Genomic DNA, 72,089 nt, shown 5'->3' on the forward strand with positions numbered 1-72,089 from the left:
CTGAAGCCCGTAAGCCCTTAGTACAAGGCCTTATTATAAACAGACTTGACTATGGCAATTCACTGTTACTTGCCACAAATGAATGTCACATCAGGAAGTTGCAGGTCCTGCAGAACACAGCAGGACGCCTTGTCCTGGACCTGCCTCGTAGATCCCCCTCTGTGCCGTGCCTAAAAACCTTACACTGGCTTCCTGTGAAAAAACGGATCACGTTTAAAACATTATGTATGGTACATCAACATATGTATGGAAGGGGCCCAAAATATTGGACCATGAAACTCACATGGTAGATGCCAAGGAGGCAGCTGAGATCAAGCACTGAATCATTACTCACCCCTTTGAGAATCCAAACGGCCAGAAATGGAGGTCGCGCTTTCTCCTATATGGTTCCATCTCTCTGGAACAAAATGCATCTTAGCCTTCGCACAATTTCTGATCACACTAGCTTCCGAAAAAAGCTTAAGACCTGGCTTTTCTGCTAATCTTGCTACCTACCCTTTTGGTCAGAATCGTCTGCATGCGCCATGAGACTCCTTTGAACGTGATATGTGAGCAATAGAAATATCCTGACTTGACTTGACTTGACTTCAAAGGGCTTGCGTCAGTCTTACGCCTGCTGTGAGGCAGGCGCAAGATTTTGACGCAACAGCGTCCTAAAAGTGACGCAGTGAAATCTCATAGATTTCACTGCGTCACTATTACGAGGCTTTTTGCGGGGGAACGCCCCCTCTGCATACATTATACCTGACGCAGGTATAATGTGGCGCAGGGTTTTAAAAAGTGACGCATCTACCTAGATGCGTCACTTTTTAAATATGGCGCAACAAGGCGCATGTTTTACGCCACCGATGCGTCACAAAAAGTGACGCATCAGCAGCGCAAAACTGACGCAAGGCCTCATAAATGAGGCCCCAAGTATTTTTCAGCAGTAAAATTAAAAGAAATTTACCATTGAAATTGAAAGTCTACTAATAATACTCAGATTTGTATAGCGCGGCTAATTGCCCGCTAGGCGCTGTTCCTACGCACCAGGAGATCAAGTAATTTGCCCAGAATCACAGGAAGTTGAGCAGACGCCAAGACAAGCACAAATATAATTGTAGTACATTTCTTTGTTTCCAAGCAGCCCCTGAAAAGCAAATATTTAGTGGTTATTTATTAATTACATTTGGCTTAACATATAAAACAGAAACCCTAGAAATATCTGTCCAGCAAAGTTAAATGGTGTCTGTTTCTGGCGAAAATCTCCAGTTTCTTATTTAAAGCTGTGGAGAAAGTCACCTGTAAGTACAGTGTTGGAGTCTTGGCGTCTCATGCTGTCCTCATGGGAGTGCCCTGTAAGGCCAATTTGAAGTGTTATACCTCAAGATACGTTCTGTGTTTCTTTTGCAATTGTATCTGCAAGCCCCGTCCACAATGTACTCACAAGTGTGGTTGTACCTGCATCATGGCATATGTATTTTATACAATAAGAGTTTATCTGCCCTTCTTTCAGAGCTTTACAAATACCACTGCAACAATTGCCTTTGCACCGATCCTACAGGAAGGTAAGGAGCAGGATATCGTAGGAAACCAGGCATTTCTTTGAGGCCCTGGGGTACTTGGTTGACAATTAATGGTACACAGGGGGAACAGCAGATACTCTTTCTGAGAAAGTGGATTATTATTTGCGTAGCTGGTAGTCCATAACAAGTAATACTATTACTATTCATGTTAGATGCATTAAAGGTTATAGTATATTAAATCTGAGCTCTATACTTGAAGACAGGTTTAACTTAAGAAGAAATGTAAAGTTCTTAGAAGTACCAAAACAGTAAAAAAAAGTTGAAAAACACAATGCAATAAAATTCCACTTTCATTTATAAAAATAAAGAATACTTTAATAAACAAAATGACACTAAAATTACAAAAATTAAACAATGGGAATCAGAGAATTAATTATTCGATTTCAAATCGATATAGTGCAAAAAAAGCATTAAGTGCCAATCACGGTCCTTTGGTTGCACTTGACTGGGACCTAGCATGATTTAGGGGCAATCATGAAGGAGTGCGGGTCAGCAACAGAAACTAACTTTCACCTGGTCAGACATTTTACCTTCTGACTTAGTCAAACATTCTCATTGGACAAGGCAGCAGGCTCTGGCCAAGAAGGGTTGAAGGGTTCCACAAGGCAACATTGCCATGGAACGAGGTCCTGGTGAAGCTGTTGACTTTTGGTAGGAACACTCAGAGAGGGAATTCTTGCTGGACCGACCCTTTTAGCACTTTCCTTTTAGCCGGTTAAGATTTCAACAATCCAACGTAGTCACTTTTTTGGAACTCAGATTCTCCCAGTGAGGCAAGGCTGCATGCTGTAGTTGAGCAGGGCTACAAAAGGCTGGATACTGTCTGTGCAACATCTCGCAGAAATGGATTTGTCTTTTGCCTAGTAGCAACGTCCCTTAATCGAACTAACTTAGTAAGTTTGTCTGGTTCCTCCAGAGGCGTTTGGAGCGAAACGTTTCTTAACTCCAGGTTTTTCATGATGTTAGGAGGAATACACATTGACACAGTCAAGGGTCGCAGGACCTCATGAACAGCATTTGGAGGTTTTGAGTCACTGCAGCAGAAGCCACCTTCACGGTCAAGGAAAGGTCCAGTTTGCACTGGTTACTGGGGTCTTCAGAAAAATGGTCTTCTTGCAGCTTTTTTCTACACTATAGCGTTGCAGGAGGTCAGTCAACTGATGCTTGGAGTCCACTTCTTTATACTGGGTACAAGTGGGAGAAGGTCAAGCCCTTCAGGTCGCCTAACAGGTCTCAACATCAGGTGTAGCCCTTCTGTATTCCACAGGTTCAGTAGTGTTCTGCAGGTGTACAGTTAGAGCACATGTAACTGGGCCTCCAGAGACCTTAAGCAGGGAAAAGGTAACATTTTAAAAGTATCAGCTTCTTAATAGTTATCCCATATTCAATTTTACCATTAAATTGGTTTAAAATAATTATTAAAAATATTAATCGAATTACATTTCTAGCTGTTTCCTAGCCGATTTTTGAATTATTAAAAGTAATATTGTAATCTACTGCTTCCCTTTGATACAGCCAGCCTTGTTGAAGTGAAAATAGGTTTTGAGACTGTTTCACTGTAAGGATATGGGTAACATTGATTTTCCTACTTTTAAATACCATGCACCTGCATTAGAGCTTATAAGGCCTATATATGGGTGACCTATTAATTGTTATGTGGAAGGTTTTGACCTGTCAAAAGAATTTGTTTTGATACAATGTATTGCAGTTTTGAAATTGCCCCACTACAGTGGTAGGCCTGGAGCCATGTTTGACATTGTCACTATGTTGGTGGCACAGTGAATCCTACAGCCTACCTTACAGGTACTGGGTATACTTTTTCACATATACCAGGACAGGGACTCATACCTTTTCTGTAAAAAGAGCTACTTATGTTCAATGAAAATCATCCCAAGCTACTAATGTTATTTAAGACCCCCCAGGATATAGCGGGTTGGATTAGCAAATTTGGCTGCACAAATATAGAAATTTAGCGGCACAAATATGGAAATTTAGTGGCATTTATGCGGCACTTTATTTTACTCCTAGTCATTCATTTTCAGCATTAAAACAATGGAAACTGTTTTAGCAGAGTATTCCACTTTGAAATAGGCCCTAATGTAAAGTAATTTCCTTTGATGTCCCTTCTACTACCCCAAGCATTTTAGTGAATTGACGCCCATGCTCTAGTTGGCCATGTTACCCCCTCACCTACCATGTCCAATGTGCCTGTATTTAAAATATATCTTAATGCATTGAGACAACCCATACTTTCATATATTAAAGCAACTTCTGAATTAGAAAGGTTTATTCTGTCCTACATGGAGAGACGGGCAGCTAAGCGAGAGCCCTGTGGCAACAGATATCAATATATTTTGAACCTTAACTTCTCCAAAACGGTTGATGGGACTTACACCAAGTCTCCCAGAGCCCTACCCTCTTCTACGTCTACATGGCCCTACTCGCAGCCATTGTCAGGAAACACTGACTCAACATCGTCTCCTACGCAACAACACCCAGCTGATCCTCTCCCTCACCAATGAGCCTACAATCTCCAGAAACAACTTCCACGACAGGAGGAAGACCGCAACCACCTGGATGAGAGACAGCCGCCTCAAACTCAATTCGGACAAGACCGAAGTCCACATCCTGGGGCCCAACACCTGTGCTTGGGAAGACTCCTGCTGGCCCAGCGTGCTAGGAACGTCCCACACCCACAGACCACACACGAAACCTCAGCATCATACTGAACTCCTCGCTCTCTCTGAACCGCCAGATCAACGCTGTCTCCTCATTATGCTTCCACAATCTTCAACTTCTTCGAAAGACCTTCAGATGGATTCCCCACTGAGGCCAGAAAGACGGTGACCCATGCATTCATCAACATCAGACTTGACTACGGCAACATACTCTACGCATGCTTCACCCAGAAACTCTTCAGAAAACTAGAGAACGTTCAAAACACCACAGCCTGACTGGTCCTCAACATCCCCTGACACAGCCACATCTCTGAACACCTGCGAGAACTCCATTGGCTCCCAGTCAACAATAAAGTCACCTTCAAGCTCCCCACACAAGCCTACAAAACCCTCAAATACTCCGGACCTGCATACCTGAACCACCGCCTCACATTCCACGTACCCATCAGACACCTCTGATCCGCCCAATTGGCGCTTGCCACGTCCCTCTGATCTGCAAGACCAGGACCGGAGGAAGATCCTTTTCCTAACTCGCCGCCAAAACCCGGAACACACTGACTCTCCACGTCAGGTATCCTAGTCACTGACCCACTTTAGGAAGACTGAACCTCAGCGGCCAATCAGAACTGCCTCCCCCTAGCACCTTGAGGCCTTCACCGGTGAGTAGTCGCACTTAACAAATACTGATTGATTGACAAACAGCACGTTTGGGGAGTAAAGATCGATTTTTCTGCCAAATTTGATGTCATTTTATTCATCCCTTTTTTCTGTTTCATTGTTGTAATGACCAGATTTTTCGCTTAGATGGAATCCGCCCCTAGGGGCCCCTCCAACCCAGTCAGAACGTAACCACCTCTCTCCTTAGAACGTATTTACAATGAATATAGATACATATATGTACATCTCACACCTAAGGATAGGGGAATAGCAATAAACATGCATGGGTTTTCTATCATATCTTATACATATCAGCTAGTCTCGCGGCCACTCCGACCCAGACTAATCTACCCTAGGGCAGATATGACACACAATCTGGCGTGTCTACACATGGGCCTGCAGTCCCAATGCTCTCACTTACACTCGGTTCACAATCCGGCGAACCTCCACGTTGGTCTCCCCCCCAACGCTCTCACTTACACTCGGTTCACAGTCCCGCGAACCTCCACGTTGGTCTCCCCCCCAACGCTCTCATTAACGCCGCATATCAACGACGACCACTTTCCTATGAACACCTATGGGAGAAACTTCTCATTTATCTACTTGGGATAAAACTAGAACAATGTGAATTTAGTATGTTTCTTCTAATTGGAATATGTACCCTCTGTTCCCGACATCAGAGGTCCCCTCACTTCCTATTGGCTTGATCACTCCTTACCTGATCGGGATTTCACATCCGTTCATGCAAACAATGCCAGACAACAAAGATCAGTTACCGCGATTGAACAGGAACACCAGGCACACGTTGGTTCACAATAAACCAGGATATTTATTGACAATAATTACAAACACAATACTATGCAATATATATATTCTGCAAAGGAAAGGTAAAGGTTAGAATGAATTACAGAAAGGGCGGAGATCACCTGGTTAATATGAAGTCGGGGCTCGGCAGTCATCTAGGTTCCCTTCTCGTCTCTGTGTCTTGGCTCGTCTCAGAGTCACACCCCAGCCGTCACAAGTACACGTCTGCACCGCTAGGCTCAAACTCGTCTGCTTCCCTCCAAGTCACTGGAACCTTGCTGGTTATTGGCTACCGTGTCTCTCTCTCTCTCTCTGTTTCTATGCGCTCCGCGCTATTTCTCCTTCAAACTTTCTCAGAGAGTCTCGGTGGTAAATCTTTCTCGGACTTCAAAGATGGCGACTGTCCGCCGAAGAAAATAATTAATGGCAGAGATGCTAACGGCTAGCTGCCGCCTATGAACTAACTAACTCTCTCTCTAACACCTTCGCTAATATCAAAGCCTGTTCCTTCATGGAAAGTTACGGCCAGTAACCTGCCGCCCACCAAATTCTTGTACCTCCCCGTACCAAGGACACGTTCCCAGCCGGCCGGCCTGAAGTTGTGTCTTCGGAGTGGAGAAAAATACATTCCTTCGATAAGGGCCAGCCTGAGCCGGTTCTCTCCAAGCGAACAACACCTTGAAACTAAAATATTACACTTGACCTAGAAAGCCTCTCAAGCTACCAGGCAGAGAGCAAGATGGAGTCTGTCCCGTTTAAGGCCTGCAGGGCCCAGAATACGTATAACTCCATGGAAAATATCCTAACACACTGGAAAAAGGGTGGATCATGACTAATACTTATATATCTACTCCCTAGCTTAAATTCGTAAGCCCTACTCTAAGAAAAGGGGTACGAATATACCCTACCATGTCTCCCAGAGAGGTCCTACTTATAGTCCTAACCCCTACACTATAAGCCTGATAGACTGGAGTCATTCTCCATCATTCTCCCTCCAAAAAGGGCCGGAAAAAGTCCGTCATTACATTACACCCCTTGACTCCAGTCTTTTAGCTATATTTTATAAAGAGCTAACATCAGTGGAGGAATAATAAGAAACAAAACTAACAGATTTATATCTCTTGCCAATTCTACAAAATTGTAGTAGGGAAGGAATACACTGAATAAAGCAGCAAATAGCTATTAAAATACAAATGGAAACAATAATCCCCCCTAAAATCTGTCGTAAAGAATGCAAGTCAGGTAACCAATTAAAGAGCCAGTCGAACCAGCCCTGATCAATATGCTGTCTAATTTCTGCAGTCAAGTCGTGGAGTCTGTCAATATGGGCTTGGATTGATTTAGAATGGTCAGACAAATTAAAACAGCAGAGGCCTTCAAAGTCAGAACAATCATGTCCATGTTTCAGCAACAAATAGTCAATCGCAGCGCGATTCTGTAAAATGGCTCGTCTTTCACCCTGGGCATCTAATAATAAATCAGTTAATACAGTCGAGGTGTGGTTAATTGATTTAACCATCCAGCAAGCCATCTTACCAATGGTTTTAGCATTGTAAACAGCCAACGCCGGGACACCAATAATAGAGAATGCTAAACTAAGATACTCCGACTTAGAGTAAAGATGAACGGAGGAATCACAGTCTTCTTGCAATATCATAGAGTCTCGTACCATACGGGAATGGGAACCAGGGTGTGAGGAAAACATTAATAAGCTCAGTCTAGTGATAGCACACGGACCTCCTGTAACATTAGCAGGAATATAGGGCCAAGAAGTATTGCCACAAGAAAACAACCAGCCATTAGGCAACAACATAGGACGAAAATAGCTAGGAACAACTAATAAACGTTTACATGTCATATTATTTTTAACAGAAATACATGAACTCGGAAGTCTTCGTAAACAAAGCAATCGTTGATGAGCAGAAAAAGTCGTGGCAGCCTGTAATTTTAAACGTAGGCATTACGAAATCGCTTTAGGATCACAAGTAAAAATAAAACACAAGTCGCCCTGTGTAATATTATAGGTGGTAATTCGGGAAGGAATCGGAAGGGCAGAATCAGAAAGGGTAGAACATAGAGGACAAAATTCATGGGCGGGAAAATCGCCCAAAATAACATTAGGACGGGCACTTGACATATTGAAAATATGCTGTAGAGTCTCAGTGGAAGCAGGGACAGCAACCAGGCAGGTCGCTAAAATATCAGTCACAGATCTCATAGGGGTAAGACAGAAATGTGGAGAGTTCGTAACCCTTTTTGCAAGGGTGATCCAGAAATTCGCGGAGGCATCCCACGCAGCGAAGGAACGCGGGACTCGGGTTCTCTAATCAACCGAAGTCGGTGGGTCCTCTCCTCTCCCGGCGTAGCAGACCAAAAGGAGTCCAACGCCGGCACATCCTGCAGCAGCAGTCCAGAGAATGATCTGAAAAAATACAAACACAGGCCTTAATCATTCTCGTAAGTAACATTTGCCAGCTGGGACAGCTTCCCAGCTATCTTTCCCTGGCTTCATTACCAAAATGGTGTTGTCATGACCGGTCGCAATAACTTCAGCCTGCTCAGGGGGATGTTTCGGCGATTGCACCCATATCTTAGCTCCGGGGTTATCAGAGGAGCCGAAGCCCTTTTGGCCACGTGTCGTTAGCAATGTTGGGGCAGTGCCTTTCTTAATCTCACCACTGAAGACAGGCATAATCAACAATTGAGCAACGCGGTCAGACTTTTTGAATGATAAATCAACCTCACTGCTATTAAGCAGAAGGACCTTAATCTCTCCCTGATAATCGCTGTCAATCACTCCTCCAAGAACTTGGACACCTTTTAGGGCAAGGCCCGATCTAGGGGCAATCAATCCAAAACTACCGGCAGGTATACAAATACCAACGCCAGTCTCAACAATGACTCGGTCTCTGCCTTTTAGGACAAAGTCATCCATAGCATGCAGGTCCAAACCTGCAGAACCTGGGGTCGCTCTGCATGGAGCCAAAGCTCCGGGGGTAATTTCCCAATACATCACGGATTGAACAAGAGTATTCGGTTTTGCATCAACAGCTGGAGGAAACAAACGCATTAAAGGAGATTCAGCATGCAACAAAGGACGATTGTTTAGAATCAACAATGCCTGCATTAAAATATCCCTCCATTGTTTGTAATGTTCGTCTGTTAACTTTCGCAACTGATCTTTTAACAAACCATTCATTCTCTCAATCAATCCCGCAGCCTGTGGATAATATGGAATATGAAATACCCATTCAATGTTATTTTCCACACAGAATTCCTGCACCAATCTTCCACGAAAGTGGGATGCATTATCAGATTGAATTTGGAATGGGACACCATAGTACAAAATGAGTAGTTCCAATGTTTTGATAGTATTAATTTGGGTAGCATGTTTACACGGGAAAGCGACCAAAAGGCCACTATAGGTATCAACAGCGGTACAAATGTATTGACAATTCCTGCTCATAGGGAGCGAGCCAATATAATCAATTTGCCAAATTTGAGCGGGCAACTTTCCTCGATGTAAATGGCCCTGAACAATGTGAGGCACTTCTTTCTTTCTAGAATGCTGGCAAGTGGGACAATGCAGAATGACATCCTTGATCAAATGTAAAGGAATATGAATTCCTCGGTCAATAGCCCACCTGCTAGTGGCTCTCTCTCCAAAATGTCCCGCTTTCTGGTGGGCCCATTTCGCCAATCCCGCCAAATCAGAATCTTGCATCTCCACCACTGCCTCAGAAATTTTAGACTCTTCATCTGCAATATTATGAAAAAATTTGTCAAGGGAGTCTATCGGGGTATGAGCATCTACGTGAAAGATTGTCACAGTACTCTGTGGGAGCAAATCCCAAATTTCTTGCCATAATTCTTTTCCCCACAGCTCCTTTGAATGCAATTCCCAATTATGAGAATGCCAAGTTGGTAACCATACCGCCAGTCCATTAGCAGTGGACCAGGAATCAGTGAAAATATGACATGTGCCGGGTAATTCCTGTTTTAAAACTTGGTAAACTGCATACAATTCAGCATATTGGCTACTCTTTCCATCACCAGTGGTACTCAATAATTTCTTAGTAACCGGATTATACGACACTGCTTTCCAATGTCGTTTCTCACCAATGAACCTCGCTGAACCATCCGTAAACCACACATGTCTTCTATCCTCCATGGACAGATCATCAAATGATTTACCCCACTTGACAGGAGATTCCTGCACTACAGGTACAGAACAATCACTTTCAGTCTCGTTCGATGGCGCCTGCGCCACTCGCTTATGCAACACTGCCACGCCTTTCGGACCCACACGTGCTCTGTCCTGAATGTACCATTTCCATTTAATCACACTCGCCTCTTGAGCATATCCAATCCGATGGGATTTTGGCGAACTCAAAACCCACTGCATTATAGGAATTTCAGGTCTCAAAATCACAGCATAACCTAAAGTCAATTGCTCGGTATCCACCAGAGCCCAGTAACATGCAAGCAACTGTTTTTCAAAGGGTGTATAACGCTCACCAGCTTCAGGTAACTTTTTGGTCCAAAAACCTAATGGTACTTTTTGTCTGCCCTGCTTTTGCCATAAGCTCCAATTGGCATATGGACCTTCCACGGACACATTCAAATCAACATCACCGTCGCTCACCGGCCACAGATCCAAGGCGTACTGAATCGCTTCTTTCGCCAAATTAAATGCACTCTGTTGTGGTTCTCCCCATTCAAATGCATTCTTTTTCCGAGTGACTCGATATAATGGAGCCAAAATCTGACCTAAATGAGGAATATGTTGACGCCAAAAGCCAAACAAGCCAATGAAACTCTGAGCCTCTTTTCTATTCCTTGGAACTGCAAAATCTAAAATCTTTCGCTTCACTTGTGGAATCACTTCTCTGTGACCTTCATGCCAATTAATACCTAAAAATTTTACATTTTGGGATGGACCTTGTAATTTATCAGGATTGATTTCCCAACCTTTTGTTCGTAAACAATCAAGGATCTGGTCTAAATGAGACTGTACCTGATCTTGCGTCTCACCTTGAATCAAAATGTCATCTATATAATGGCACACCTGTATTTGTGGATTCGCGGGCACCTCAGACAAATGCTCGGCCACCAGCCGGTGACAAATCGTGGGGCTATGTACATAACCTTGAGGAAGACTCCGGAACGTCATTTGACGTCCATTCCAGGTAAAACTGAATTGTTCCTGACACTCAGGGGCAATGGGAATTGAAAAGAAAGCATTAGCAATATCAATGGACGCATACCATGTACCTGGATGCTTCTGAATTCTCTGGATCAAAGTGACAATGTCTGGTACCGCCACAGCTAAACGAGGTGTATGTTTATTCAACTCTCGATAATCAACAGTCATGCGCCAAGAATTATCACTCTTGCGCACGGGCCAAACGGGATTATTCCAAGCAGAAGTAACCGGAGTATAACTCCTGCATCAACCAAATCCTGAATTGTGGCACTGATCTCTTCATGACCACCTGGGATACGATATTGTTTCTGAGAAACCACTTTTGTAGCTTGGGGAATTTTAATGGGAGGCATCCGTAAACGACCAACCCGTACGGGTCTGGACGAAATGTAATGCTTAGTTCCAAATTGGTAACAGCCATCATCTAAATGCAAAGTCATTCCTTTCAAAATGTCAATTCCAATTATATACTCCAAAAGTGGTACAACTAACACAGAATATTCTCTACGGGGAATCCTACCGATTTTCATCTCAAGTGTAGTCTGCACTGCGGGGGTCTCTTTCCCACCTAAACCAGTAATTGTGAAAAATTGTCCTTTGAATTTCCTTGCTTTACCATGAATTAAAGTGGCCTCCGCTCCTGTATCTACCAATGCTCGGGCCCTTTGGATATTACGATGTTTCCAAAAAATCTCAATATCTACATAGGGTCTGTTGTCTCTGTGAGCCCACCTACGTACTGGAGCTTGACCTACTTCCTAGTTATTTTGACTGCGTTCCGCTAGCCAGGACAAATCAGGATAAATGCTCTCATGTTTCTTGGGTATCAGAATTTCCTGTTCATATCCATCTCCATTACGAAATGGATTTTTGTCATTCACATCGTACTGTGAATTACGATCAGCAAGCCTGTGACGATCCTCCCTTCTCCTCAGCTCAGGGGAATAATCTCTCTCCTCTCTATATCGGGTGGAAACACGATCATCTCTCCCCCTTTCTTTTTCCCCCTCTCTCTCTCTCCCTCTCTCACGATGAGGGGACACATCACGATCAAGACGCCGGTCACCACGGCGATCAGAATCCACACGACGCCTCTCATCACCACTATCATCAGAACCACGACCACAATCATTCTTTCGAACACGACGGGCACCCTCCTTCCGATCCAAACCACGCTTACGGAAAATATCCCACAAGCGATTATTAGGCTCCCCATCGATATCTTCCCTCTTCACACCATCAGCCAAAAGAGCCAGAAACATATCACATCTAGAGAACTTATAATCTCCAGCAGTACGACCTTCAGGACGAGATGGTCTCTCAGGTTGAAACCATTCACCCAACTCACCAAGCTGACGAACCGATTCAAGCACCGCAGACAAAGGATTGCCAGTCTGATTAACCCCATGGCTGCTAGGCGTTTTCCCGTCCTGCGCTGGGTTTTATTGTTTTATATTGTTTTATGACGAGCTGGCCTTGTCATCCGCGCACGGCAGGTAAGCGCCATGACGAGCCCAGCTCGTCATTAGCCTCGAAGGGGTTAATCAACAAAGTCATCATAACCTGCTTGTAAGCAACAGGGGACGAACGGATAATGCGATTGCGCACAGATGATGTCAAAAGACCGTCCAACAGTCTGTCAGAAGTACTGAGAAAAATAGCAGTTTTCATCACCTCCTCCTTCAAGCGTTGCGACGCATCACGCAAAGTGTACCACGGCTTGTCATTGACAGGCCAATCAGATTCAGTAGGATATTTATGGTTACAGCCATCAGACGCAAGCTGGAGCAAAGTAATCTGACCAGCACCATTATAGTTCCGAAAATGATCTTGAATGGTAGAGTCGGAACTCAAAGAGCAAAACCATAAACAATCAACAGCATCGAGCATAATACCGGCAGCGCCCAGTTCATAAAGGCGCACCATCCAGGTAAGCAAGGCCTCACCAGGCCGTTGACGAAATCGTTGTAAAATGTCACTCACCTCCTGTTGGGTAAAGTCTTCAATACTATCCTGGGCAACACCACCCGGATTACCAGGAGCTTGTTGTAGTTTGCGACGAAACACAGGATGAGCAGAAACCTCCGGCAGAGCTCCCGAAGAAGCCCCGTCCTTAGATTTAGAAGGACAATCAGGGTAAGACATGTCATCGGAACGGGAAGAACGACCACGGTCGCTAGACTTGACATCTTTGTCACAAGAAGCAGATTTACAGTCACGTCCGGAGCGAGAAGACTCGCGCGTGTCAATCTCCTCAGCCGAGGAGTCAGAAGCATTAGAATCCCAGATATTACCATCCCACTCATCAGGGTTCCAATCAAGTCCGGCTTTCGCCACGACCATGCGCACCTTCCGTGTAGACACCCGACCACGACGATGTTTGTATTTATACCGCGCAATGCGAACTGCAGCCCGTTCGGCTATAGTTTGATAAGTTTCAAGTTTGTCGGCAAGCAACTTATTTTGACACCGCAATAAGGTATGTGCATTCTGCAACTCAACAACCTGTCCTTCCATATCCTTACATTGCTTTCGCAACTGAACAAACCTCTCATGAAGGATCCGATACGCATGGAGTACAATCCAGCCTCTGCGTCCCAAAATAGGAAGCTCATCACCCTTCACTACTGGAGCTTTCTGCAAACAAGAAACCACATCAGCAGGCTCCGCCTGCTCCAAACAAGAAATCCAATTCTCACTCAAACCAGTAGAATCGGCCCATTCGCGGGCCAAAGCCTCGTAAGGCGTAGACTCCCAGCCGGGAATCTGAATAGGCAGTTTGAAAACAGAGCCTGACTTTTTCGAAAACATATCGATATACAAAAAGAAAAATATATACACAATATAAACAAAAAGAGATACGTACGAGCCGAGCGCAAACCAACAAGAATAAAACAATACAGCGCACACAGGCTTCGTAAACAGTTCGTGACGCCAGATGTAATGACCGGATTTTTCGCTTAGATGGAATCCGCCCCTAGGGGCCCCTCCAACCCAGTCAGAACGTAATCACCTCTCTCCTTAGAACGTATTTACAATGAATATAGATACATATATGTACATCTCACACCTAAGGATAGGGGAATAGCAATAAACATGCATGGGTTTTCTATCATATCTTATACATATCAGCTAGTCTCGCGGCCACTCCGACCCAGACTAATCTACCCTAGGGCAGATATGACACACAATCTGGCGTGTCTACACATGGGCCTGCAGTCCCAATGCTCTCACTTACACTCGGTTCACAATCCGGCGAACCTCCACGTTGGTCTCCCCCCCAACGCTCTCACTTACACTCGGTTCACAGTCCCGCGAACCTCCACGTTGGTCTCCCCCCCAACGCTCTCATTAACGCCGCATATCAACGACGACCACTTTCCTATGAACACCTATGGGAGAAACTTCTCATTTATCTACTTGGGATAAAACTAGAACAATGTGAATTTAGTATGTTTCTTCTAATTGGAATATGTACCCTCTGTTCCCGACATCAGAGGTCCCCTCACTTCCTATTGGCTTGATCACTCCTTACCTGATCGGGATTTCACATCCGTTCATGCAAACAATGCCAGACAACAAAGATCAGTTACCGCGATTGAACAGGAACACCAGGCACACGTTGGTTCACAATAAACCAGGATATTTATTGACAATAATTACAAACACAATACTATGCAATATATATATTCTGCAAAGGAAAGGTAAAGGTTAGAATGAATTACAGAAAGGGCGGAGATCACCTGGTTAATATGAAGTCGGGGCTCGGCAGTCATCTAGGTTCCCTTCTCGTCTCTGTGTCTTGGCTCGTCTCAGAGTCACACCCCAGCCGTCACAAGTACACGTCTGCACCGCTAGGCTCAAACTCGTCTGCTTCCCTCCAAGTCACTGGAACCTTGCTGGTTATTGGCTACCGTGTCTCTCTCTCTCTCTCTGTTTCTATGCGCTCCGCGCTATTTCTCCTTCAAACTTTCTCAGAGAGTCTCTGTGGTAAATCTTTCTCGGACTTCAAAGATGGCGACTGTCCGCCGAAGAAAATAATTAATGGCAGAGATGCTAACGGCTAGCTGCCGCCTATGAACTAACTAACTCTCTCTCTAACACCTTCGCTAATATCAAAGCCTGTTCCTTCATGGAAAGTTACGGCCAGTAACCTGCCGCCCACCAAATTCTTGTACCTCCCCGTACCAAGGACACGTTCCCAGCCGGCCGGCCTGAAGTTGTGTCTTCGGAGTGGAGAAAAATACATTCCTTCGATAAGGGCCAGCCTGAGCCGGTTCTCTCCAAGCGAACAACACCTTGAAACTAAAATATTACACTTGACCTAGAAAGCCTCTCAAGCTACCAGGCAGAGAGCAAGATGGAGTCTGTCCCGTTTAAGGCCTGCAGGGCCCAGAATACGTATAACTCCATGGAAAATATCCTAACACACTGGAAAAAGGGTGGATCATGACTAATACTTATATATCTACTCCCTAGCTTAAATTCGTAAGCCCTACTCTAAGAAAAGGGGTACGAATATACCCTACCATGTCTCCCAGAGAGGTCCTACTTATAGTCCTAACCCCTACACTATAAGCCTGATAGACTGGAGTCATTCTCCATCATTCTCCCTCCAAAAAGGGCCTGAAAAAGTCCGTCATTACAATTGTCTAATATTCCATTAAGAAATTACATGGGAAAAAGCGTATTGAGACCCCCCCACCACCACCTCTTTTTCTCGCCCCCCCCCCCCCCACTTGATGGATCACCACAAAACTAGTAGCTCAAGTGGATGAACTTTTTGGGGAAATGTGTAAAGATTCAGTAAACAGCACCAAAATTATTAGCAAAACAAAACCTTATTTCACTATGCAAAGCCTGGCCCCACTAGAGCTACACAGTGGCTACCACCACTGTGTAATAGATACATGTGTGGCATGGCAGTGAATATAAATGTAGTAGAATAATTCATGCTATTAGACATTTATCAGTGCAGGGCACAGATAAAATTCCAGATTACTACATTAACATGAAATGATTGCTTAATGTCTCAGATTGCAAGTTACAATTAATTTATATCTAGAAAACAAATCTTCTCATAGAGACTAGGCTTCTTCTATGTGATTTTATCTGACCGCACAAAGTTAACACTTTGCATCCTGATTTTAAGTAAAAATAAGTTTAAAAGAAGAAAAATACACAAATACAGGCGTTTGCCAGCTGTTTTTCTTTGAAGGTACTCTAGTCACAAGAAGTGGTGTGACTCCTCCTCTCAGAGTACATTCCTCAAGAGCACCAACTCAATGTTTAGTTGTTTTCCACACAGTAGGCGAGAGGCTGTGTATGTTGTGTGAAAGAAAAATCTGGTTCATTAGCACAATATGTAATATGAGGAGGAAGGGGCATGAGAATTTACAGCACTATACGCTCCAAACATTTGCCTACAAGGTAGGAGCATTTTCTGTTCGTGGCACATGGCTGTAGATAGACATGCTTAGCACAGACTGTATAGCAGTCCCCTTAAAGCCATGGTGGCTAGGGCATTTATGATCCAGGTGTATGGAACAATATCCTTAACAGAACTTGGCCAAATAAATCTCGCTGAAGGGCCAAGAAACCCACACAATAATGCTTAGTAAAAGTGTGTGGAGTTTTCCAGGTGGCTGATTTCCAAATATCTGCTTTGGGAATGTGAACCTTACGGGGGTAGTGGAGGAATCTCTTTGCCATGAGGTAGCAAATGTGAAAACATCTGACAACACACCTGGCTAAACCCGCTTTGGAGATAGGCTGCCCCAAGTGAGGTTTAGTAATGAACACAAACAACAATAAATAATGACAAGCCATAATCTGCAAATGAGGCCACTTCATTTTCGCGGGCACTTATGTAAAAATCACGGCTTTTTTACATAAGTGCCGATTTTGTGGGCACTTTTATGTAAATCGGGGAAATTTTACAAAAGTGCCGATTTTGCGGCAAACCCCGAAATCCTAGAGAGTCTTATTTGTGCTGCAATAGTGCACAATATTTAATTAGTGGCCACCATATGCAAGTGAACTAGCAGTGATCATCTCAGTACATCAGGCAGGATTGCCAGCTGTAAAGTAAAAAAGTTGCTAACAATTTTCAGTTCCTCAACATGGGTAGTACATAACAGCAATATTTACAGTGTCCCTGGCGCCAAACACACGACATTAGCAGTAAGTCTGCCCAATGTCACATGGCTTATTGAACAAGTTGATCATACCAAATTCAATAATAAATTAATGTGTGAAGTCAGATGAGGTGCCAACAAAGATGCTTAAAATCACTTAGGAGGTTATGATTCGGAAGATATTTTATTTATTTTGAGTGTATTTGATTAACCAGGGCTGCAGAAAAAGCCTCTAATGTTGTTTGTGGTAATGTAATCTGCCAGAGATAGTTTGATCTTAGAAAAAGTTTTGGAGAAAAATTTGAAACCTTCGAGGGTGATAACTAATACATCTCTGTCTGATTAGATTTTTAAAGTTTCTAATAGATGCTATATGTTTCAGTACGGCCTTAATAGAGTAGGTTTTTCTCCAAGTCTGTTCCACTTTTTTACATTATTTCTAAATTGCAGATGGTTGTGAAGTATACCAATGTTTATCTGGCATTGATTTGTGCGAGTGTAACGGCTATATCAGGATATCTGTATGCAAGGCTGAAGTAATCCACCTATCAACTGAAAGCAAATGCTGTTCACTCTGAACATAGACATACCCAGAAACTAACCTTCTACTGTCTGAATATGCTTAGATATTAACTTGAACCACGGTATGAGCAGTGTCTTGGTTTACGAGTTGGTGGGTCTGCAACACATGGCACCAACCGTAGAACTCTTTCTGTACCTGCAGAAGATCAGAAGAGGTCTGGCCCTGCTGTCTGTGAATTGAGAGGAGCCCTGAAGGACTGGACTTGCTCCCTCTTGTATCTAGGATGTAGAAGTGGACTCCAAGGTTCAGATGGATGACCACCTGTGTGGCTACAGAGACAAACAAGCTACAAGAGGCCTTTTCCCTGAAATGCCCAATTGACCAACTGAAGTTTGCTGTTGGCCTCTGCAAGACACCCTGAAAGTCCCTTCCCCTGAAGTCCTTCGGTCCTTAAAAGTGTGCACTTGTTGATTTTTACGCATCAACAAGAGAGTCTTGAAACATTTGGAAACTGCAGAGCTTCAGTGGAATCCACTGAAAACCACCAGACCAACAGTTCCAGATCATCAAATTGGATTTCTGTTACATCCTGCTCAAAGATCCCTGGATCTCCAAAACAATTACTACGTCCCGTTCTGCATTTGGACTAAAATAATTTTCAGCACAAAGCGGCATATGTGCAAGCCCCTATTGCCACAGGAACATCACTTTTTCCGATGTTCATGTGGCAATAGGTCCTCGCCTTATTTACAAGGCAGCGTTAAGCCACTTAACATGGCTTACAGCTGCCTTGTAAATAAGGCCCTTTCATGCTATGCTTAGCATAAAAGGGGTGGGCAATGGGTTTGTGGTGGCAGTTCCACCACAACAACCACTGATTTTGACGCTCCCCCTATTTGGGGAAATAGGAGGCAGTGCCAAAATTAAGACCAGGGAAAATCTGGTCTTAAGTTGGCGAAACCAGGAGAAATGCTTTATTTCTCATCATTTTTGCTTTTTCCATGTGTCCTGCCTTGTTCAGCACACATGGAAAGGGCAAAACGTCTTGGATTGTTTATGTTCAGGAAGGTGGCCCTTCCTGCAAATAAACAATTTCTAAAAAAAAAAGATATTTTGTCACTTCCATGGGTGCTGCATTATTCAGCACACATAGAAGTGACAAAACAGCATTTAAAAGCAGTTTATGTGCAGGAAGGGACACCTTCCTGAACACAAACAATCTTCCCCTGCGTTGGCGCTAGGCTGCTAAGCTTAGTGCCAGATCACAGGGGAAATGTAAGGCTGCACCATATTCTTGTAAATATGGTGCAGTCTTGCGTTTCTGAAGTGGTGGAGTGAGGCGTTAAGCCATTACGACTGATGCCTCACTCCACCACTTCTTTGTGCATATGCCCCAAAATCTCCATTATCTCCAGAGCTCCACCAAGACCCACCTGCTTGAGGTATCTGGCCTTCGGTTCCATGGCGGCAGCTACAATTTCAGCAGCAGCCCACACGGGGAAGATTTTTCTTCAAAACGGTGGCAAGGAGCCTTTACAAACTTTTTGAGTTCCAGACTTTTCAAGGGACCAATTCACTTGGTGTTTCTGACCAGGATGCCATTGTGGTTCACCCTGAGTGGCTCGTAGGTCTTTATGTAGACTATCCTTGGCGCTTAGTGTTTTTTGGCACTAATTTGACTTTAAAATGTATATCTCTGGTTCTCTCCAGAGCAGTTTTTGTTATTTCAGTGTAATTTTTCTTATGAAATGTTTCTTTATTTTTATACATTGCAGTGGGATTATTAGTGTGTTGTGTCTCTGACTTTTTAACTGTTTTAGCACTTTTACTTGTATATGCTTTACACATTTTTTTTAAGTTAAGCCTTTCTGCTCTGTGCCACAATGCTAGACCTGTCAGCCTTAAGGTGATTTTTTAACAAACCTTTTGCCTTACTTCTCCTCTTTTTGCCGAATTCGTTTTTGTTGTGTTAAGGACTCTGCACACTTTACTACTGCTGCTCAGTGCTAAAATGCTTGCATTGTCTCCTTTAAACATGCTGAAATTGGCTTACACCCAATTGCCACATTTAATTTATTTGTAAATCCCCAGTAAAATGGTACTACATGTACCCAGGACCCAAGTCACAATTTTTTTAATGTCACTTTTGAAAAACTGGCATTTTCTTGTCCCCACCATTTGGTGCCTGCACCCTGTATACTGGGAAGTTGGTCTTTGTCATCATCATCATCAAAGCTTTATTTTGATATACATATATCTTAAAAGCATTTTACAGATTATATAAAAAAGCACCATTTATAATAATTGCACTAAGAAATCGGATTAAAAATCTTAAAATACATCTCTCAAAGGATGTAAATTACTTTACAGAACAGTGGAATACCTATTCTAAGTTTAGCACAATTCGTAAGTTACATTCCTAAGAAATTCATTTGACATAAACATTCCATCAATAAATAACAGCTCAAAAGGATAAAAACCCACATGGGAAGTTAAAAGTGAATTAAAGTATCTCAGCTTTGATGGAACTTAAAAACAAATTTAATAAGAATCTTCAGCCTGGTCATAGCGCTTTTAATCTTATCACCCAGGCCCAGCTAAGGAATTTGGCCACACCGCAAGCAAACGTTGTATTGGTTTCTGCTTGCAAAATTGTAAGTGCTTCGTGGTGGTTACTGGTTACTAATTGCCAACAAATGGGTTTTAACCATCTAGTTCTTGGTTTATAATAAGCTGGGCATGCAAACAAGAAATGTGGGACGCTTTCAACTACTCATTCACAGTGCGGACAAATTGGGACTGTTTGATGGGGTTGGTCTTTGTGTATTCCTCCTAGACAGCCACACACAATAGGGAGCTTAGGTGTGCATAGATGGGTCATCACAGATAGCGAGACAAGGGGGGAAAAGGTGTTGGGAGGATGAGCCATTGCTGACTTGATGGGGGGGCAACGCTTTTATCTACCACATTTGCACATCACAAAGATTCTGCCTCAGCACACTCACAAAGGGTTTCACACTGTTCTTTCGTGCCCTCAGACAAGCTGGGGCCAGGGCAGCAAGGCAGGAAATTTCCTACACCACTGAGGGTGGAACCCTCTAAAACATCACTTACTTCAAAGCTGCCACTAAGTATAAATATCGAACCCTCAGACCCAACTCTTCTGTATACCTCTGGGACTGTGGAGCTCAGAAGGACTGTTGTCCAGCTCTGCTGTAAGAAGCAATGCTACTCTGCTTCCCTGCTACACTGCTGCCTTGCTGCCCTGCTGCCTGAGTGAGAAGGACTGTCCCTACATCAGAGGACCACCTGAGTGACGTGACGGGCTAGTTGGCTGGCCGCCTGATTGAAGCCCTAGGGACAGAAAAGGCTCCAACCACCTTGAACCCAGCACCTGGACTATGACTGCTGTGAGTCTTGCCTCCCAAGTGGTGCCAACCAGTCCTGGACCCTTAGAAGTAGGTCTGAAGGTGTTTTGCCAGCCCAGCTATGCTCCAAGTAGAATCGACGCATCGCCTCGCATTGGAACCGCCACTGCACAATGCATCTCTGATGCAGGACCTCACAGCTCATAGAAGCCGCAGCTCATAACGCATCCTCGACACAGGACCTCCCATTGCAGCCCTGCAGCTCCTTGGTACCTCTGCTGTGCAACGCATCCTCGATGCAAGACCCCACAATGCAGTTCCGCCGTTCATCCAAATCACCGCAGAACAACACATCCAAGATGGACCACGCAACGCTCCACAACCTGAATTTCAGGTACCCACTTATCCACCCATGGATTTTGGAGCATTCCCAGATTTACTATTATTGCAGGATCTGGGAATGAGTCAAAATGCTACGCCTCTCCAGGTGAGGAGTAACAAGGAAGAAATATCTTTATTTCTACTCCTTACTTCCTCTTTCTGCCTCTGAGGATTGTTTTTGTGCAGGAAGGTGTCCCTTCCTGTACAAAAACAATCCTGCTTACAAGGCAGGCACCGTTGCAGTAGGGTGCGAGGAAGCCTGCATTGCAGCTAGGCAGCCAAGAGTGCGCCAACAGATGAAGAAGACAGCAATGCACAATATAATGTTAGATACAGCGTATTCCTGCTCTTTCCCTATCACAGCGCAGCAAGATGACTTGCTGTGCTGTGCGATTTTTCAATAAATAACCATCTCACTTGCCTACACCAAAAAAAGAATATACATCTAAAACCCTCTGAAAAAGATGGCTATAGCTAGCTTGCACTGTTGTTAAAGAGAACGGTTTCATGCATGCAAATTTAAAATGTATATTCAAGCACACTTTATATTCACACAAGTACCTAGAGGAATTTGAGTCATGGGCTGGTAGAATACCAACTGAGTCTATACTCTGCTGTAAATCAAACCAAGACAGATTATCAGCACATAATGAGATCACTAATAAATTCTCCAGAGAAAGCAGTAGAAAACGTGAAACAAAGAATAAGCAGATCAGCCTAAAAAGTAGACCAGCGTGAAAGTGATATGGTGTTGAAAATGTTTAAAACTGACTGAATTCACAACTTAAGCACACACTATTTTGTACCTGCTCTCACTGTGTCTTTGCTTAAATATCAGTCAGTGGAAAATTAAATAACCTCCCTGAAGCATCGTAACAAAAAAAGGCAGAAGCTGAAGCCAAAACATTTTTTATGAGCGCACCCTTTGATTCTCATATTCACTAGTAATGTTCACAACTAAGGGGCCAATTCCGATCTCGGTCAGAAGGGCTTCAAATCGGGTTCGGGATTAGCTGGTTGGATTCGTAGGCTGAATTTCCGTCCGGTTCGCACACGGGTCCGGACGACGAAGTACGATGCGAACAAGCGCGAAATCTCCGGCCGAATCGGTTCCAGATCCGAACCGCTATGTACGTCTCGGCCGTAAGCTAACCGTGGTGCGCAATGGAGGCGAATTCTGACCGAGCCAGGACGATGCGCGATTCGGACAGCCGGATCGAGTCGGAGCTTCCGGCTCACAATAGCTCCTGGAGCTGGAATTGGGGGTTCGCATCGGACCCCCTGTTACCCGCAGCCTTACGGCTCGGACACATGGGGAGACCCATGGGTCTCCCCAACACAGGCATGTACAGTGCGAATGGCACAGACGCGTACACACTGTAGGGGGCGCACTTGTCCGGAACATACCCATTCAGTCAATGGGAGCCTATGTACGCGTGGTACGACCGGCTCCCATTGACTTCAATGGGAGTCTGACCGAAACGAGTCCAGCGGCATACGGCCGCATCATATTCCCTCGGTTGGACTGCAGGAGTCCTGATCGGTCGGAAAACTCCCCGGATCCGGCTCGGTCGGAGTGATTTCCGACCCAGATTGGAATCGGCCCCTTAATACACAAAATTGCTATTTACTGCACTTTCAGGAAAAAGCTAGGCATTTTATCATTTTCAGTCTTATACCCTATTGAGCTGGTGGATTGCAAGAACAGGAGCAAAGAGTACAGTTCACAAAACAACTTTAAATGTCATCAGTTCTGTCAGATATAATAAACACTTTTCTGGCTTGTCCACTTCTGTCTCTTCGATGGCTCTGATACACTTCATAAAATTGTGCCATTGCAGGTATGTCCATTATAACTGCTCAGCTGCACTGCTTCAATTTTGTTATTTGATTAATGGAACATTCGTCCTCGTCCAGATCTCTGCAATACTCCTGACTGAACCGAACTCGTTCAAACCTAATCAACCTAAATTTCAGTGTGATTCAATGTTTACCAGGGGCGGCTCCTCCATTACGTAGGAGGAGCGCCACCCCACTGCTTTCTTGCAGTGAGAAAAGCAAAAACATGAAATGGTATTTTAAATACCATTTTATGTTTCTGATTCTCGCGCTACGAGAAAGCAGAAGGCAGGGTATGTGTAAGTTGGGGCGGATGGGAGGGTATACCTGGGTGAAGTTGGGTAGGTGGGCGTGTCCGGGAGGAGTGGCTTGCCCACTGTTGTGTGCCCTGACTGCGCCCCTCTGGGGTGGACAAAACCAGTCATGCCCACTCTAAATTTTTTCCATGTAGGTGCATGCAGCCTAGATAGAGAAAATGGCCTCCCAACAGGCGCTCGGCCGGGCGCTGTCCGCACCAATCACAACTCTGCCATTTCAGCATTGTGATTGGCTTAGGGGAGGGAGGATGCATGCTTCCTGTTCCAGGAAACCGTGGATGTGGGACCTGGCCAGGAACGGAGGTGGCGTGGGACCCGGTAAGGTACGTTTTTAATATATTTTTTAACCTCCCATTGCGAACCCCGTGCAAAACACTTCCCCTGCCCCCCCACCCGCGACTTACGCGAGCCGCAACTGATGTTTACCGAACTGAAATTACTTGACGTTCTTGGTCGGGAACAAACAAGTGTGATGGGGTTTTAACCATGTGTGAAGGGGATTTTCTCTGGAACGTTCTGATTTTCTGAAATACAAAAACTTTTTAAATATTCTGGGCCTTATTTATGAGAAATGTTGCATACCTGTGACAAAGCAGTAATGCAACACTTCTCAGTGCATCCACCTTGCAACACTATTGAGGCATCATTTTTACTGTATGATGCACCATGCCGCAAGGAATGACAGAAACATCAGTATTACTGACGTATCTGTTGGCGCAAAACTAACGCATTGCTGGAGTTGTGTCGGAAGCGGGGCGCATCTCCAGCAATGTTCCTTTCACATGGGGCGAGCTCCTAGAAGTGGTGCACTGAAATCTTAAAGATTTCAATGCGCCACTTCTACGAGGCTTTGATGTGGGGGAACGGCCACCCTGCATACATTATACCTGCCTCAGGTATAAGGTAGCGCAAGGTTTTACAAAGTGACGCATCTGCCTAGATGTGTCAGTTTGTAAATAGGGGCAATGTGACACATTTTTTACACCACCAGTGCACCACAAAAAGTGACACACAGCGGCAGCGCAAAAGTGTCACAAGCGCTCATAAATAGGCCCCTCTATCCCTTGGAGATGTCCAAAACACAAACAGAGTCACACTACGTTGAATAAAGATGAGTTAAATTGTTAGGAAAAGCATTCTCTCCCAAGATAATATGTTGTGAGAAAATACTCTCACTAAAATGTTCTGGGTGAATTCTGTCAATTTCCTCCAGCTTTAATGAACTTTAAAACGTAGCCCATGTCAATGCATGATCATGTTCCATTGCCTGAAGGGCTGGGCCTTGCTCTCTTTGCTCAACAACAGAAAGTTTTCCTAGTTAAACCATATGGCCAGTGAGTGCAACATTCTAACTGTATGAAATTGGGTTACTAGTTGAGGGGGGTGAAACCCTTCTCAAGCTGCAACCACTATTCTTCTGAAGCCACAAGTAATCCCTAAATTAACTTGTGCTCAACCTTAGGGTAGCTTGGCACAGTCAGGCTTAACTCAGAGGTAATGTCTAAAGTATTTGTGTAACACTTCAAACAGTAGAACAGAGAAAATACATCACAAAAGGAACCTACAGCAGGGTTAGAAAAAATAGAGTTATTTTTATTAAATAAAACAACACTCAAGTGACAAATATCCAATCAGTAGAACCAGAGGTATTCAGTTTTAAAGATTTTAGTAAAGTTAGAGCCAAAAAGCATCAAGCGCCAACTGTAGCTATCTGGTCGCATCGGAATGGAACAAAGTCACATGTTCATGCCGAGGACGATGAAGCATGGACTTACTACAGGGACCTAGTTAGGCCTGCTGAACAGAGTACCTTAAATCCTGGCTTGCAGAGTGTTACCAATATCTACGACAAAGTTTTGTTGCCCTGCTAAAGCAATGCGTCAGTTCCGAGATGCGGTGAAGATGCTGTGCATGGTCCTGCTGCGTCGCCGGTGAAGATACGATTGATGAGGACTTATGTTGCAAAGTCTGGAGCCGAGCATGCATTGTGCAGTCAGGACAATGCATCGGTTCAGAGGAGCTGCAAGGTTGTGATGCGGAGTCCGTTGCCAAGGAGAGATGCAAGGTCTTGCACCATGGATGCGTCACGCCACAGCGGTTCCAATGTTGCAATGCAATGCAGGTCTTTGCTGTGGTTCCGATCTCTGCTGCAGCAGCGATGCATCGGTTCTTCTCGGGATTGTGCTGCACAGCAGAGGAGATGCATCAGTTCTGCTGGATCTACAGAGACTTAGGCCCACTTGCAAGGGTCCAGGACTGAACTGGCACTACTTGACATGGTAGATTCACAGAAGGCAGAGTCCTACTGCAGAAGCAAAGTTGTTGGAGCCTTCTGACCACGAGGCTCATGTCAGGATGGCAGCCAACTAGCTTTTGGAGTCACTCCGGGGATCTGGTTTAAAAAATGCAGGTCCAGTCCATCTCACCCAGCCAGTAGGGCAGCAGGTCAACACAGCAAGGCAGCAGCACAGCAAGGCAGTAGCCCATCAGGGCAGCAGTCTGGCAGAGTGGCAGTCCTTTGGTAGCTCAGCAGTGCTTCTTCCTGGTAGAGTATCCACAGGTCCAGTAGTGTACTGAAGTGGTGGTGTCTAAGGTCCAGTATTTAGACCCATTTGCGCATTTGAATTGTGGGAAAATATTCTAGAGCCTTCCCTTTGACCTCTGACAGGCATTCTGCCTCCTTGTCCTGGCTCCAGACCAACTAAAGGGGGTATGCAGCACTTCGTGTAAAGGCAGGACACAGCCTATTAAAGTATAAGTTGGTACAAATGTAATAACCGGTCCGAAGTGAGTGCAGGATACATCTTCTGCAACAGTACCTGACAATTCTGGCAGCCGATTGCTTGGATCTCCAGCTATTAAATGTGTACCGGTCCGCAATTGAATTGCTTTTAGTCTCCCACCACATAGTTGGGTGGTACCTTGATTTATTCTTGTTGTGTTGCCCCTTCATGGGTCCTTCTGAATCATATTGAAAGTCTCGACTGACTTCTGACTTCGAGAGAAAATTTTCTACTGGACACTCTGAACTTCATCTTGTCTGTCCTGATGATAACCATACTAGTTGTTTTGGTTGAAACGCTGTTGACGCTCATCTTTGGCATACATTGAAGAGGAAGCATCTATTGCCATTTTTGCTTTTGCGATTGTTCACTTCAGTTTTCTTTATCTATTTTGCCTCTGCCATTGTTTTATTGTTTACACTGTCAATTGTCCTTTTGTATTGTTGGTTGTGTAACTGTATGAGCACCTGTTAGTTTGTTGTCCTATTGCTTTATTGTTACTTTGTTCGACTGCTTTAGTAAATACGTTTTTTTGCAATATTAAGGGGCCCATTAGAATGTCAGGCGGATCGCCACTGCCCGCATGGCGGTGGCGATCCCCCGACATTCTCTCCCGCCCGCATGCCATTTCCCCCCACCATATTACTATGGCGTGGGAGACCCCGGCGGACAGAAAGACCGTCTGCCGGTTTTCCGCCCGGTCGATGAGTTTTTAATATGGTGGCGGTGTCTGTTAGACACCACCATCCATATCAGGATGCAAGTGGGGATTTGCCTTTGCCCCCATGGAAAGGCATGCGGTCTTTTACATTGGGGGCCCATAGGGGGCTCCCAGGGAATCTGGGGGGTGGGGGTTGGGTGCACATGGGGTTACATATGGTACTCCCTGCATTGTCATGGATATGGTGGCAGGCACCTTGCACTGCCTGTCACCTTATGCATGAGAATGCACGCAGTGCATTCCCAGCATTGTGGCTGGTGGTGCTGTGAGCACCGTCTGCCACAATGCTGGGATTGGAGGATGCCACCGCCACGGTGGCGGTGGCATTCTAATCGCCGGTGCAGGACCGCTGCACCACTGGCAGCCGATCCCAGCACTGCTAGGGTGGCGGGTGGACAGAAGTCCGCCTGCCATCCTAATGGCCCCCTAAGTGTTTGCTGGTTCATGGGAATCATTTTCATGTATTTGGTTTTTACTGAAATGTTTTCTTGTGTAATATTTTGCTTGAACCATTGTTATTAATATAAACTTTCTAACAGTGGCATTTTCAAAATTGTAACTTAAATCCGACTTCACTATAAATTAGGATTTTTCACTACAATTCCAAAGACACCAAACATGAATTGGGTACATGCTCTCATTTGGAAATGACAGCTTATTAAATTATCCAATATTAGTCTATGGGAGAGATAGGTCTTGCAGTAGTGAAAAACAAACTTAAGGGGATTTCACTGCAAGGAAATATAAAACACAAAAGTATTTGTCCTACTTTTTAAATACTCTGTACCCTGCCCTCTGGGCTGTTAAAGGCCTACCTTATGGATGACTTATATGTATTAAAAAGGGAAGTTAGGGCCTGGCAAAGGTTTATTTGCTTATAAATACGGGGCAACCCAGTAACCCAGGGACATGGGTAGGACAAGCAATAAAGACGCAGGTGGTCCCTATGGGGGACGTGTAACCCTTGACTTTCACGACAAATGTTACACAAAACTTCCTCTAGAAAAGGTTTATGCTGCAATTAACAACTGTATTTAATAATTCACTATAGAAAAGTCTTATGACTAAACAAGAACTCAATTTCTTGATTTTCGAGAAACAATCTGCTTCTATTATTGGAGTGGCACAGTGCAAGTGACAAAGAGACTAAATATTGCACAGGTACTGGAAAAAAATATGCAAATATATACATGTCACAGATAAGGATGTTAAACCAACACTCAAATTGGGAGCATTAAAATCCTAGATGAATGTAAAACAGCGCACAATAATAGTTGTTGACATTTTGACCGGAATACAAAGGGGGTCATTAGGATGGTGGAAGGACCGCCACTGCTGGCGTCGGCAGTCCTTCCGCCATCACTCAGCATATTACCCTCGCCCAATTAGGATGGCGGTGGGTACCGCAGCAGATGCAAAGTCCGTCCGCCGCTTCACCACCAAAGTCAATCGTACCGATTGCCTGGTGGATGGTGCAGGGCTCCAAAAATGGTGGCGGTGCCTAACAGGCACCTTCCACCAAACTAGGATGTGGGTAGAAAAAGGCTGGTGGGGATTGCTTTTGGGGGCCTGTTGTGGGTCCCCCTTGTTTTGGGAGGTGTTGCTGCACTGGGGGGTTACCCATGGTACTCCCCTGCATTTCCTTGCACTGCGTGGCAGGTACTTTGTGGTGCATGCCCCACAGTGCAGGGAAATGCAGTGCATGCCAATTTGACATTGCGAACAGTGCTGCATCAAGCAACACCGTCCACAATGTTAAGGGCCCGGGATGCACCCACCAGTATGGCTGGTGCATCCTAATATGTGTGGTGGGACCAAAACATGTCTGGCCGGTGGTCCCAGTAACGCAACGCATCGTAAGGAGCCCCATCATTGTAAAGAGAAGGGTCATCATCAGGACAGAAAACATACAGAGGAGACACCAGTAGACTGTGGCATAAAATCCCACACTCATAGACATAAGTAGCAGTCTTTTAAAGAAACATCGCATGTGATTTGGAAAGCAGTTAGGGTAAGGACCAAACAATATCAGAAGACCCGTGAGTTTGTACTAGGTTTTTTAAATGGTGATCAGACGTAGTGTCACAGGGATGCCATGCGTGTCAGGAAGCACGCAAATCTGAATTTCAAAGTGAATCATGAAGCATTCTGGAATCTGCCCTGTGTGGACTGAAAAAATCAGTTATCCTTTGGAAACCTCGAGTTGGTTCACATCATAAATTGTGGCAAAGAGAAAAAAATGCATCAATCATCCGCACACAGGCCTCTGGCAGCCAATCAGTGCACAGAAGAATGCTTCAAGTGCCTCATGTCCTCAAGTATTCAAGAGAGTGTTCAATGGCATCAAAGGACTAAGAGCAACTGAATTGTTATCACTAGTAACATATATATATTGCTTGGGACCCTCTTCCTACCTGGACATAAAAAGCATTCACCCAACTCAAATTCCAGATGATTATCACTCCGATCGGAACACGTCAATTGGGTGTTTTGTAACGGATCACTGACAGAATATAGACAACAACAATATCGACCTAGAGAAATATCCAGACATAAATATCATTGTCAAAAATATCGACATCCAATCTTCATAATAGTAAGTACAGAAATATCTGAAAAAATATATTGTTTTAAAAATATTGATGTATAAAATGTCATTTTCTTTATATGTATAAAAAATATTGTAAAACAAATTAAATAATAAATGTAACTTTGAAAAATTATTTAGATTTATTTGTGAATGTTAACAATTATAAGTAATACATCTACTGTAAAAAAATTAAACATACATATATAAAATGTAATATATATATTTACTTAAAAACCAATATTAAACAATATATATGTAATTAATTTTAAAATGTTATTAATATATTGAAAAATATAAATAAATATATAAACATACACCACTAATAAAAAAAATAAAAAACATATATATTATAAATTAAAAAATTAAAATATTTAATATTTTTTAAACATACATTTTGCGCTACATTGAGAGCAAGAGTAGAAAAAGTGTTGGATAGCGGAGGTGTAAGAATTACTATTCCCACTCCAGCAAGTGCAACATTAGGGAAATTGTTGGATAGCGTGAAGTAAAAATTATTATTTCCACACCAGCGAATGCAACAGCAGGGAAAGTATTCGATACAGGCCAGGTAAAAAATACTATTCCCACTCTTCCGAATGCAGCACTCGGGAAAGTGTTGGATAGCAAAGGATTAACATTTACTATTCCCACTCCTGCAAATGCAGCAGTAGGGAAAGTATTATATAGCAGAGAGGTAAAAATTATTATTCCCACTGAAGAAAATTCAAATAAAAAATATATATATATATCAATTACAATACAAAACATAATAAAAAGGTAAAAAACAAAACATATATGAAATATAAAAAAATACAAAACATACAAACATCTTATACTGATAAAAACATCAAAAAATTACATCCAAAGTTTCAAAATGTACAAACATTTAAATATGTTGTCATAAAACTGATTCATAATCAAAAACATTAACTATTACATAAATATAATATTTTTGTACCTACCCTATAACACAGCACAATTTAAAACACAAATCTATTTTTTTTAACCTCCACAATAACACAAATAATTATCAATTAAACAAATATTATTAATTGAAAAACACATTCAAACAGAGAAAAATGTATGAACTAACCAAATGCTACCCCTATAGAACTAAAATCCACAAACAAAATAAAAATAAACAATTACCAAAAATATTTATCAAGTAATAAATTAATCTAAATGAGTTTCCACCCTCTACCGCAATAAACACCACAACACACACCTAGGAATAATTACACAATTTCCATAACTAATTTTACATTAATAAATTAATATAAATTAACCATAAATCATTAATTAATTAAAATAAATTACTTCCCACCATTTACCACTATAAACTCCTCAACGCACACATCAAATTATTACACAATTGCCATATTTAAAATATAATTAATTACTTAGCATTATTTAACAAATAATTAATTATTTATAAATAAATTACCTCCTACCCTATTCCACTATAAACCCCACCACCCATTTCTAAAAACATGACACAATTAACATAATTAACTATTAATTAATTAACAAAAATTAACAACCAAATTATAAATAATTAATAATAAATTAATCGTCACATGTAACACTATAAAATTAAATAAAATAAATATTATATAAAATATACTAATAAATATATTAAAATGTAATTACTTCCCACCCTACTCCCTTAAACCCACAACCCATTCCTAAAACATTACACAATGAACATAATTACCAATTACATACAACCAATTAATAAAAAAGTAATAATGAATTAATTCCCACAATTAACAGTATAAAATATTCATATTCAATAAATAAATATTAATTAATTAAAAAAAGAATTTAAATATAATTAAATTACTTCCCACCCTATTTGACTATAAACCCACAACCCGCTACAGAACTAAAACGCAAAATTTAATTAAAACAACGTTAATAACTACAAAAAAATTAACACATATGTTAAAAAACAAAAGCAATACTTAGACAAAAAAACAGAGCACATACATTGAAAATACATACTAAAACACATAACACTAAGTAAAAAAATTATATTTTTAACGATGATTTTTATGCAAACGATATTAATAACTTCGATATTTTGAAAAAAAAATATTTCTTACCTTAAACTCGATATTCTGGACCACAATATTCTTGCTGTCGATATTTCAAAGTCGTTATTAGTGCAAGTCGACATTTCCAACTCAATATTCTAACTCTAAACTGTTTGTAGCAGATGGGATTTGCGGTCAGTCGATCTCTGTCAAACCGTTCTCCTGGGGAAGGGCAGAGTTGGCACCATCCTTCTGTCCAGTTTCACTCTTATTTCTGATGTAATTACCACACCCATCCTTGGACTCAACCAGGACCGTATCCAAAGTCCTCAGTTTAAAATGAATTTCAGATCCATTAACGAGGGCGGGGGGAGTTTATAGATCTAATGAGATTAAACCTTCAGCCAGTTCAGAAGTGACTAACTTCAATTCAATTGAGCCCCAAAGTTCAACAAGTCCTATAAGGCATTTTACAAACATTGGGGCCTATTAGGAGCCGCCACCCTAGCGGTGCTGGAATTGGCAACCAATGGTGAGGCGGTCGCGTATCAGTGATTAGGATACCACCGCCACCGTGGCGGTGGCATCCTCCATTCCCAGCATTGTGGTGGGCAGTGCTCACAGCACCATCCGCCACAATGCTGGGAATGCACTGTGTGCATTGTCATGCACAAGGTGACAGGCACTGCGTGGTGCCTGCCACCATGTCCATGATAATGCAGGGGGGTACCATAGGTACCCCCCATTCCACCAATACCCTGGGGGCCCGCAATGGGCCCCCGAAAGCAAAATCTGCATGCCTTTTCATGGCAGCAACGCCCCCACAGAAAGGCTGCTTTCCGCTCCCTTGCTTATATATATAGCCCCTTTTCTGCCTGGTCACCTGGTCGACCGGCAGAACACTGATGGATGGTCTTTCCATCCGCCGGGGTCCCCCCACCATACTAATATGGCTGGGGAAATGGGTAGCGGGCGTGGTAGGATGAAGGGTGGATCGCCGATCCACCTTACATCCTAATAGACCCCATAAAGTCTGAGTGGATGATTGAATAGCAATGCCTACCTTCGGGACTTTTACCAAAAAATACCTGTACTAGCTTCTCTGCGTTCTCCTAGCAGAGGCTGTTCAAAAGGGGGGTGGGGGGCACATGATCATAATTACAATTACAATAGGTTACAACACTTGACCTTAAAGAAATATGATGGATAGACAGTGCTGGGACATTTACCACCATACAAGGGGTAGATTTAGACTAAGAAAAAGATGAAAATGGACCAACTCTAATATCAGCGCACCGGCAAGCACTACCAACATGATTGCTATGTGCACTTGAAGGTTCTACATGATGAAAGTGTGAAAGTTCTTTGGAGACGGTTGGTATTCTCTTTATATCTCTTAATACATGTAGAGTGGAAGAACTCTGTTCTCTGTGAGGTAGCCGCAACAAACAATTTGAAGACCATGACAATGTGTTAAGAGTGTTCTCCACATCCGGTAATATTTGCTTCAAATTGCTACTTTGTCACTCATAGCGGAAATGAAACCAATTGTTTCATCGAGGTTAGAACGGTCCCAGGGAGGAGGAATAGAATGGGGGGTATTGAGACATTCTGTAATGTAATGTAATGGTACTTGTATAGCGCACGAATCACCATGAGGCATCTCGGCGCTTGTAGGAATACCGCTGAGGAACCCTTCCTAGCCTTTCCCTGTGAAGTGCCCACTCCTAGGGAACCCCAAGGTGAAGCCAGGCATCCTAGCGTTGTTGGGGCCGTTGTGGAGATTAAGCAAGCCATTGCCCAGAGTTGCAGAGTGGGACCCATGATTAGAATAGGCACCGAGGAGAGAATTATCAGGTCCGGGGAAATTGAGCCCAAGAGCCCCCGAGGCGGGAATTGAACCCTGGTCCCGGGCCAGACCTCTGCATCAGGGTCTGCCGCTCTAACCATTGAGCCACACTTCTCCACTAGTGAGTAAAACATGGAAGATCCTCCTTCAGGGGATCATATCTATTTGAGCATTCAATATTAATATGAACGTGATTTTTCCCCTTGGGATCAGAGGTGGAGGTAGCATTTTTTGTGGATCCAGTATGGGAGGTTGCCCCTTGCTGTGAAGGGAGTCAGTTTTAATTAAGCTTTTAGAGACCCTAGACTTAATCTTGATTAAATCATGAGCCTTCCCCCACTTTAAAGGCTATCTCACCCTTCATGGGTCTGGTTTTTAAGATGTCATCACCTCTTCAATTAAGGTGTCAATCTCGATTTCCATGTAGTTCGCTGTTACCCATTTTTAAGTGTTTGATGGCTACTTTGTGCCTTCCGTTTCCCTATTCCCATGACATAGCAAGAATAACACACATTTGCAATGCAATAGGTCTCTCATTTAAGCTCTTGCATTGAAAACGAAAATGCCTTTTATTTATCTGTTTTCAAAACTAACTCATAAATAAACTAGATTAAACTCTCGCAAATGCGAGACCTATTGCCTTGCAAATGATTTTTATATAAATGCCTGTACATTGTGTATTTGAGTGAAGGACACTGTTATCACACAATTTAGTATGGTTTTACTACCAAACATCCTTCTTTTATGTGGGTCCCACATATAAGATAATCACACCTTCTGCTGTCTCTCATATTGTTCGTCCTATACTGCACCTTTACAGGAAACACCATAGACTAGGAAAGCTGTCACAGTTCTATAGGCATATGACACTTTCCAAAAGCTGTTGTCAGACTTGGTTTGTACTCTACTATGCCGTCTATATATATAGTCTATATATGGTACCCAGTTCCCCCTCCCATCTCTACCAATGAAGTACTTAACTAGCGTTTCTCCCAAATCATGTTCTCTTAAGTATAGAGCCCTTCATCTCAGTTATGGTAATGAAGGTTGGGAAAAGCACCTGATGGCGTGAATATCTTCACAAACCTCAAGTCAACAAGATATCTGAATGACACATTTATTAGAGGGACTGCAGTTTCCCCCTTCAAAGGGTTGCATTTGCAGTTATTCCGCACTTCATACCCCTGAGGAGTGCCAACCTGCTGTAACGGGCAAGGAACACAGTCCTCCGTCAGTGTGTGGAAGACCGTGTGTATATTGTGGCCTGCATGGGAAGTGTTTCGATGTCCTGCATGATGATCAGAGTTTTTCACATAATAAGTTTAGTTGCTGCACCCGTGTGTGACTTGAATCAGAAATAGGAAGAACAGACAATTAAGCTTTAAAGGAAGTGAATGTAGAGGTGGATATAAAGCATGTGAGTGCAGTGTGACCTATGAGGGAAGCATGTTTGCATAGTTTATGTTTTCAAGAGACTCATTCAATCCCGTTGCTGCAAGTGTGTAGTTGCACATACACATGAGTGTAGGAGAAAGAGGTGAGATGCACGGTTAGGCATCTACATGCCCACTCCAGTGTGAGTAAGCTATAATCTCTAATTCTGTTAATCTAAGTGTTCCTAGTATGGTGCCATCCAGCATACCTCTCACAGATGTCTCCTAGCACACCTCTCACAACTAAGGGACCTACTCCGCCATCCTCGCGGTGCTGGGACCGGCTGCCAGATATGGGCGGTCCAGCACAACTGATTAGGATGCGACCGCCACCCTGGCGGTCGCATTCCACATATTTGACATTACGGTGGGTGCTGCTTACAGTAGCACCCACTGCAATGCCAATTCAAAATGTTTTTTTGGGATATTTGGAGGGGTATTTATAGAGCGCAGCGTTCGCTTCAGAAGGAGCATCATGGCGCTGAAAATCCTTGAAGCCAGGTCACAGAGAGAAAAGGGGGAAGACTAGATAGATGCTTTGGTCCAGTCGTCGGAGAGATTAAAAACCCAGGTTTTGAGAAGTTTCCTAAAGGGTTTCTCAAGTGTCTGAAGTCTGAGGTGTCTCGGCATACTGTTCCAGGCTCTAATAGCCAGGGTGCTAAGGGTTTTTCCGCCTTTAGACTTTAGGTTGAACTTGGTGGAGATCATGAAGTTTCATGAGAAGATCGGAGGGAACGACTCGGATTGTAATGAGGGAAGCGCTTGGTAAGGTAAGAGGGACCTGTTTTGTTAAAGGCTCGGAAGGCAACGGTGAGAATCTTAAAGAGTATTCTCTTGTGCAAGGGGAGCCAATGTAAGGTCTTCAGGGCTGAGGAGATTGAGGATTTGCGTGGGAGTTTTAGAACGAGGCGGGCGGCAGTGTGTAGAACACTTTGAAGTTTAGAGCGAGTGGACTTCTTGGTCCCTGCCAGAAGGCTGTTGCAGTAGTCTACACGTGAGAGTATGAGGGCTACTGTTACTGCCTTTCTTGAGTCGAGGGGGAGAAAATCAAAGAACTTTCTCAAGGATTTAATTATGCCGAAGCATTTTCCTGCTACGGACGTGACATGGTGTTCAAAAGAAAGGTCAGAGTCAAAAAGGACTGCGAGGTTCCGGGCAGAGGTGACGGTCTGGGGGGGAGCAACAGAGTTGTCAGGCCACCACAGGGCAGGGCAGAAAGAGGCATTCTTTCCAATGGGGAGGATCTCGGTTTTGTTTGAGTTACAACGGAGGTGGTTAGTGTCCATCCATTGGAATATTGCACTTAGGCAGTGTTTCAGATTGAGCTCTGCCTTGTTGGAATTGTCGTCAAGGGGGATGATCAACTGAGTATCATCGGCATATGAAGTGACAGTTATGCCGAATGATTCAATCAGTGTGAGAAGAGGGATAAGATAAATGTTAAAAAGGAGGGGGCTTAAGATGGAGCCTTGGGGGACTCCGGAGGACACCTTTTTCTCATTGGATTGAAAGGAACCCAAGGTGACAGTTTGGGACCTATCGCTAAGAAAAGATCTAATACATGATAGGGCTGAGTTGGTGATGCCGATGTCCATAAGTCTATTGATCAAGATGGAGTGGGATATGGTATCGAATGCTGCCGTAAGGTCAAGAAGGATCAGAATGGCCTTCTTCCTTTGATCTTGCAGAGTTTTAATGGTGTCGGTCAGTTCGATTAGGGCAGTTTCGGTGGAATGTTTAGACCGGAACCCGGATTGCTGGGGGTGGAGTATGTTGTGGGATTCCAGAAAGGTTTTAAGTTCTTTGTGGACTAGCTGTTCTGTTATTTTGCCCAGGGCGGGGAGGAGGGTGATAGGGCGGAGGTTGGTCAAGTCCGTTGGGGATTTGTTGGCTTTTTTCATCAGTGGCTTGACCACGCCTTTTTTCCATGAGAGGGGAACAGAACCAGAGCTCAGAGACAGGTTGATGATGTCATTGACGATAGGGTTGATCTCATCGATGATGAGATGAAGAATCTTAGGGGGGCAGGGGTCAGAGGGGGATCCAGATTTGCAGGAAAGGATCGCTTCTCTGGACTGGGCCAGAGTCACCGGAGTGAAGTTCTTGAGACGTTTAACAGTCAGACAAGGTTGGTCGGGGTCAAGGATTTTGTGAGTTGAAGGGGGAGGGGGGAAGTTTTTTTGAATGGAGGTAATTTTATCGTCAAAGTAGTCAGAAATTTTGTCACATAGCTCTTGGGATGGGGGGATTTCGGGTTGAAGAGCTTTAGGGTGGGTGAAAGTCTTCACAATTGTTGTGCATTCCATTGCACAACGTGGCAGGCACCACGTGGTGCCTGCCACCTTGTACATGGAACTGCATGGGGGTACCATGGGTACCCCCCAAGTGCACCCCCCACCCTCTGGGGGCCCGCAACAGGCCCCCAAAGCACATCCCCACCATCCTCGATGCCGCCATGGAAAGGCCTTTGAAACCATGCATCCTAATATGGATGGCGGTGCCTGCTAGGTACCGCCACCATTTTGAGGGCCAGTTCCGCCCGGCGGCGGAAAAGCAGCAGACGTACTTTGCGTCCATCGAGTTCCCCCTCCCCCCCACATCATAATATGGTGGGGGTAAATCAGGTTTGGATTGCGGGTGGATCGCCACCGAATCCGCCTGCAATCCTAATGAACCTCAAAGTCTCAAATTCCCAAAGGAAACGAAATATCAGACTCCCGTAATGACTCATCAGCTTTTTGACACATGTTTAGCTCGTATGACATTCAGATACAAAGCTTTTGGTTGAGCCAAAGGGGTGACAGCATGCGTCTTAGATTGGATAGGATGACCTGCAGTGATGAAGTACGCACGCAGAATCTGGGGCCTCGGGCTTGATGTGTGCTGGAAAGGTAGCTTTAATACTTTGAGGCAGTCAAGGTCAGCTAGCTACAGCAGACATTAAGCCCACTGGTGAGCAAGGGATGGACTCCGCCTCCAACAGTTAGCCTCTGACATGCTACGGATTTGTTCACCATGAAGGCTTCTTTCTTTGTTTACCCTGGGCCCACCTGGCACACTCTTTTGAGCTCTTACAGAGCAGTGCAGGCACCTGATGGTGCATTCTGGGAGGAGCACACTGATGAAGGAAAACATGGATAAGGCACAAGAAAGGTTGCTCAGTGTGTGCATTGCTTGTAAACATGGGTGAGGGTCAGGCGCGTAATGGTCATTGGATTGATAGGGCTTCAGCACCCCCCTCCCCCGGCCTGGTGCAGTGGACTGTGCTGGGGCTCCCAACCAGTAACCCAGAGTACTGCACTGCACGTCCAAAAGCCCTGGCCTTCACAGGGTGGAAAAAAAGCCTCTGTAATTAGGGTTTATCCTTTCTTTTAGCAGATTCCCCTGTTGAGCCCTTTCATGGCTTAATTACTGCATCTCTACATGACAACGGCGAGGAGATGGGCTTGAAGATAAGCAATAGGTGTGATATTAAGGCAGACCTCATCGTCCAGGAATGAACACTAGGAAAAAACAAGCCTAACATAAATTAAACAACAGCGTCCCATGAGCGGTATGCACGCCCTGGAAAAACTAGTCACATGAGGTGATAGCAAAAATAAAGATGCATAATAACACCAGGAATCAAGTGTGGTAACTACCCAGCTCAGCTCCACTGCATTTGGGTTAAAATGAAACATAAAGTACTACATTAAAGTTATAGAAAAATGTACCTTCCCATCGCCACTGCCCCGTTTTTTTTTTTGCAGTTGTGTGCCAGTTATGCCTTCGCAGTAGACACGGAAGCGAAGCCTGCTTTGGCCCCGGAGGGACTGCTAAGTATGCAAAGATCGAGAACCACTGTAGCCTCTGCGTGAGTGTACCCCGGGAGGGGGAGGGACTGCTGAGTGCGCGCTCCATCGGAGCTGGAATACCTTTTGAAGCATGCACAAACTCAATCAGAATAAAGTCCAGCCCCAAAATTATTGAAACGCCACCTTAAAAAAAAACTTGACCTTTTTAAGCCATGTCAAAAGAACACCACAAAACCCAGTGAACAAAAAACATGTGTAAAAACAAGGGGGGTAGGCTTGCATTGCAGTCTGGGAGGTGCATACGGCAGCAAGCATGAGCATTGCTCGTGAAAAGTACTCACAAAGAAAGAAAGAAAAGAAGCAGCAAAAGGCAGAAAAACATGCACGAGTAGAATGCTGCATCGCGCAAAAAACAGACTACGCAGTGGGTCAGCGTAAAAGGCCATTTTATTAGACCTGGCTGCATAATCTTTACATAACAATAAACATCAACAGGTAAGTAACATCAAAAACCCCCACTCGCACTCCCTTCTCATCCGCTTCACCCGTTCCACCTCATCACAAACTACTACATGCCCCATACCGTACCTTATTCATACCCAGCAATCACCTGTCATCCAGCCCACTCCTTGTGTCCTTCCAGTCATGCCTCTATCCGCCATTCAAACTCCCCCCCCAAGGGATGGGTGTGCCCGCTATTGACCCCCCTGTCCCTTCAAAGTACCGCCTAAAGCAGCTCTGGCCTAAAAATGGCAATGCCATAGACCGACCCAAAACCACACCCCAAACTGCAGGGTGGGTGGGAGGCCTTTCGCTAACCCTCCCGATGGTGCCAGGCGCAGGAAGAGGAAGTTCCCTTCCTCCCCTGCGCCTTATACCCGCCCCATAAACTCCTCCCCTTCCCCTGCCTGTCCTATCAGTGCGCGAAAGACCCCGGGGGCAGACTAGTCTGCGACTGTGCTTCCCCCGGGGCCCGGCATCGCGCAATAAACAGACCACATAGTGTGTCAGCGTAAAAGGCCATTTTATTAGACAAGGCTGCGTAATCTTTACATAGCAATAAACATCAACAGGTAAGTAACAGCAAAAAACCCCACTCGCACTCCCTTCTCATCCGCTTCACCCGTTCCACCTCATCACAAACCACTACATGCCCTATACCGTACCTTATTCATACCCAGCAATCACCTGTCATCCAGCCCGCTCCTTGTGTCCTTCCAGTCATGCCTTTATCCGCCATTCGAACTCCCCCCCAAGGGATGGGTGTGCCCACTCTTGACCCCCCTGTCCCTTCAAAGTACCACCAACCAGGGAACCCCTTGTAGGGCGGTTCCCTGCCCCACCTCCCCTACTCCCGGTTCTGCAGTTCCACACACCAGACACACCGTCCGCACTCACTCCCTGCAACACCAGATCGCCTCATTCCACAACTTGCTCACCACATCTCTCATTTCTATCATGTAGTAGGCGTTTCCCAAATGTGACAGGTGCACTCCGTCGTCTCTAAAAACTAAAGGCTCCTCCAGTCGAATTCCTCCGTGTGAGATCACTTTGATGTCCTTGTCCCCGCAAAAAAAGTTTCATTGCCCTATTGAGTTTCCTTCGTGCCTTTTCAATTGCCCCATCCCTCATTGCCCCTCTCCATACTTTCCTGGGGACCAACTCTGTCCAGGCAATGCAGGTCCCTGCAAGCCTAGACTTCAACACCTCCAGATCCCTCTGCATCAGCTGTAAAAGCGCCAAACCTGACAGCTGTACCAAGTCATTTTCTCCCAGATGGATAATCAACAAATCCGGGCATCCTCTTTGCGGAATCATCTTCGCGAGCCAGGGCAGTAGTGCCCCCCATCGCATGCCTCCTTTTCCCCACCATTGTACCTCATGCAAGTGTCCTTTCAGTCCCACGTTACAGCCGTACACCTGTTGTTCCACATGTTTAGACGCCCAGTGCACGAAGGAGTGCCCAACAATCCAGGTCCCCGTCTTAGTCCTCGGTCCACCCACGCAACCTACGAAGAGAAAGGTGTTAGAACAGAAACACAAACTCAACGTCCCAATCAACTGACTACCGAGGACCATCTCATTTTCTCACATACCGCTCACAGCATCGTGACTTCCACCGTCCAATCCGCCTAATCCTGTCCCAGGACCACCCCAAATGGGCCGCAGCTGTCGCAGCCCCAATCCTAAAGGAGTGAGTCCCGAAGCCAGACACACCCAAACCCAATCGACCCAAGGCCTTGCGCAACACCGCCAACATTTTGCCAGCCGTCATTCGCGCGCCCGATGTGTAACAGAAAATCTCACCTTCCGACACACGTGCCATCCCCAGGAAAGTCTGCCACTCAGCCACCGGGCAGACCGCCCCACCATCCGTCTCATTCAGCCACACCCATTTACCCCTGCCCAACTGATCAGTCTTTGAGCACCCCAACCAAATCCCCAGGCTACCTTCATCCACCCGAATCTCCTCAAACAACCTGGCAGCCATCCTCCTCGTACCCAACAGTTCAGACACCCTAAACGCCCTAAAAAACCTCCACACCATACACAAACGAAAGAGACCAGCCTCAAAAAGGTTGTAGCAGCATTCCGGCAACACCCCAACCAGCCGGACCAGTAGCTCAAATGTAACTGCCTCCCGCAGTCTACCCCCCAATCCTACATTCCCTACCCCAACCCCGTAGCATTCTGCTCACAATCACATCTTTGGTTGGATCAAAACCCAGAAACAAAGCACAGTAGGAGATCCCTGCCAATTTACCGGAAATCGTAGCCACAGCCAAACCCTTGTCAATGCAACACAGCACAAAACTCTTCACTTCCTGTTTCACCGCAGACTTGTCACCCATACCAGATTCCCGACTCCAACCCATGAAAGCACCAAATTCTGACCATGGCAGATGATACGTCCTCCTTGTGGTCTCTGCAGCAGAACTCTCCACCAGGCCAATCATCCTCACTCCCCCAAGGCCCAGATGCCGTCCGGCAGCTCGTTCTTGCATGTATCCGCTCCCGGTGCCAGGTGCCGGAACCGCTGCCACTGCGAACGAGACAAAGCATCCGCAATGTCATTATTCGCCCCAGGGACATGCTTCGCCCAAAACACCACATTCAGCCGCAGACAAGCCAACATGAATCTCCGCAACAGTCGCAGCACTTTCAGGTCCCTCGCTCTCTGACGATTCACCAGGTCCACCACCGTCATGTTGTCAACATGGAAGAGCACAGATCTGTTCCGAAACTCCGTCCCCCACACCTCCAGTGCCACCAATAAAGGAAAGAATTCCAGGAAAGCAATGCTCCCCCCTTGTTTGAGCCAGTGAGCCGGCCAGGTCTCCGGGCACCATCGCCCGTCCCAGAAAATGCCAAACCCCGCCGCCCCGGCTGCATCAGAGAAAATTTGGCATTGCCAGACCGCCCTCTCCTCCTCAAAATCCAGGGACATACCGTTGAAATCAGACAGGAAAGCAATCCAGGTCCTCAAATCAGCCCGCACTTCCATGGAAATCCTGACTCTGTGGTGTCGGAGTACCACCCCCGACATGGCCATGCCGATCCGCCTACAGAGCGTCCGCCCTGCTCTTACCACTCTACACGCAAAGTTCAAGAAGCCCAAGAGTTTCTGAACCGCTCTCAAAGGGATCCGTTTTTCTTCAATCGCCCACCTCAGAGACGACAGAATTTCGGCCACTTTAGCCCCTGGAAGGCACACCAGCCACAGTACCGAATCCAGCTCAATCCCCAGAAATGTCAGGCAACAGCTGGGACCAGCCGTTTTCTCCGGTGCCAGAGTAACACCGAAATGGGAAGCCATCTCCTGGAATCGCGACAGGGCCCTGCCACAATCACCAGAATCCGCCCTCCCCAGGAAGAGGAAATCATCCAAGTAGTGAGTGACCTCCCGGCACCCACTAATTCTCACCATAGCCCATTGCAGAAAAGTACCAAATAGTTCAAACAAGGCACAAGATCGGCGCACCCCATGAGCAAAACCTTGTCCACGTAGATGGCCCCCCCAAACTGCATTCCTAGGAGCGAAAAATCCGCCGGATGTATAGGCAGTAGACGGAATGCCGACTTGATGTCACATTTCGCCAATTCAGCCCCTGCCCGGCACACCTGCACCAGACGGATCGCGTTGTCCACCGAAGCATAGAGTACCCTCGAATCCTCCTCTGCAATGAAATCATTCACTGACTGGCCCTCTGGCCACGAGAGATGGTGGCTCATCCAAAACTCCCCTTCCTCCTTCTTCGGCACCACCCCCAGTGGAGAAATGATCAGATCTTCCAAAGCCAATCAGTAAACGGCCCAGCTACCCTTCCTTCCTCAACCTCCTTCCTCAACTTGGCAGACACCACGCCAGGCAACTCCTTCGCTGATCTGAAATTGTCCGCCCACCGACGCACCCTGGAACCCTGATAGCCCACCCGAAAGCCGTCCGTGAAACCCCAGAAAAGCCGCGGCGCCGCTCCTGGTCTGGGTAGCACGAGAGCCACGGGGCCATCGCCTCCACCCTAACCAGTGTAGGCGCCCTTCTGACCAGGGTGGCCCTGTCCCCTGCCGTTCCGCCACTGCTCAGAGGGAGTGACAGGCGTGAGGCACTGAGTGAGGGCATGTTACCCGCCGCATTTGGAGCATTCGTGCTTAAACTTACAAGGATATCTGGAGCAGTATCCCTTGTTGTAACTCCAGCAAGCCCCTGTCGAGTATCCCCCTGGCTTGGTCGGCTGACCAGAGACAAGGGTGTTTGGCACTCCACCTCCTCCAGCCCCGCCGTGGGCGGGACGCGGTGGAAAGGACCAATACACCACCGGCAAACCGCTAGCTGTGTGTGTCAGGCAGTGGAGTGCGTGGACGCCATCCACTGCACCCAGAGCTCCTGGTCTACCTCCCCCCAATTCTTCTCTGGATCTGCAGTAACCCGTGCCATGAATTCCTCATCATAACTCAACCAAGCGAAACCTCCAAACTGCATCTGAGCCTTGCAAATGATGTCCATGTACTTAAACAACGCCACCGCTCTATCTAAATACCTCTCACAGTAAATACTGGCATAAATCAAAAACACAGAAGTACAGTTCTCCATTGTCACTGGCACCCTGGGATGCCTCGTCAGCTCCCACTCCTCCTCTTTCGAGCCCTCTTTGGCCTGCACCTCCCTATGCAGCAACTTAAACACATCCACGAATTCGTGCCTCCAAATCCGTGCCCTGAGTTTTTCAGAAAGATGCAAACCCAAGGGCATCGCCAAACCCATATATGGGAGTTTCTTCGGTACCTTCAACCCTTTCTCCTCCTTACCGTCCCCTTTGTCCATCTGCACCCCCCCTGTAGTCACCGACTTACCGTCCACCTTCTCACCTTCCCCAGGTGGACTGCCCGATGGCCTCCCCGACTCCCGAACTGAACCATCCCCCACACCCACCAACCTGCAAGTCCTCTTTCTCCTCCTTCGGGGACCGTCATCCCAGGCTGCCCACCAGGAGCCCTCACCTGTGGCTTCCGTGGTCCGCTCCCTGGACCGCCGCTGTCCTGGCCTTGGTCTTCGTCGCCATCGGGGCCTGCAAGACACCAAGTCGCCGTTGTCCGCTGCGCCCCCATAGCCATCTGCGTCATCCCGCACCTCCCCTTCTTCCAGTTCCTCACTCTCATCACCATAATCCAACTCAAGCACCGGTTCCATTTCCACCCGCGCACTCACCACCTCTTTCACTGCCCTCTTCACACCCTTCTGCACACCCACAGACGCACGCGTTCCAGACTCTACATGTGCCGCAGGAGCCCGAGCCCTCCGAGGAGGGACAGCCACTGCAGGCTGCCCTGCTGCTTCTGTCCTGCGTTTTGGAGCCGTCTTGCGCCCTGCCAGGCACCCCAGGGCTCTGCCGACAGCTGCCGGCTTGGTTCCCCTCCCGCCCCTCAGGTCGCTCCAGCCTGAGCGGGCCCCAGCACCATCGGGCCTCAGAGCCGTCATGGCTGTCCCTACACCAGCCATCACTCTCTTGGGGGGCTCCTCCATCGCTTTCTTGGCCCTGACTCGCCTCTGCACCTCTTCTAACTCTGCCTCCCGTTCCTCCTCAGAGGTCGGGGTAGGAGGCCCCTCAATCTCAGACCCCAACACTGCCCCCACTCTGGTCCTGGTCTGCTCCGCCCACCTGACCTCCCGAATTTGATCCAGGATCCTCTGCTCCCTGTTCCTGTCCTCCCACGACATGGCACCCCAAATCTGCGGGGGGTGGGGTGAGCAATAGCCCATGAAACCCACCCCTGGCGGGAAACAACCCCCTTCACAGGACCCGGGGCCCACCCCCCCAACACCCAGAAACCCAGGCACAGAAAACACCCCCTCCTCCACAGGCCTCCCAGCCGACTCCCGCCCCTCAGGGGCAGGGGTGGGCACCCTGGAACTGGTAGACAGGTCGATGGGAGCATCATCCCATTGCCCCGCAACCCCTGACCCTGGGCCCCCAGTCTTGACCAACCCCAAGGACAGGTCCTCCACATGCTCCCCCTCCTCAAAGGCCTGGGCCGCCCCCTCTGCCCCAGAAGAGTCATCAGCCGGAGCAGAAAGCCTGGTGCCCGGCCCTGCCCTTCCCCCACATCTACTGTCTCCTGGGTATTACCAAGCAGCCCCAGTGGGGGCTCCGCGCCCCCCGTCACTGCCCCAGAAGCCCCGGGCAGAAACTGGAGCGGGGTAAGACTCGCAGGGGCAGGCTCTTGCGTTTTCCACCCCGCGCTGAGTCCCTCGGTGCTCCGCCCCCCCCTCATCTAGTCACCGGTCCCTGCCCTGTTGCCTCATCCTCCTGGCACGCAATGACCGCCGCCACGACCCTCGCCGAGGCCGCACGCGGGGTTCTGGTGCACCCCACCCAAGACTGGCCCAACACACCTGGCTGCAGGAGATCTTCTCTCCCCGCGCGTGCCAGCAGCAACAGGGCCGCTGCACCTCCTCCTTCGTTACTCCCGACATCGCCGTTCCTCACGCGGCCGGCGTGAGAACTGCACCCGCTGCCGTCAGGCAGCCACGCGACGTGTGTAAATTATCAAAATCACCCCCGGCCTACACTAAACACTGACCCTAAACTGAGCAGACTCTCCCTTTCGCTAACCCTCCCGATGGTGCCAGGCGCAGAAAGAGGAAGTTCCCTTCCTCCCCTGCGCCTTATACCCACCCCCTAAACTCCTCCCCTTCCCCTGCCTGTCCTATCAGTGCGCGAAAGACCCCAGGTGAAGACTAGTCTGCGACTGTGCTTCCCCCGGGGCCCGGCAATTTTAAAAAGAGCTCTCTTGGAAAGGGAAGACCACTCGGTCCCCCCGAACGTATGGATGGGTGCCCCGATCCCCCCGGGAAACCGTTGTGGGCGGGGACGTGTTTCGGCTGGTATGCCCAAAGCGGCGTAGCCGGAGCACGCCCTTCCCGCCCAGAAGGGGTTGTCCTAGACACTCGCCCAGAAGTCCGCGCACGGATGGGCGTACCTGAGGCGGACACCCGCCCTCCCGCAGAAGGATAAATAGAGCGGGAATCCAACAAGGCTTCCTCTTGTTCCTGTGCTCTGAAGGCTACACCACTCGTCGCTCGTGAGCCCTCGAAGGAACAAGTGGCAATTTTGAGAACTTGTAATCTTTGTTGTTTCTCTTTCAGTGCCAGCCTTACGGATCGAGTTGGGCGAAGTAACCAAGATATGTCTGGCAAGAAAGCGGGAAAGAGCTCCGAGATGGAGAAGATGCTACGCACCCTTGTGAACCGAGTAGCGGTCATGGACCGATGGATGTGTAAAGTGGATGCGATCGGTCGGGGCTTAGCAGATGTTAAGAAGCAGTTAGCAGCGCAGAACAACCTCTCGGGAGGCCTAAGAAATTGATAGGACCGGCCTTGCCGGACGTCGCCCCAGAGGGTAAGGGGAAGCGTAATAAGAGGAGGGCGGGTTCCAGGGAGGGCCCAGCCCCAGAGGTGCCCCCAGCAAGCCCGGGCGCAATCAACCCAGTCGCACCGGTGGATAGCCCGGTACCAGGTCAGGACGTGGGTTTACCAATCCCCGTGGTGATAACGCCATTTGAGGATGATCAGATGCCCCCAGAACTGGCCCTGCAGTTAGCGGCAGTGTTACCTTGGCTAAAGAAGAAAGCAGGGGCTGCGGGGGATCCGGCCGAGGAAGCCAGACTAATAATTGAGAAGTTACGGCAGTCAAGGGAAGCCGGGACGGCGAATGTTCCTTATATTCCCCCACAGGTAGCAACGGGGGTCACAACGGATGGCCGAGCGAAGACAGCGGACACGGCGGTTGAACCCGGTAAGAACCCATTGCCAATGGTTGGGGAGAGTTCAGTGCCTTCAAGGCGGGAGAGGTTGTCTCAACACATCCCGGCGGCCACGAAGGAAATGATATGGGGGGACAAATATATAAACATGTTTTCACTGTTGACCGACCATCGTGAGATAGAGTACGCAAAGACCCAGAAAGACTTATGGCACCCCAGCGTATGGCGGGCCAAGATGGCGGAATTTAGGGTCGATGAGACCATGGCGAACTGGGTCAAGGCCTTTTCTATATTTACAGCAGTAATGGGGGAACGTAATCCCGAAGTGTTGCCCGAATTATCATGTTACCAGAACAGGATCATGGATTTTTATACAATGTACGGGGGGAACGAATGGAAGGGTTATGATGTTCACTTTCGAAAATCTAAAGAGTTTGACGAGACTTTAACGTGGGATTGTCTCGACACGGTGTCATGGCACAAACAGCTCTTGCCTGGATTGGCGGGTACGTCGTCGCCAGGCGGGAGCGGGTCCGGGACAGCCCAACAAAGACAGGCACAGCCCTTTCGTGCAAGCGCCGGTGGGGAATCACAGCCCAAGACCGGTGGGAATGGGGGCAAGCGTGGGGTTTGTTGGGGTTTCAACAGAGGTAACTGTAACAGGCCTCAGGGAACATGTAGGTTCCGGCATGCTTGTTCGGGCTGTGGGAACTCCTCACACCCAGAAATTAGCTGTAGATCCAAGAACGGTAGTTCGGGAGGAAAGGATGCCTGGGAAGCAATCATCTTCACCCACCGACATCTTGGCTTTGACTCCCTGGCTGAACAAATACCCTGATCATGTATCCGCCGGGATTTTGAGGAATGGCTTCCTGTATGGCTTCAACATCCCGGCGGGAAATTTTCGGGGGAGCCTCTTTTGTAAGAATCAACTATCTGTTCAACATAACCCGGCGGTGGCCTCCAAGAAAATTACCAAAGAGGTCAGCTTGGGACGGGTAGCAGGGCCTTTTGCCTGCCCGCCAGTGGCGGATTTTGTGTGTTCACCTCTAGGAGTGGTTCCGAAGAAGGACCCGGGGGAGTATAGACTCATTCACAATCTGTCAGCCCCGAGGGGGGCCTCGGTGAATGAAGCTATTGACCCTGAAGTATGTTCAGTTCGATACGCATCGTTCGACGATGCCGTCGAGCTACTGAATCGCCTGGGCCCTGGTGCTTTGATGGCGAAGTCGGACATCGAATCAGCATTCAGGTTGCTCCCGGTACACCCTCGGGACCAGCGCTTGCTAGGATTCACGTTCCAAGGGAAGTATTACATGGATAAATGCATGCCCATGGGCTGCTCAATTTCATGTGCCTATTTTGAAATGTTCAGCTGCTTTTTGGAATGGGCGTTCACCGAGGCCACTGGGCATAGACAGGTGATGCACTATTTAGACGACTTCCTGTTCTTGGGTCCGGCAGGCACTACGGAATGTGCACAGACACTGCAGGACTTCTGCACTCTCATGCAGGAGTTTGGGGTCCCATTGGCACCGGGTAAGACAGTAGGGCCATCTACTTCACTGGAGTTTCTGGGAATTGAGCTCGATTCCGTGGAGGGATGCTTCCGTCTGCCAATGCAGAAGGTGGCCAAGTTCAGGGCTTCCTTAATACAATGCCTTGGTAAGGAGAAGGTGACCCTGCACCAGTTACAACAAACAGTGGGCCAGCTTAACTTTGCCTTAAAAGTAATACCGATGGCTCGCCCCTTCTCACGTTCTATTGCACAAGCTATGGTCGGCCTCAAGGAGGGACACCACCGCACGAGACTGTCGGCAGAGGGTCGCCAGGACATGCGCATTTGGTTGGCATTCCTGGCGGACTTCAACGGGCGGGTGGCATGGAACAAACCCCCAGCATCGTCTGACGAACTGGGTTTGTGGACCGACTGGGAGCATGGGATTTGGCGCAATCTTTGGTAACCGATGGTCGGCGCAAGTATGGCCAATGTGGTGGCACTCCAGTGGCCTAACAGGTAACATTGGGTTCTTGGAGCTATTTCCCATTTGGGTGGCTCTGTTGGCATGGCCGGAAGACTTTAGGGACCGCTCAGTAGTGTTTTGGTCTGACAACATGACGGTGGTCGAGTGCATTAATCACCAGGCAGCACGCTGCAAGTGGATCTTGAGACTGTTGAAAGAAATTGTATTGCGATGCATGAGATTGAATGTACAATTCAGAGCAAAATATGTGCCGGGTGTACTGAATAATGCAGCTGATGCACTCTCTCGTTCACACATGCAGGCTTTCAGGGATTATCTACCCACAGCGGATCTAGTGGCGGCACCGTTCCCCGAAGCACTATGGCAGATCAGTGCCCCGGATTACAGGACCTCGTGGCAGCCAGCTTAGCGCCCAGGACGAGGAAAGCCTATGAGGGAGCGTTTCGTTCCTACTGCGCCTTTTTAGGGCCGGTAGGGAGACATAGCTGGGGGCAGGAGGAATCCTTCCTAGGGTTCTTAGTGGCGCTTCATAAGGAAGGCCGATCAGCCGCAATTGCCAACAGACACAGGGCGGCCAAATCATTCATGGCACAGCTCCACGGCATACGGGACCCGACGGGTTCCTTCCTAGTCAGAAAGGCACTCCTCGGTTGGCAGCGCCTGGAGGGTCGCAGACAAGATACAAGGCACCCGATTGGTTTAGAAAGATTGTCTTTGCTACTAGCAAAACTTGATGAGACATGCTCCTCCCCTTCCGAGGTAGTTCTGTTCCGAGCGGCTTTCGCATTGGCATTCCATGGGGCCATGCAGGTAAGTGAACTCGTGGCAAGAAACAAGAAGGATGTGGAGGGAGGCTTATGCAGGGATCATGTCCAAATACGGGATGATTTTATGTTTATCTCGATAGCCAGGTCCAAAACAGACCAGGAAGCTTTGGGGAGTAGTGTTGTGTTGCAGCGCGCCCGAGGGAGCTCCAGTTGTCCCATAAGGTATTTAGAGGACTACCTGGCACAGAGGCCGGCGACATGGGGGGGGGGGAGCCTGCTTAGACACAAGGACGGCACCCCGTTGACGAAATTTCAGTTTCAGAGGGTGCTGGCACTTACGATTGCTGTGGCGGTCTTGAACCCGTGCGATTTTGGGACCCACTCATTCAGAATAGGGGCCGCTACTGAGGCTACGGCTCGGGATCTGGGTGCGGAAGAAGTGAAACAGCTAGGCCGCTGGTCCTCGAACTGTTTCAAGAGGTATGTGCGACTGCACATGTTGTAAAAGACTGATGAAATGCACTCACGCTTGTTGTCTTTTGTTTGGATTACAGTTTCGCAAGCCTGTGACGCGGGGCGGAATTGGGGATCGGCCCAACACCAAAGGACCAACGGTCAAGGATCACCGACTGGAGAGCGAGTGGTATGGGTCGTGGGCCACTCATACGTGAGGCGCGCCGGGGACGTATTCATGGCAGGTGACACGACTCACGCATCTGGGGAATACGGGTTCAGAGTAACCTTCCATGGGAAGGGAGGGCTTTGTTTTGACCAATTTCAAGCGTTTGTGGAGGGACTCTTAGGGCGGCAAAGGTCACCGCCATCTGTAATCATAGTGCACCTGGGAGGCAATGACTTGGTAAGACTGGGAAGACGGGTGTTAGTGGAACACATATTGTCGGCAGTCAGCTGGTTGTCTAGGAGGCTCCCGGGGTGTACGATTGCCTGGTCCCACATGATTCCCAGGAGAATCTGGTGGGGGGGTATCTCTGTATCGGCGTTGAACCACTCAGTAAAGAGGGTCAACAACAAGATTGAGAAGTTGTTTCGCTCCGCGTATTTGCAAAGCATTCCCCATGGGTGTATTCGGGGCGATCACTATTACTTGAATGATGGGGTTCACCTTTCCAGGGCTGGGAATGATTTACTCATAGGAGACTTCATAGCATGGCTAGCGGGATTAAGGAGACATGACCTTTAGGAGGTGTGGGGGGCCGGATAGTCGGTCAACTATCCGGCCTGTGGAGGTAAGGTCATGATCGGTGAGCAGTGATTTCAAGGTCCCTAGGGGGGGGTGCCACCCAGTACGGATGGGAGCACCCGGGGGGAGGCGGCCATTGGCCCCTCCCACGGGGAGGCGGCACCCACTACGGATGGGCCGCCTAGGGGGAGACGGCCATAGGCCCCTCCCAGGGGGGGAGACGGCTATATGCCCCTCCCAGGGGGAGACGGCTATATGCCCCTCCTACGAATTTCCCGGGGGCCGGATATCCGCTCCGGCGGAAGAGAGTGTGGGGAAGGGGGGGAGTCCACGCTGTCCTTCTTACGGATACCTCGCACGAGAACTTGGACGACCTTAAGATGGCGTCGAGTGAAAGGGGGCCCCCACGACAAGGGAAGTTACAGTTGGCAACAAGGGTAAAGTCCTCTGCGCATGCGCCACTCACACCGTGAGGGCGGGAATTTGGTAGATCTGACACCGGTTAAGACCTTGCCGTTGGCCCTTAATGCTAGGATGTATAATTTTATTTTAGAATGTTATGCATTTTCAGGATGTTAGACTCGGCTAGGAAACCTTTGTATTAGAGATCTGTTAAGGTTAGCCAAAGAACTTGTCTTCATCGAAATGTAATGGAAGTAAAATTGTACATACTTCATGAAACGTTTTAATTTAAAGTTTTACATTTTGTTTCATATTTTAATAAATACGGCCGGGGGGGTAACTCCCCCCCGCCTTTCAAAAGCTCAAACTTGTGTCTGTCTCCTCCCATGGGGAATTGGTGTTGGGAGGGGGTGGCGGGCATCCCGGCCCATATGGAAAGGGAAGACCACTCGGTCCCCCCGAACGTATGGATGGGTGCCCCGATCCCCCCGGGAAACCGTTGTGGGCGGGGGGCGTGTTTCGGCTGGCATGCCCAAAGCGGCGTAGCCGGAGCACGCCCTTCCCGCCCAGAAGGGGTTGTCCTAGACACTCGCCCGGAAGTCCGCGCACGGATGGGCGTACCTGAGGCGGACCCCCGCCCTCCCGCAGAAGGATAAATAGAGCGGGAATCCAACAAGGCTTCCTCTTGTTCCTGTGCTCTGAAGGCTGCACCACTCGTCGCTTGTGAGCCCTCGAAGGAACAAGCGGCAATTTTGACCCACCCACCAGCCCCTTTTTGCACTGTTTTTTAATAAAGTAATTGTTGGTGATATTTGAATGTATTAAAGAGATACAATCACTCTTGCATCATGGATGTATACCTTTGATTGAACTGTTTGTAGGCCTTTTTTCCCCTTTGTAGAAAAGTAGAGGAATGTACCAAATAGTATAAATTGTCTTGTTTATAGGACTTGTTTTTCCCTTGTGTAGTAATATCTAAGTTGGCGAAGTATTCAAGCTGTTGCAGATTAGGCGAATTTTTCTTTCCTTAGTAGGTAAAACAACTGTCGTATTTATTTTTTGGTCGGGCGGTAAGGTCATGATCGGTGAGCAGTGATTTCAAGGTCCCTAGGGGGGGCGCCACCCAGTACGGATGGGAGCGCCCGGGGGGAGGCGGCCATTGGCCCCTCCCACGGGGAGGCGGCACCCACTACGGATGGGTCGCCAAGGGGGAGACGGCCATAGGCCCCTCCCAGGGGGGGAGACGGCTATATGCCCCTCCCAGGGGGAGACGGCTATATGCCCCTCCTACGAATTTCCCGGGGGCCGGATATCCGCTCCGGCGGAAGAGAGTGTGGGGAAGGGGGGGAGTCCACGCTGTCCTTCTTACAGATACCTCGCACGAGAACTCAGACGACCTTAAGATGGCGTAGAGTGAAAGGGGGCCCCCACGACAAAGGAAGTTACAGTTGGCAACGAGGGTAAAATCCTCTGCGCATGCGCCACTCACACCGTGAGGGCGGGAATTTGGTAGTAAGGATCTGACACCGGTTAAGACCTTGCCGTTGGCCCTTAATGCTAGGATGTACAATTTTATTTTAGAATGTTATGCATTTTCAGGATGTTAGACTCGGCTAGGAAACCTTTGTATTAGAGATATGTTAAGGTTAGCCAAAGAACTTGTCTTCATCGAAATTTAATGGAAGTAAAATTGTACATAATTCATGAAACGTTTTAATTTAAAGTTTTAAATTTTGTTTCATATTTTAATAAATACGGCCGGGGGGGTAACTCCCCCCCGCCTTCCAAAAGCTCAAACTTGTGTCTGTCTCCTCCCATGGGGAATTGGTGTTGGGAGGGGGTGGCGGGCATCCCGGCCCATATCAAACAACTGAAATGCACTGCAAGCGTAAACAGACTGTACTTGGTTGGTGCTCTTCTGCAGAAAAAGAGGAGTGACGTCTGGCTGTGTGTACGAGTTAGGAGCCAGCAAAGAAGAGGGACACTGTACAGCACCAATGGTAAGCAGCAGGCAGCAGCAGGTGGGAGCTAAGTAGCATTTACTGAATGCAACAGGTCTTGCAGACAGTGCATGCACACTGTTGCTCGACCTAAAAAGGATATAAGGGTCACAATTCTGTCAGTTTCCAAGAGAATTGCAATCGCAAAGGCGAAAATCCAAACCCAAGGGGGGTGTCTGAGCCTCACGAGGGGGCATCCCGTGCCATGGAAGTTGGTCAGAGGCTTTCAGAGCGTGGTGCAGTAGAGTGTCTTCAGGACAACAAGAGCAGTCCAAACACTAACGTCCCATGCTGTAGAGTGTGGTTGGGTGCTTTTCAGCACGGGGGAATGAGCAGCAGCACCAGCTACTTTGGCAATGGTGAGCTGTGAGATAGGGAGTTCTTTGGGGCAACAAGCAGCAGTTCACATGCTAAATGTCCCTTGTTGCTGAAGGTGGCCAGAAGCTTATAAGCGCGAGTCCCTGCCAATTATGGCAGCCCCTCCTCCTCTGGAGATGCTGAGCAGTGGGACAGAGAGTCCCTTGGGGGTAACAAGCAGCAGTTTACACGCTAAACGGCCCATAAATTAAATATGCCAATGGGATAGAAGCCCATCCTACCATGTTTTAAGGAGGAAGCACATGCACTTTAACACTTGGTAAGGTGTGCAGAGTTAAGGCCCGAAAAAACAAAATCAGCTAAAATGAAGGAGGAAGGCACCCTAAGGCTGACAGGTCTAAAACTAACTGATATGAATAATCTGGTTACGTAAAGTTTTGGTTTGGTATGTTTTTGAGAGACAAATCAAAGTTTGCTTTAAGTCTGATTCGATAAGAGCTTCATCCAATTTATTAGTTTATTATTCTTTCTAGTAATTTTGATCAAAGTTAATATTTTGCATTTGATATGCACATTCATGTACATTTTTCCTTTAGCTTACTAGTATGAACACAACAAGGTGAATCCACCTGCACAATAACCCTACGTGTTAAACACCATGGGCCTCATTTATGAGGCCTTGCGTCAGTTTTGCGCTGCAGATGCGTCACTTTTTGTGACGCATCGGCAGCGTAAAACATGCGCCTTGTTGCGCCATATTTAAAAAGTGACGCATCTAGGTAGATGCGTCACTTTTTAAACCCCTGCGCCACATTATACCTGCGTCAGGTATAATGTATGCAGAGGGGGCGTTCCCCCGCAAAAAGCCTCGTAATAGTGACGCAGTGAAATCTATGAGATTTCACTGCGTCACTTTTAGGATGCGGTTGCGTCAAAATCTTGCGCCTGCCTCACAGCAGGCGTAAGACTGACGCAAGCCCTTTCACATGGGGCTTTCCCCATGTGAAAGGATTCCTTGCTGGAGTTGCGTCACTTTTGTGACACACTCCAGCAATGCGTCACTTTTGCGCTTAGAGATGCGTCAGAAATACGGACGCATCTGTAAGTCCTTGCGACATGATGCGCCATACATTAAATATGACGCATCATTGGTGTCGCAAGGAGTGCGCATTGAAAAGTGACGCATCGCTGTTTTCACGCAGCGATGCGTCACTTTTCATAAATGAGGCCCCATAAATGGAATAAGTGCATTGGAAGGAGTTTTGGTGCTGTCATGCATGAGAAGTGGGAAGGAGCTATGCAAGTTGACTCCGTTTTCAGAGATTAGTGAGAAATATTTGTAATGGATGAAAAAAGAAGACAACGTGAGTGGTGTTCTTTTACGTGGGTATGCTAAGTTACAAGGATAATTGTGAATAGGTACAAAGGATGCCTTGATGATGAGAGGTGAAAGGTGTGTACCTCCTGAAGGAGGGAAGAAAAGATGATTATCGATTTGCGTCTTTGCAAGATTTTTTTTAAAATAAAAACACATTTTATTCTGTGAACAGCCAAATTCAGTTTGGAACTACCAATCTCAGTGGGCAATCTCAGTACGTTATACCACACATCATTGATATTGACATCTGAATTATATTCCCAGCAAATGGAAGTTATATAGTAAAATAGAACATTACATTTTGAAACCAAACCCTGTGTGCTGCACCTGTACTGCCGCCCATTGTATCAATGATGCGTAGCGACCATGTTGATGCATAAATAGCACTCTCGTACCCACCATTATCTAGCTTGCTACAGTACCAAACCTGATGTGTGTGTTCCTACCAGTATTGTGGGCTCCAAACATAGGCCCCGGTAGACGGCCCATCTTTTTCAAATTTTAGAATGCTTCTGTGGGCAACCCCTAGCCTTAAACACTGGCAGCTCCATGCCCATGCAATAGTCTAGCCCCTGTTTCCAGGCAGTCAGTGAAGGTGGGATGGTGGCCTTCCACAACCTTGCAATATCCCTCATAGCCAGGGTAAGTCCCAGCATCAGTAGCTGGCGTTTGTATATGTTTCCTCCATAACAGTCTGTAATATGTAGGATTCCCAAACATCGTGAGATAGGGACATTCGACCCCAGGACCTCTGAGGCATGCTGTAACCCCGCCAAAATTTTGTAAGTGCCGTACAGTGCTGGATCGTGTGTGTAAGGGAACCTTCTGCATGTCCACATCACAAATATTCTGGAGATGGTACCAGACCCGCCCTCCACAGTCACTGGCTGGTGTAATATACCCGGTGTAGGTACTTAAACTAGATAAGGCATAACAGGGATGCTATAGCTGCGCCATGCGGGGACACCAACGCCTCTGCCCAATCATCTCCGTCTATTTGGCCTAGGTCATGCATTCAGGCTTCTCTCAGTGTGTCCAGTGTGGTGGAGCTGTTCGTTACAAGAGACTGGTAGAATTTTGCTATTTTGTGATCCGCTAGGTCCCCTATAAATATCTTGGCTTCAATTAGGTTAAATTTTGGGAGGGTAGCCATATTAGAGATGTATGGAGAGATGACATGTCAAAATTGGAGATACTTGTAAAATTGGGTTTGAGGCTTATTATTTTCCTTTTGGAGGTCTCGAAAAGATTTCAGGGTCGATTCCCGCATGACATTTCCCAATGTAGAAATGCTGATGTTGTCCCAACCCTGAAAGCCAGCCAGTGTAGCAAAATGTAGCAAGCTACCATTGTTCCATAAGAGGTCTAACCTGTCAATTTACCCCACCATTCCATCTTGCCGATTGATTGCTTCCATAATTTGAACACCACTTGTGTCGCAGATGGCATGGTTCAGAGCAGCGGCCCAGAGTATAGGAGAGTGTGAAGGGTTGCATCCCCCATCAGCCAGCGCTCCACGGCATATGCCGGGTCCCGCCTATCTCCGTACAACAGTTCGTTAAGCACCAATAGATACAAGGCCGCATCATAGAATTGAATATCCACTGTGGCAAGTCCCACACAATAAGTGGACTGGAAGCAGGTTTGCAAGACCACCCAGGCGATGCCCCCTCCCCACAAAAACTGCCTCACGGCTGCATTCACATGACGGAACCAGACTTGTAATATCGGATAGGGGTGGTTCTGCAGCTGATAGAAGAATTGAGGGAGGGAGACCATTTAAAAAATGGCTGATTTACCAAATATAGATAGGGGCCTATGCGACCAGGATCTCATCTCTTCCTTTAGTTGTGTCCAGACTGGGCGAGGTTCTTCTCCCAAGATGTGTGTTGTGTAGCTCATAGAAATACACACAGGTACCTCATTCTATCTATTGCAATCTTTACAGCCGTCACCCAGGAGCCCCTTTTAGCGGCCACAAGATAGACTTACAGGGATTCATGTAGGGGCCTGACAACTCTCCCTAGCTCACTTTACCACTGGATTCAAGCAAGCCGGGCTGAAGACGGCTGAAATGCCCGAAACAGGTCCTTGGAAGCTTGTTTCCGGTCCAGGGAAGGCATGGCTTGGCAGTTCGGGCTGTACTGTTCCCATGAGGCACATGGTCAGACTGATTTGCATATGGCCATGTCTGAACTGAGGTGGCAGAGTGGGCTAAAGAACGGTGATGGATTAAACCCAGATCTGTTGACTGTGTGTGAGTGTTTGATTGGTGCAGATGCTCCGTCCATCACCACCCCCTTTTGTACCGACTCTCCAAAACTCTGCATAATGCAGAGCAGTCTCAGGCCCGTCCTATTGGGATCCATTAGAAAAATGTATGCATCATCCGCATAGAGCGCAATGCGGTCAAAGACCCCGATCGATCATTCAAAACCCTTCACCTGGCCCTCGATTCTCACCCATGCCACCAACAGCTCCATCACTAGATAGAAGAGATATGATGATAAAGGGAAGCCCTATTGGGTACCCCTTCCAGTGGTTAATGTACGTGAGGTGGATCCTTCTACTCACACTGAGGCCAAAAGGCCAGTATATATTACCTAAGGTATGATAGACAACGGGCAACATATTAAGAAGGCACAAGTGTGCGAACAGGTATGTCCAGATGACGGAGTCGAATGCCTTGTCGATGTCCGCTAATAATAACGCAGCTGACCTCTCATAAGCGTCAATGGCCGCTATGGCATTGTGGGCTCATGTATATTATGGCACATGGCTCTCTGGAGCACAAATCTGGCTTGGTCCAGATGAACCAACTTTGTTATATGTGGCAGCAAGCGGTTGGCCTGCGTCTTAGCTAGTATTTTGGCTCCGACATTTAATAATGATATGGGGCGTTATGAAGCGTGTTACTCTGGGGGTCGGCCAGGCTTGTGAAATACAACCACCTCTGTGTGTCTCCAGTCCCGCGGGAGACATCCTTGTTCTACAGCAGCATTTAGGACCACCAGGTAATGAGGGCCAAGCTGGGAAAATTAGGCCCTGAAGAATTTGCATGAAAATCCATTTGGGCCCGGTGACTTGCCTGTAAGTCTCCCATTGTGATGCCCAGTTCTTCTGCTGTAAGAGGAGCATCTAGGTCCGCTCTCGCTTCATCAGAGAGGGTACTCAGTGAAGTAATTTGCAAAGCTAGTGGCGATCAATGTGAGAACACCAAGCACCTCGCCGTCCGGCTCCAAGTATACTGGAGATAGACTGGGGTTAAAGATCCCTTTGGCATAAGTGGTGCAACGGTTTGCTAGATTTGTCCCCCCTCTGGTAAATCCTGCTGTGAGAGGCCAGCCGTGCCTGCAGGGCCTCATCGATTAATTCATTTGCGTGGGTCTGCTGCATAAGTAGTCATTCATTACGCGCCTGGCCCCCGTTCACCCCTCGGCCATGCTGCTCGAGAGCTATCAGCTGTGCTTCTGATTGGGGCAGTGAATCCTGGCAACGTTTACACGATGCCATGCAAATGGAAATATCTATGACACGAAGCGTCGGTTTCATAGCCTTTCACAGGGTTTCGGCTGAAGTTACCGATCCCACATTAGCCGCAAGGTATCGCTCAATCGCCCGATGTATATGTGCCGGATATTGATCATCCTGCAGCTGCCAAGGGGAGAGTCACCACCGGAAGGCCCTGTCTCTCTGGGCCTATCTGTATACCAAGCACAGCTAGAGAGTGATCCGACAGGCTCCAAGGTAGGATCTCTGTGGTCCTCACTCTATGGGCATAGCTGGAAGATATAAATATATAATCGAGGCAGGAGCAAGAATCATGCCCCCTGGAATAGCATGTAAACCCCTGATCCTCCGAGTGAAGTCTCCTCCACGTGTCTGTCCAGCCCACCCTCTCCAAAAGAGAGCCCAATCTAGTGACCTTCTGCATGTGGTCCCTGTTTCTCACCATCTATCCTTAGTCGGGGTCCAGTAAGTCAGTCCAACCCACTACTGCTAGTCCATCCATATCTCTGTCCAGAGCATTGTCAGGCTCTCCATGAGGGACCATGATAAGGGTGGAGGGGCATAGACGTGGCCCAGTACCAATCGTTCCCCATAGAGGGTACCCGTAATGAATATGTACTTTCCCCGTGTATCAGTCCATGAGCTATCACGTTCATATGGGACCCTAGGGTGGATCATAACGGCCACTCCCCGGAACCCCTAGTGAAGCCCAAATGAAATATGAGCATGTCCATATCTAGAGAGGCACAGCATTTTGGTCCCCAATAAATGGGTCTCCTGGAGCAACAGGATGTCTGCCTGGTATCACTTGGCCTGCCGGAGAATTACACCTTCTTTATTTTATCCAAAACACCTCTCACATTCTGTACCAAGGAGCATGTGTTTTATCTATGGAGATATCAGTGAGAAATATAATAGTAGCATAGGTGGACAGTATATGATCTCAGCTAGGTGGGTATCTGCAGTGTGGTGTATTGGTGTAGCACAGGGAGCAAACATAATTTCCCCAACACAAACCCCTATACCTCAAAACGGTTCAAGTACCTGTTGCAGCAAGGATGGGGAGCCGACCCCAAAGGGGTCCAGCGTCCCACTCCCACCAATGATTCTCCAATAACCAGCCCATGAACTTAGGCTATTCCTTATAGACTATGGAAGTTTTTTAGGAGTACGAGCCCCCTCCACCTTTCCCCATTGGCTCGTTTAAGCATTTTGAGTAACCTCCCCATGCGTCAGATAGTTAAAAAGATGCTATCTTGTGTTGGGGGAGCGGAATTTCTCTATGGAAGTCTCTACAGGAATAGGAGCATTGTTGTGATCCCAATCTTCTGTTCCCCTTCACTTTGGGTTTTGGCTGTCTGCGGACCACGTAATCGGATGATGAGTCGGATTCTAAGCAGGGCGGGGTATGGAGCCGAGTTTTCACCATTTTGTCCATCCAGGTGAAGTCTTTCTCAGGAGACTCAAAGAAGAATCTTCGAGATTGACACACCACTCTCAGCCTAGCCGGGTATAGCAGAGCATACAGGAGTTTCAGATCCCGCAAGCAGGCCTTAGCTGCTGTGAAGGATTGTCGCCTCTGTTGAATTAGTCTGGAAAAATCACGATATGGTTGGATGCGTATGTAAGGGACTCCCTCTGTCTGGCCTGTTTGAGTATCACATCCCTGTTGTGACAGTTCAGAATCTTAGCAATGACAGGTTTAGACCTGGTGTCCAAAAGCGGTTTCTGCAGTAATGCCCTCTGGGACCTCTCAATTATGAAACATTGTGATAGAGAGTCTGGGGAGAGCCAGTTCATAAGCCACTGGGTTAAGAGGTGCATGTCTCTTTGCAAGATTTCAAGATGTTGTCAATTGATTTTTGGGTCACCTTTTATGTGTGTGGGCATAGTTTGTAGCGTGTGGTGTTATTCATGGGTATTCAATAGAATGGGGTAGATCTGAGTGCTAATATTTTAAGCAATGATTTAGACTGTATATGTTAGAAATGGGGGTCTCTAGTTGGCAAAGGTAGGTACCTTTGTCCTAATAGGAACACTTCTTCCTAGTCAGGATAAGGAAGATACACTCCTAAAATAAACCTCTGCTCACCCCCTTGGTAGCTTGGCACAAGCAGTCAGGCTTATATTAGAGGCAGTGTGTAAAGCATTTGCACATAACGAACAGTAATACAGTGTAAGCACTACAAAAGGACACCATACCAGTTTAGAAAAATATCCAATATTTTTATAAACTCAAGACAAGACCAAAAACAATAAAAAAATCACAATACAGTACTTAGAAATCTTCAGTTATCATAATAACCTTGAACCACAGTTCCTTAAAGTTGATAGGTCCGTCCAGAGCTATCACAGCATTGTGAGCAAACAAATCCAAACAGTTCTGGCTTATCGCTGCGTCGCGGGCCAGCTACGGTGTCGGGAAGACCTGCAAAACAGTACCTTTAGAGATGCAGGGCATTTGCGACCTCTCGTTGAGCTTCCAAAAGCACGGCATCCTCTGGCGTCGGTTCTGGAGGTCGATGCAGGAGTCATCAGGGCCTTGGAAGTCACATGCATTGCAGATCGAGCTCCTCGTAGTTGAAGTCAGAAAGTGCTGGTGTCGGCAGTCATCGGGTGCTGCCGTGCAAAGTGCAGCGGTGAGGCGTGCGATGCCCTCAGGTCACGGTGCGAGCAGCGGCATGGTGGTGCCATCAGTTGGCGTCATCGGTGAGACCAGGGTCGCGGTGTGAAGTGATGTGGTGCTTGTCGCGGAGTTGGCAGGTCACAGTGCAGGCAGCTGTGTCATTGTTGCTGATGCGCTGTCGTCGGCTGACAAGCTGGAGTCGATGGCACTGGCGTCTGTAGGCCAAGGCTGTGGTGTATCATGCAACTTTACAGCGGTGCCCTCGAACCACAGTGCAAGCAGCGGCGTTGATTTTGGCATGGAGCGTCGTTGTTGGGGATACTAAGATGGTTTCGTGAAGCGAGGCTATGCGGAGTGCGGTACCCACAGGGCGCAGTGCGAGCAGAGGCTCGGTGGCGGCGTCAGCAGGCATTGAGTGAGACCATGTTTGCGGTGCGTTGCGGTGTTGCGGTGGTTCCCTCTGCGGAGACTTCAGGACACGGAGTTGGCAGTGGCATCATGGACAGCATCGGGTTGCTTTTTCTTCTGTTACAGCACAAAACACACAGTCCCTAGTGCTGAGGGCAGAATAACTTGAAGTCTTTGCTGTTCCTGAGACGTCTTGAACAGGGGACAAGCTCTACCTCAAGCCCTTGGAGAAACTCACAAAAGTAGATTGCAGAAGGTTCAGTCCAGTCCTTCCACTTCCCAAGACAGAAGCAGCCACTGCAGGCCAACACAGCAAAGCACTCAAGCACTCAGCAAAGTGGTAGTTCCTCCTCACAGCACCTCCAGCACCTCTTCTTGGCAGTCTTCTTGGTCCAAAAGAGTTCTAAAGTTCAGGGGTTTGAGCTCTACTTTTTTTATAGCCCAAAATCCTTTGTCCTCCCAGTTAGAGTGTGTCCGTGCCCAGCCAGAACCAGTTTTGCCCTCTCTGGTGTGGCTTCCTGGCAGGAGGCGGAGACAGCATTGTCAGAGGCAGACCAGGCCCATTCAGGTGCAAGGAATCCTCCTCCCCCTACTCTAAATGCAGCCCAGGTCTATTCAACCCTTTCCTGACTCACCTTGACTATCTGGAGCCTCTGCTGCTTACCAGCCCCTGCCATCGAAAACCGGACAGTCAATCCACAAACCCAGCAGAGGCCTGCTGGATGGCTGAGCAAGAAAATACCTACTTCCTAAAGTGGTATTTTCAAACACAGAATGTAAAAATCACCTTCACTAAAAGATTCATCTTTAGATTCTGAGTTCAGGCATACTAAACTTTATTTTCCTACCTAGTTTCCAGGGCCAGTTAAGTTTATACGATGTTATAAACAAACTCCCCATTCTGTCCTAAGGGGAACAGGTAGCCTTGCAATAGTGAAAAACTAAATTGGCAGCAATTCACTATCAGGACATACCACACACACGAGGGCATGTCCTACCTTTCACATACGCTGCACCCTGCCCAAAGGAGTATCTTGGGCCTACCTTAGGGATGACTGACATGTGAGGAAAGGGAAGATTAGGGCCTGGCAAGTGGGTGCACAAAAGGACAGACTAGTTGAATATTGCTTTTTTGGTTGATTGAGCTTCTATGGGACAGTTAACATGTATTTTAAAATCTAAGGGTCTAATGCTGTAGCACATAAGAATATTGTACATGTCCACTGTGTCTATCTAATGAGTAACACATCCAAGGGCAGCCTCCTAGCAATAACAGGAACAATACCACTGATTCAATTATTTTTAGGTTTGGTTTAGAGACAGTTTTAACTATCTTTCCAGCCTTGTGTTTGCAAATATAATAAAAATACATCCATAGATATAAGGATTTTCACCATCCCCAGAGTTATGGTTATAGTACTTGAGATGGGATTTTTTTAAATGTAAACTTCTGAAAAATCATTTACTTTTAATATAGTCAAACTAAATACATTTTAAGTGTAAATGTGGTTATTCCGGAGTCAGAATTGTTAAATGCCAAAATGATGGACCTATATTACTTTGAAACCCCGCCAAAGGCCCCCCGCCCCCCGGGCGCTTTTCTCTTTCTCCCTTCTCCCTCCTGTCTGTTACTCATATTACTCACCATGTATATGTCTCAACCATGTAAATATAATTTTCAATAAAAAATTACTGAAATAAGAAAAATAAAAAAACTGGAGTATTAAAACATGTTCTCTACATTTAAAATAAATATATGAAATCAATGTAAACAATATTTACATAAAAATATTTGTACCATATTATTCATATTTAATAAAACCTTTTGACTTTTCCCTATAATTTTCCATCGGGAGATCTCTGCCCCGGTGGCACTACTCCTAATCATACTAGACCCACAAAGTTGCTGGTCCACTGCCCCCCTTGGCATGCTCTGAGAGGGATGCAACCCTCTAAACTTTCCCTGAGCCTGGAGGCTTAAGGTGGTACTCAGTGACTGGGGACAGTATTATCGTTTTTTTAACTCTGTAGCAGCAAAATTAAATCTTGTAAACTGGGCAGATAAGGACCTTTTATTACTAGTTTATTATGAGTGGAAATGTTTGTGAACAGTATGGGAAAATGTTTTGCAATAATGGCTGAAATATTACAATAAAAGTGCATGGAGGATAATGTGCAATCATTAACAGTGTTCCTTTTGTTACGATCACCTTTAACAGATTGTGAAGAGTTTTATATTTGCATTAAAGGCTTTTCAGGTTGAAGAATGGCTACAGTCCGCAGGGAACAAACCACACATCCAGCAGATTCCCCAAGTCTTCTTTCTCCACAGCTCCTATTTTTCCAGGAATTTCAGAAAAGACTGCACATGGTTCCAAATTCTGGAGGTCCCAGGACAATGTGTATGGTCTGGTGCACATTGGAAGTGGGCACTAGCATTAAATGCATCCTGGGAAAAGAGCAAGGGGCGCCCTTCCAGGATGCCTGTCTAAGAAGGGAAATTCTGATTGGAACTGGTTGTTTGCACACTTGAACTGCAAAGGGTTCAAAGTGCTAAATGGCAGTGGGCTGCTGCAAAAATGTCAGGTCTTGAACATATAAGCTGGAGCGCCACTTCAGCTTGTTGAACTCTTTTGAAAAAGACTTGTGTGGATACTGCTATGGTTTTTCCAGTATATGGAACTGAATGCTGCCCATATCTTTGTAGCTAACTATTAGGGGCCGATTACAATCTGGTTAGGAAAGCATTCCTACCGAATTGGTTGCAGAATGCTTTCCGAACGACCCGACGGTGAGCTGCCCGGACGATTATGATGCAATGCATGTTAAACCCCACGAGTCGTTCGGAATGCAATCCATCTGACTGATTCGTCTGGAAATATGCCTGATGCGGCCTACTCATTCGTAAACTCATAAGAATAGTACTTCTGTTAGGAATCAGACTCGGTTAATCCTGATGCATCCGAAGCAGTTATTGAACTGTACTTGTTTGAGTTACAAATGGCAAGTGGAAAATGTAAAATACAGTATAAATAAGCATTAGCAATGCCCCCCCAAAAATATGCCACACCCACCAATCCACCTATATACAGGACCAAACACAAGACCATTATCGTTTGCTCTAACACAACTGCTGCCAGGTATCAGGAGTCTGTCCACATTCCCTGCTCTCCGCCTCTCTACCTCTAACACTTCACCCACCACAAAAATTGCACAGATTTATTCAAAACATAATTTCAGATTCACCCTCACCTTCCCAGTCACCCTCACATTCACACTCACACCCACCATGGCCCCAAGGAAGCAACAAAGGTTCACAGATAAGGAGTTGGAAGTGCTTGTAGATGAAATAGTCAGAGTAGAGCCACAGTTATTTGGGAACCAAGTCCAACAGACCCCCTTGTCCCACAGAAATAGGATGAGGGGCAGGATAGTCAACAAGGTGAATGCTCAAGCACATTACCTAATGGATGATGTCAGGAACAGGTACTACGATGTACGAAGGAGGGTAAATTAACTGATGGCCACAGAACACGCACAGAGATAGCAGACTGGCGGTGGCAATCCTGCACCATCCGTGCACAACACTTCCTGGGAGGAGAAGGTGCGTGACATTCTTCCGCCCGAGGGCGTCCATGGAAGCACAGAAGCACAAGAGTCTAGTGAGTACTTACGGTACATTCCAATATTGTTAACAATTACACCTCAATAGACAACACTGTCAAGAATACAGTGATACAAATGACTGTTTTCAAACTTTCCAAAATCCACAGTAAATGAGCAGGTGGTGTATATGCCATATTGACAGACAACATACTTGTAATGAAAATTAAAAGTTATTAAATTACTACTATGTACATACTACTTACAAACTCACAGAATGGCTTTGTGCTCCCAACACCAGTCACTAGCATCAGCCGTCTTGCCAGCACAATTATACACACTCTGAGTAAAGCTGAGTCAAAGGGAGGCTGGTTGGGATGGCTGGAAAGGTGGGTGTGGGCACAGGCTTGATGAGAGTTGTAGTCACAGCAAAAACACTACTCCTCCCACACAGACCAACAGGCCCACCTCGAACCATGCTTGCCTGACAGTGAGGAGAAATGTACTGGCAAGATGGCTGACACTGCTGCATGTCTGGAGCACCAGGCCACCATGAGAGTTCTAGGCAACTCAAACTGCATGCACCACTGTCAGACATCTTGCTGGCACAGTTACACACACTCTTAGGAAAGTTGAGTCACAGGTAGGCTGGTTGGGATGGCTGGGAAGGTGGGTGTAAGCACAGGCTTGATGGGAGGTATATTCACAGCAAATACAATTCCTCTTTCCATACAGACGAACAGGCCCACCTGAACCATGCTTGCCTGACAGTGAGTGGAAATGTACTGACAAGATAGCTGACAATGCTGCATAGTGTATGGAGCAAAGGGGGCTCCATGGGAGTTGTAGTCAACTCAAACAGCATGCACCACTGTCAGTCATCTTGCCAGCGCAGTTACACACACTCTCAGGAAATCTGAGTCACAGGCAGACTGGTTGGGATGGTTGGGAAGGTGGGTGTGCATACCACTCTTTTGACACAAATGGTGTAATTCCTGGAGGGAATTCACTTTGACAGGTCTGCCCTAACGAGATCCAATCAGGCTCTGGCCTCCAAACTGACTGCAGCAATTTCCCAGCTCCAGCTGTCCCTCCCCCCTCCTACTTCTTCCCCATCCACAGTCCCAACTACCCTCCTTGACCCAAACACACATAAACACAGACACATGCACACACGTTAACAGCCACATGCAACACACAGACACAAAGGCAAACCCACACACATGCCCACTCAGGAGACAGACAGCACACTCACAGACACACCAACAGTTGCCACACATGTATCCACAGACACTCTGCACACCTCACAAGCCTCTGCCTCCTCAACCCCTCCCCTTTCCTCTCCTGTTCCTCCCTATGCCCAGAAACTCTTCCTATGTGACCTTGGCCTCTTCCCTACCGACCCATCAACACCCTATCCTAAGAAGAAGAGGAAACCCACCCCCACGCCCCCCACCCCCCCAGCCCTAACATCTGAACCTGCCAGCCCTGCCCCTAAAAAGCCAAGGCCAAAACCCCCACCTGGAAATCCTCCAGGTCTCCCAACTCTCAAACCCATCCACCCACCCGTACTTAGCAAGACAAGCCCAGTACCTCCCTCACCCAAACAAACACTCGCAAACAGTCTGAGTCCCCCAAAATGATAAAACGAAGTCCAACCCATTGTCCTTCTAGCCCTCATACTACAGCTGCCTCCCTCAGTCTGATCCTACCACTGCAGTGGAACCACTCCCCTCAATCTGACACAACCAGTGCAGTGGACCCACACACCCCTCCTGATCCCATCCCTCCCAAAACTCAACGCAGTCCTCCCTGTTTTTTTCCCTTTGGTGCCTGGCATGCCCCCTAGATGCCCCTCCCAGGGGAGGTGACCCTTAACAGAAATTGTGCAGGCAAGACTTGATGGTCATGATACCTCTGGCCCATGTTTAAGAGACTTTTGGACAGGCCATTGGGCTTTTGTTATTTATTATCTACAGCTCTCATGCTGAATAAAGCAGATTTGAATATGCTTTTGCAGATTTTTGTATTCTTCCAATTGTTATTTATGTCATCTGTAAACATGTTTAATTAGCAGTGTAAGTATACAACGATGTTAGTATGGCATAGTTTGCATATGGTCCATTTAGTTTGAGCACTTTGACAGTATGTATTCAAGATTTTCGTGTCTACATTTGCTGAGTGTCATTGTCCACAGAAGTGTGAGGAGAAGTGTGGCTCAACAGTTAGAGGCTTTTTTCAAACAACATTGGTCCCATGCATGCAAGAGAGTTGAAAGCGAATAAAATATAGACTGAGTCAATCTATATTAAGAGAGACATGTCCAGCCGGACAGTGGTCTTTCATAGTTTACTCAATTTTCATGTAGTTATATCACACATAGTACCTTCCACAGATCAACCAGTGTGGAACACAAGCCTGTGCCCAGCACTTACAGAGCGGGTACAAAGGGTGGATATAGAGAGCAAAGAAGGGCTTTATAAGGCAAAACACGTTTCTCTGTAATAAATGCAATTGTACAGAGTATTACAACTAAGCACCTTAGAACACATAGTAATCACGTTTTTGTTTTTGGTACTTAAAAGGCCGAGGGCGTTTCGGACCCCTAGTAAATCACGGGGACCATCATCAGGACAGTTTCAGTGAAAGCCTTAACAATGATTTAGCCTCTAAATGCCCTGTGAGCAGGGGGAGGGTGGGCGGAAAGGCACGGAGGATCGTGCTTACCAGTTTACCTCAATAGGTGGAGGCTGGAAATAACGCCCGCCCACAGTCGGACGGCGGTAGACGCGTTACTCGATGGTATCCGTCGGCAGCTGTCCTGATGATGGTCCCCGTGATTTACTAGGGGTCCGAAACGCCGTCGACCTTTTAAGTACCAAAAACAAAAACGTGATTACTATGTGTTCTAAGGTGCTTAGTTGTAATACTCTGTACAATTGCATTTATTACAGAGAAACGTGTTTTGCCTTATAAAGCCCTTCTTTGCTCTCTATATCCACCCTTTGTACCCGCTCTGTAAGTGCTGGGCACAGGCTTGTGTTCCACACTGGTTGATCTGTGGAAGGTACTCTGTGTCATATAACTACATGAAAATTGAGTAAACTATGAAAGACCACTGTCCGGCTGGACATGTCTCTCTTAATATAGATTGACTCTGTCTATATTTTATTAGCTTTCAACTCTCTTGCATGCATGGGACCAATGTTGTTTGAAAAACGTATGTTCCCCGAGGTCCCTGCTGACTGATTTGGGGCCCCTTGTTGTTGTAAAATCAACAGTTAGAGGTGGCAGACCCAGAGGCAGAGGTTGGCCCGGGACCAGGGTTCAATTCCCAAAGCGGCCGGGTGCAGGACCAATGTCAGCGGGCCCGATAAATCTCGCCTCAGTGCCACTCTTACTATGGGGTCCCACGCTACAACTCTGGGCAATAGCTTGCTTAATCTCCACTCCGGCCCCATCACAGCCGGGAATGCCTGGCTGCACCTTGGGGATGCCCAGTAAAGGGATCATCTCACAGGGAAAGCCAGGACGGGTTCTCCAGTGGTAAAGCGCTGGGACGCCCCAGGGTAACCACGAGCTCTATAAATCCAACATTCATTCATTCATTCATTCATTCACATCAGTTTGAGTGTGAGATGAAGTCAGAAACTTTTCCTTTTTCCATCACAATTGTACATGGGTCATGCTTTCATATGTCTACCTAGTGCAAGTGTTTCAAAGTGCAACAGTTTAGGAGGAGCATGCTGCATATCGTTGTGATGTACAGAAAGACACCTGTCGCATCGATACACCTGGGTACATATGGATTTTGAGTACATGGTAGTGACTTGACACACCCATGTACACAAAGTAATCATACAATACATGTATGTGACTTGATAGTGGTGGACCCATATCTGTGTCTTATTTAGATCTGGTAGACTAGTGGCAATGACAACCTTGCCACAGGTGGCATGCCACTGTAGGCAAATACCCGTCATGACTGTGTACTCATCTAATTCATTTCCTGAGCCCACTATGAGTGTAAGGGGAGCAGTATTCTCCTAACAGTTTTCAGATCCTGTTTACACCAAGGACTCCAATTTCTGCATGGAATCATGTTACGCAAGGTGTGTGTTGTCTTAATAGTCCATTGCTTTCCACTTCCATATGTCATTCAAGCCCTCTTGCTTTTGTTTTGAAACATCATGTGTATCAATTTTTTTTATCTGTCCAAGTTTGGATTTCATATTCACAATTACACACCAGTCACAGTTTTGCATGTGAATTTTGTGTATTTTGTCATGTGTGGATGACTGACAATGGGGTCCCTTTAAGCAATACTTGGTGCAGTTCCAGATCACACAGAGCTGAACAAGGAGTGTTGTTATGTCTGTTGGATTGCCCAGTGCTACATGTGGTAAGCCAAGTGGACAGTGAGTGCAAAGGAGTGAGTTGTGTCCAACTACTGTGCAAATGCTACAGGAGCCAGTGTCACATCCATGCTCTTAGTTCACCACACAGCAGAGAATGTGTTTATTTTTTAATGTGAGGCCTAGCTGCAGATGTGTTAACCAAGGCTCATGTTGTATGTGCTGACCTTGTTTAAACAAGGGTAAAGGTGAGAGTGACTTGTCCTTCTAATTTTTTGATGAAGTGGAGCTTCATACGTCATGGTGGCAGTACTAATTTAGTGAATGTCATAGTGTATGGTATGAGTTAAGTTCATAGGCTGATCTTGTGTAGGAGACGTGAGATATCCACATTCACCCAATGTGAGTGGTTAAACATACGAGGGTGTGAATCAGGGTATGTGAGCCGGTAGACTGGTTAAATCCTGTGCACGTTATGGTAGGAATAGGTAGATGTGATAGGGGTACGACCAGGGAGACAAGGTTTGATTCTGGCAGGAGATGAGAGCTGTCGTCTGTGTCACTAGTGTGAGAGATGACTGTAACAGGGCAGTTCCAATGAGTGGAGATGGTTGTTAATGTGCATAATTCAATTGTGGTATGGATACTTGGAAGTTATATGTGATGTGACATTGCCACAAGGAGACACGGTTAAACTTGTCATTTGTAACAAAGTGCATATGTGTATGCAACTATATACACCAGTTGTGAAAATTAGGATGCTGAATGGTAACATATGAGGTATTGTATAGTTGATGAATGATGTGTTTGAATCTGTGGATACATTTGTTTTAAAAATTACAATCTGTAGCACTTAAGCGGAGTATGGTGTGTGTATGTTTATATACAAATGGCTGAGGACATATTCCTTGAGCAATGTAAGTGTCTTGTTGTAAGATGTGTTGATGTGTTAAGTGAGCATGTCAGATTGGACTGCGATGCTGCACTTTGTGATATGAGTGCAATCCTAGACATTACAAAGGGTTCAGACTGGTGATGAGAATGGTCCATTTGACATGTTAGTTGGACGTCTGCTGAGGAGGTGATGAGTACAGTACGTTGTGTGCATGTCATGTATATGAGAGGTATTGTGTACATCGTGGTGAAGAGTTGATATTTGAATGTAGGTGTAGATGTAAGAAGGACAGCGCACGTTTGAGATTGTAAGAATCAGGATTGAAGAGTTTGAGTACAATGCTTGAGCATGTGGGGCAGACATACTTTTCCATCTAAATGGCCCAGAGAGTGCTTATGCCATACTTGTGTGTGTGATAGTTTTGAGAGATGAGCATGTACTATCAGGTGTATGTGAGAGGGGTCATAGCCACACAAGTAGAGATCATGCAGGCCATGAGGTAATGTAGAAATGTACATATGTGTAGATTAGTTGTATGTATGTAAACAAAAACAGTAGCGAGTGTAATGATGAAGATGTAGAATGTGTTTGCTGCAGCTTGCTGTCTGCCACTGAATGTTCATGAATGATTGTTGAAAAGGCCACACTGAGAACACTGACATATGTAAAAACCTATTTTCCTCACAGGACAATTTGCCTCCACCTAGCCTACCCTTGTCTGAGTTGTGTGTGGGCAGCTGTGTGGAGTTACACTTTGTAGGTATTTGTAGACACTGATTGTTCATTCTTGCTCTTGCTTACTGCCTTTTGATGGAGGTGGTGGCTGTTTATCTTGAAATGTCATGATGCTTGAACATTGGATGACAGTGCATTGCTTAGAGGGCTATAGCCCCCTCAAGAAGGAATTTAATGATGTGTGTTGTTGTGCCACCTAGGGTCAGCCTGCTTCAGAAACGCATCCCCACACTTCACAGTAGACTGACACTGGAGAATGGCTTTCTCATGAACCAACAGCTGAAGGGGCAGGTTTGATGAATAGTGACACTGCCTGGAAATCCAGGTCCCTCCCTGCACCAATTTCTATCCCTTTCATGATATTCTGCCTTTGCCTTGTTTGAGAGATGTCCCATACAGTTAGCCTGAATGGCAGCCAAATCAAAAGACCCTGAGTGGTCCTAGTGAGTGTGCTTTGGTGCTGGTGGGCTCACACGCTTGCCTGTAGTTAAGCATTCAACCCTATGTTGCCACGGTAGTCCCTCCTGCATGTGAAGTTTCTGACACTGAGCTTCTAAGTCTGTCTACCAGGTTGCATAATAATCATATGTGCAGGTATTGATACCCTCTAAGCCTAAATCTGGAGACATATTTATATCACCACACAGTTATATGGGCGTCATGTACTAATAAATCACACTTTAAACAATTTATTTGCAGACTTAGGGCCTGATTACGAGTTCCGCAGTACATCGGACCACCAAATCCGTGGTGGAAGTGCAGTAGCGGTCGGAGACCGGCGCACCAGTGGTCCGACTGCAATATTAACAATAAGGCGGTCAGACTGTTATAGGACCATCATAACGGCCAGGGATCTGTGATCCCGGTCGGTGGCGTGGGTGGGTGAGGCTGCAATATGTTTGGTGGTGCCGCTGAGGCACTGCCAAGCATATTATGAGTTTTGTCACTGCTGCCCCATCTACG

The sequence above is a fragment of the Lissotriton vulgaris genome, chromosome 2_1 (genome assembly GCF_964263255.1).
Source record: "Lissotriton vulgaris chromosome 2_1, aLisVul1.2, whole genome shotgun sequence".
In the NCBI taxonomy this organism is placed as follows: Eukaryota; Metazoa; Chordata; class Amphibia; order Caudata; family Salamandridae; genus Lissotriton; species Lissotriton vulgaris.